Here is a 72,089-nt window from a genome sequence, read left to right as displayed (position 1 = left end):
TTCTTCTTGTAAACCCACTTACATCAGATTGAATGATAGTCATCAGGTGCGTCTACATATTCCCAGACTTTGTTCTTTTTCATGGAATCCATGCCGACTGACCATCGTTTCCGTTGCGGACTAGCCATTGCTTGTTTATAGGTTAATGGGTCGTCATCAATACCGTCACCAACGACCATATTGATTTCACCATCCAAGCCATAACGAGCTGGTTTTGTTGAAACCCTCCCACTACGACGAGGAGCGGTGATCTTCTGAATAGGAACTTTGGTAGTAGTTTTCTCAGTAGGTTCGACTGAGGGAGTGGGATTATCTTCTTCTTGATTGGAAGAGGACGGAACATTGGAAGGACTTATATCTGAAAGCATTTCCTCCAACACTACTTTACTTTGTGGTTTGAAATTCTTAATATGGTCATCTTCAAGGAAAGTGGCGTTTGTGGAAACAAACACTTTATCATCCTTCCGACTATAAAATAGTCTACCCCTAGTCTCTTTAGAATTCTCGACAAACATGCAAACTTCAGTTCGCTTTTCAAGTTTGCTATCTTTCTTTCTTAAGACATGAGCAAGGCACCCCCAGATTCTGTAATGGCGTAAGCTAGGTGTACGACCATTCCATAGTTCTAAATGTTGGAAATTATTTTACCAGGATCTATTTACTATCATGTATGTTGGATTAACAACCTAATACGAATCCTAAAACAATGAAAATAAACACATATAAAGTTAGAAAACCTTACAGTGGGTACAGCGGAATAATATGACTCCTTCCGTTCAGATCTCTAGCCCTTGATTCCTTTCTGTAGCAGAGCATCACCAAGATCTGAACCTGGATCTTCTTTTCTCCTTCTTTGATGCAGAATTTCCATAGTCTTACATACTATGATTGAGATACCACTTGACGTGTGTGGGCACTACTCATCTCACAAGGATTTCGAAATTTTCTCTCTTTTTCTCTCTTGAATTTCGTGGCTTATGATGCATACAAAGACATGCAAGAGAAGAGAACAAGGGTTGCTTTATATAGGGAAAAGGGAGAGCACAACTTTCCAAATAAACAGTTTCCTCTTTTACTGTGTAATTGATTAACTGCCTTATTTAGTGTGATCCACCACTTTCCTATTATTGCTAGGCTTTGATTAGCAATTACATGACAATTAAAATTGAAAATAATAATTGGGAAACAAGCAAACCATGTGGCCGGCCATAGGGTGAAATGGGCCTCACTTGGATTTTGCAGTTTCCTCAATTTTATTTCTATTTCTCCAAAAATGTCATTTTTCCAATTCTAATCATTTAAATGCCAAAACTAATTATTTAATAACTAAAATATATTATTAAATAATATTGTCATTTAAAATAATTATTAATTAGACATACAAAGTCTCTTAATTAATAATTAAACCTAGAAACCCTTTTATTTACAATTTCATCCTTAAACTGTGAGAATTCATAAAGTAGACATAGTCTAACTTTTAGAATTATAATTGATTAATTAAAATCAATTAACTGAGTCTTACAAGCAGTATGGTCTCAACTAGTATGGGGACCATGGGTCTATATAACCGAGCTTCCAATAAGTCGAACCGAATTTACCAAGTAAATTCCCTAACTTATTAATTCCTCATTGAATCCACACTTAGAACTTGGAATTGCACTCTCAGTCATATAGAACGCTCTATATGTTCCACGATATAGACACGTCATTAGTTATCCATTGTTATAACCCTAATGTGATCAATGATCCTCTATATAGATGATCTACATTGAAAAGGCACTACTGTTACCGCTACACCTTCAATGTATTTTATCCTTAAAACACTTAACCCTGTATAAATGATATTCACCTAAGTGAAATGAGATCTCCACCATTTATCTTCGTTTGGTTTAGCTCGAAGGAAATCATCCTTTACTTCTATTTGCCAGATAGAAGCTATAGATTCCATATTTATGTTAGCGCTCCTACTCAATTGCACTACCGTGTTCCCAAAATGTAAGTATCACCCTGACCCAAAAGTAGGCTTAACTTAACAAATTAAAGAACACGAATAACACTCTTGAGATTGAACCTAACCATATCAGGATTGAGATCATTTGATCTAGGATCAACAGGTGATATTGAATTGAATAGATATTACGGTAAATTTTAACATATCTAATTAAAGTTCAATATCGGTCCCTTCCGATGTATACTCCATACATCCGATACTGGTAAACTTTGCCAATGTCCTGGAAAGGACATAACACTTTTCCAAGGTGTAAGAATACCTATCGCTGATTATACCATGTCAGTCTAAATCCAGTGTTCTGACAAATCAGGGAATAAACTTTTGAACATATAATTAAGATTATATTCCACTGTGCTGACAACACTATAATCTTTAACCAACTCATATGTTCTGGACTTAAAAAGAATTCATACATTATATACCTATAATCATGAAATAAATCATGTGAACCATGCAACATAAAATGTTATTCCTGATCTTTATTAATAAGTAAATCTGATTATATGAAATGAGTTTTATTTAGGGCATAAAACCCAACACTAAAGGTGTCTTAGGGATTGATTTAGATGGAACAACATTTAGAATGTCGGTTGCCATCTGAATTGCATATCCCCAGAAGGACGTAGTTAGAGTTAAATAACTAAGCATGGACCTAACCATTTCCAAAAGCGTGCGATTCTGTCTTTCTGCAACTCCATTTTGCTGTGGAGTGCTAGGGGCGGTTAATTGGGATTTAATTCCAAGTTCAATTAAATGATCTTTGAACTGCATATCCATATATTCTCCACCCCTATCAGTTCGCAAGATCTTTAATGTTTTACCTAATTGGTTTTGAGCCAATGCTTGAAATTCTTGAAACTTTTCAAATGTTTCAGATTTCTTATGCATAAGGTAAATATGTCCATATCTAGAGTAATCGTCAATGAAAGTGACAAAGTACTCATAACCACCTCGGGCTTTTACATTCAAAGGTCCGCAAACATCTAAATGCACTAACCCTAGGGGTTGTTTGGCACGCTCTCCCTTTGCAGAGAAAGAACGTTTGGTCATCTTTCCTTCTAGGCAAGACTTGCAAACAGGTAATTCACCTAAGACGACATTTTTCAATGGACCGTCTTTGGTTAGCCTATTTAGTCTGTCATAGCCTATGTGACCCAAACGTAATTGCCATAGATATGTTTCATCATCATCATCGATCTTTTGCTTTTTGTGGTTTCTAGGTTTAGCTACTTTAAAAAGTTCGTTATGTAGGGCAAATGGTGTTTCTGGTCTAAGAACATAAAGCCCATGTTCCATGGATGCAACACAAATATGAATGTCATTTCGAGAAATGGTAGAACCAGAACTCGAAAAATCTAATTTGTATTGTTGCAATTGTAAGCATGAAACAGAAACCAAGTTTCTACTGAAATTGGAATGTATAAGACATTGTCTAATTCCAAAATTCTGTTTTGAAACTTGAGTTTGGCTTTTCCTCTAGCTCTAACCGAAACCATTTCGCCATTACCAACCTTAAGTTTCAACTCTCCGGATTTCAAATAATTCCATTTCTCAAGCAATTGCAATGAACAACTTACATGGTTTGTAGACCAAAAATCAAGAATCCAAATGGATTTATCATTCTCTAAAACACATGATTCGAAGACTAAAGCATCACTGCTTATTCGTTTGTGAATTGTTGTTCTTGCTGGTTCATTTCGTTGTGAAGTATGATTTGAGGAAGTGGATCCACTTTCTCTTATCTTCTCAACTAAGCTTGAAATAGTAGGATTTATGGAGTTATGAACTATTTGCTCTTCAGAGCGAACAATTCACAGCTTACCTGCTTTCTGGAATTTCATGTTCATCATGAGCACATTTGAAGTATTATTCTGACTAGGAGTTTTATTCATATCTTCAAGTTCATTTGCTAAGATATTAACTAGGAGTGGATTGGGATGAGGGTTATTGGCACTACAATACATCAATAAAACAGAAGTAAGGTTTTGGTTCAAATTCATACACGAGTTCAGAAAATAACAAATAATCACTTATGTTATAAAAATACTAAATCTAACATAGTTTATTTTCCAAGGTTTCCAACATAATGAAATACAGTGTCCCGGTAGGCGAGAGTCAAAGATAACATTATTTGAATAGAGTAGTCTGCTCATCTAAAATAAAAACATTTTAGCAACCTTTTATTCGATCAAAATGAGAATCCAACGTTGTCCCGGTAGGCGAGAGTCAAGATTATTCTCATTTTATGAGCTTCCACCATTGTTTCATGTTTTATGAGTTTATCTCTAAGTAGTCACCGTAGGGGAGAGTCTAATAGAAACGAAAACTCACAAAACACTTATCAAATGAGATCTTACGGTATTAAAGGTTTTCAACGAATAACCATCCATAAGGGGGACGAAGTCTAGCGTCTCGAGATTATATTGAAAAAATTTAACTATTGTAAGACCAACAATGGAGATCGAATATCTTTTTGATTAAAGCTCATTATTTAAAAGAATATGTATTTTATTTAATCATCTGTTCCATATTTTAATAATGAAAAATTACAAATTAAAGTTGGTTCAAATAAAAATCAACTTTAATTAAATTTCAATTATTATTTAAATTCGAAAATAATGGAACAAATTTGAAAATATCTTGTTTAAGTTGTTTAGAAGAATCTAAAAAATCAACTTAAATATCTTTCAAATTAGATATTATTAAATATAAAATTAAGTTGTAACCACTTAATTTGAAAATATACTATTTTAAGTTAATATTTGAAAAAATATCAACTTAAAAAATATCTAAAGAATCTTAATAACCAATTCCTAAAATTCCTCAACTTAATTTTGAAATTTGAAATTCAAAAGATATTCTGATTTAAGATGATTAGTTAGAGATAACTAATTTTCAACTTAAATAGCAATATTTAATGAAAAATTTAAATTAAGCTGCAGAAAGAATCTAGTTGGTTATAATTCTATATTTAATTAAATACAAGAAAATACATATAGTTTAGCTTAGAATATAATTCATTAAACTATGATTTTCTTAAATTAATTCCAAAATAAATGAAATTAATTATGTTGCTAATCAATTTTATTAGGTTAAACTAATTTAATTAACCTAGTACAGTTATCCAAATCAGGCAAATGGGCCTTCACAATCGGGGTAGTTCATGTGAGGGGGAGCTGGGTTCAGTATGTCGTACCCACTTCTATGGCCCCCAACTCTCACACAAGGCCCAAAAAAGAGGAATTTAACCTTAAAATGAACAACTGTTATTAATTGAATAGGCCCAAAAACTAAATGGGCCTAAATAAAATCTATTAAAAACTATGATATTTTATTTAGCAACAACAACCTATATGCATCTATAACAAAATTAAACATATAGGCTCACACAGGCACACACTTGGATGGATCCTATCATGTTGCTAGGTCATATACAGATGAAAGAAGATTGTAAAATTTACCTGTTACAAATTATTTACTTGACCTATTGACAATTGAACCGTGGGTTAAAATCAGATCATTGGATCTGTCAACAAGTTAACCATGGCAATTTAGATCAAGCAATAATAGGTTTTATAAAACTTACAAACAAGCTAAAACGCATACTCCTGCAACAAGATGAATTGGATAGTTGGATGTAGGGTTTATTTAATTTTAAATAATTATTTTCGAAAATATTTAAATATATATAAAAAAAAATCGGTTTTTATTCAAATAAAAAAAATTAAAATTAAACCTACAATTTTTGAAAAATAGGTTTCAACTAACCTAAATATCATTTTAAAAATAATTGCTAACCACTTTTTAAATTTTTAAAGTTATTTTATAAATTAAATATAAAATAAGAAAAATAGATATTTTTCAGATTTTATAATTTAATTTAAATAAAAATAACAAAATTTAAAAGTTAGCAAAATATCTTACTTCTATTTAAAATTACATGATTATAGTTATCTTATTTAAAATTTAAATAAGGTCAAATAATTTAAAAAAAAAAATAATTTTTTAAAAAAATATTTAATATTTGACCTTTAAATTTAAAAAATAAGATAAAATAATCAAATTTAAAAATAAGATATAAAATCAAGCAAAAATATAGACTTTTACTTGTTTTCAAATTCAAATTGCACTAATATCTAAAATTAAATTTAAAAAATTCAAATTAATTTATTTCTGATATTAGATTTGAAAATTAAAAAATAAAAATCAAAATACAAAACTACACAAAAAATCGGAAGTTAATTCCATGAAATAGCATGAAAAATCAAAGAAAAACGAAAAAATTGCGAGCTGTACGGACAGTATGCATTGCATACTGTCCGCGCGCTAGAGAGGGTGCACAGCCGAGCAAGCTCGGTGCTGGAGGAGTCCAGCATGATTTCCGCGCGCGAAATGGGGTTTCAGACACCCCATGCGCGTGTTGCTTCGGACAAAACTTGTCCTAACACGCGTCTGGCCGAGGAAATAGGCCATCCGCGTGCGCGTGTGTTAGGTGATCACTCTGATATTTTTCGAAACTTCAAAAAATCATTACTAATTCAAATTAAATTGAAATTGAGTTCTGTAAAAAAGTAAATTGCTTAATTTTTTCCAAACTATCCAATAAAAATAATTCTAGAAACAGATATTCAATTATTTTTCATGAAAATTCACAAACATCAATCAATCATCACAAAACACACAAAACAACATGATACCATCCAAAACACAAACAAATCATTTTAAGTCCAAATTTCTTGCAAGCAAATTAATTACCATGGCTCTCAGGCCAGTTGTTGGAAATTATTTTACCAGGATATTAGATATACTCACAAGTATGTTGATTAACACCCTAAATATGAAATTCTAAAACGATTATAAATTAAACACATATAAAGTATGAGAAACCTTACATTGGGTAAAGCGGAATAATATATCTCCTTCCGTTCAGATCTCTAACCCTTGTATCCTTTCTGTCGCAGAGTATTATCAAGATCTGAACCTGGATCTCTTTCTCTCCTTCCTTTAGTGTTGAATCTCCTTCTTGTTGAATGTCTTTCTTCACGATCTTCCTCACTATGATTGAGGTATCACTTGCTGTGTGTGGGCACTACTCTATCACTAAGAGGTTTGAAATTTACAAGAGAGAAGAAGAGAGTGAAGGTGGCAGCTAGGTATAGAGAGAGAAGGCTCAGGTTTTTCTCTGAAGGAAACAAGATGTGAAAGTTGTAAGTGTAAGTATATATTTCCTGAAGCCTTCACTATCTATTTATAGCATTCCACATAGGGTTAGGTTTGAATTATTTGGCATTAAAATAATGAAAATATCAGATGAGAAACCCGATTAAAGTGGTCGGCCATGGCATTATGGATTTGGGCCTCACTTTTGCAATTTTGCAGTTTTATCATTTCTGCATCTCATTTTCTCAAAAATGCCAATTTTCAAATTCAACCATTTAAATGCCAATTCTAACTATTTAATAACTATAAATAATTACTAAATAATATTGCCATTTATCATATTTATTAATTGAACCATACAAAGTATCTTAATTAACAAATATGCCCTAAAAACTCTTTCTTTACAATTTCGCCCTTTCTTAGTGAAAAATTCACAAATAGACATAGTCTAATTTGAGAATTATAATTGATTAATCAAAACCAATTAAATGAGTCTTACAAGTAATATTATCTCAACTAGTGGGGGGACCATGGGTCTATATAACCGAGCTTCCAATAAGCAGATCAAGAATTTATAACCTAAATTCACTAACGTATTAATTGTTCGTTGAATCCACGCATAGAACTTAGAATTGTACTCTCAGTATATAGAACGCTCTATATGTTCCACCATATAGACACATCATTAGTTATCCATTGTTATCATCCTAATTTGATCGACGATCCTTTATATGAATGATCTACACTGTAAAGGGATTAGATTACCATAACACCCTACGATGTATTTTATCCTTAAAACACTTAACCCCGTATAAATGATATTTCAGCTATGTGAAATGAGTACTCCACCATTTATTTTCGTTTGGTCAAGCTCGAAGGAAATCATCCTTTACTCTCTATTCGCCAGATAGAAGCTATAGATTCCATATTTATGTTAGCGCTCCCACTCAATTGCACTACCGTGTTCCCAAAATGTACGTATCACCCTGACCCAAAAGTAGGCTTAACTAACAAATCAAAGAACACGAATAACACTCTTGAGATTGAGCCTAATCATATCAGGATTTAGATCATTTGATCTAGGATCAACTAGGCGATATTGACTTGAATAGATATCACGGTAAGTTTAATAAATCTATGTCAAAGTTGAATAGATAGCACTTCTCCAAATGCAAGTAAACTCTGTTGTAGATTATCATATCAGTAAAACCCTGTGTCTGATAAATCTAGGAATCTTTATTCACATAGTCTTGTTTACTTTCCAATGTGTTGACAACACAATAAACAGGATCAAGTATGTGAAAAGGGTTTCAGATGAATTTATAAATCAAATAGACAAGCAATTGATAAGGTGAACCAAAACATACACAAATGAATGAAAAATACTTTTGTTTCTTTATTAATGTTGAATAAAATGGATTACATTGAAATGAAGTTTTATTTAGGGCATAAAACCCAACACACATGGCCTGACATCACCTTTTCAGTCAACCGTCTCAGCCAATTCCTCAGTGATCCACGACAACCACACATGAAAGCTGCCACCAGGATCCTACGACATCTAAAAGGCACCCTTAAGGTCTCATCTTCAGCACCTTTGCGTCAACACCAAATCACCCTTTCCAACTTCATGCTTTCCCATATGATGATTGGGGAACCTATCCAGACACCAGAAGATCCATCACTGGTCTTAGTCCTTCTCTAATCTCCTGGAAGTCCAAGAAGCAAACAACTAACTCTAAATCCTCTACAGAAGTCAAATATAGGTCTATGGAAAATACTACGTGTGAACTCCTTTGGCTATTCAATATTCTCAAAGACTTTGGCATATCACACTCGACTCCTGCCACCCTCTACTGTGACAACCAAGCTGCTCTCCACATATCTAAAAATGTTGAATTTCATGAGCGTACCAAACATGTCTACATTGACGGCCACATTGTCTGTGATCAAGTCAACAAGAAATGCCTTAAACTCATTCATGTCCCCTCAAGACACAACTTTGCAGATATCATGACTAAAGCTCTTTTTCCAGCTCAATTTAACCTCCTTTTGTCCAAGATGAGTGTCATTAGTCTCTACACCTCATCTTGAGGGGGAGTATTATAAGTATATGGTTAAGTTAGTTAATTAGTTATAGGTTATTATAGAGGGTTGTTAGGATTTTGTTACTCGAGTTGTTATTTTTTTTAATCTTGTAACAAACTATGTCATGTATATATGCCCTATTTTGGGTCAATGAATAAGATTTAAGTTATTTTCTTCTAATACTTTCGATTTGGTGATTCGTTCAAATAGTTTATTTAAATAATTTTTTTCAAATTTGGTTAGTCATAGGGAGCAACGATGTTGAGATTTCATGTTGGGGGAGTAGTAGTTGAAAGGAAGAATAAAGTTTATGTTGGATATATTTTACCAGGATCTAGATTTACTAACAAGTATGTTTCATTAACATCCTAATATGAATTCTAAAACAATGAAATAAACACATATAAATTTTAGTAAACCTTACATTGGGTGCAGCGGAATATAATGACTCCTTCCGTTCAGATTTCTAGCCCTTGATTCCTTTCTGTAGCAGAGCATCACCAAGATCTGAACCTGGATCTCTTTCTCTCCTTCCTTTGATGTTGATTCTCCTTCTTGTTGGTTGATTTTCCACAGTCTTACACACTATGATTGAGATACCACTTGATGTGTGTGGGCACTCACTCAATCACTCAAGGATTTCGAAATTATTGAAGAAGAAAAGAGAATAAGAGGTTTCGGCTATAGAGAATAGAAAAGAGGCTCAAATTTCATCTGACAAAAGTTAAGTTTGAATGAGAGCCATCACTATCTATTTAGCCATGGTAATGATTTACTTTCATGAAATATGAATTAAAACAATGTTATGTGTTGATTTGGATAGTTTTCATGTGGTTTATGTGCTTATTTGATGATAGTTTAGAAATTGCAATATATGTTACTGAAATATTTTTTATTTCGATCTGAAATTATTTTTTCTGGAAAGTAGACAAAAAATTAATAAATTTAGGCTTTTACAGAACCTAATTTAAATTTTTTATGAATTAGTTATGATTTTTTGAATTTGAACGAAAATAACGGGATTTGAATGTCACACGCGCGCGCACGAGCCTCGGATCCGCTCGGACACGCTGCTGTCTGAAGGGGAGCTCGCGCCCAAGATGCTTGGTCAAATGGGGCTGCTTGCAGCCTCTATCCTAGGCGCCTCCCTTGCATCCGCGCGCGCAGGGGTATGCAATGCATACCCCTGTGCTTCAAACTTGTTTTCGTCATAACTTTTGATTCAAAAATCGTTTTTCATTGAAACAAAAGCCAATTTTTGGTAGAATTTTGTGTAGAATCTAAATTTTCAATTAAAAATCTAATTGTCAGAATAAATTAATTTTTATTAATTTTTTAATTAATTAAAATTAGTTTCTGATATTAGTAGGCTTTGAATTTTAAAAATTTGATTTCTCACAAAGGAGCCTTATGGTTAATTTTGAAACTTTAGATTATTTTATTTATTTTAATTATAAGATCAGATATTATTTTAAATTTTAAATGATCTTACTTTGATATTAAAATTTTATCTTTTAAAAATAATCTTGTACTAATTTCAAAATTTGCTAACCATGTCATATCTTTTTCAAATTTATTATTTTCAAAATATATTTTATTAACTAAAATTATAAGATTAGGAATATGTTAGGTTTAACATTTTATCTTATTAGATATTTTTTTTAATAAAATTATATTTTGGCAAAAATAACATGAAGATTTGAAAAAATTGGTTAGTTTAGTTTGAATAGATATTTTAGGGTTTCAAACCATAAATTTTTCAAACTTATTATTTTATTATTTTTTTTAAATATTCTAACCATATAAAATATCTTATTTTTCAATTAGTTTATTTATGTAATATTTAAATTTATTAAATTATAAGACTCAGAATATAATAAAATATCTAAATTTAAAATTCAAGATATTCTATTACATTATTTTATTAGAAATTTTAAATAAATTTAAATTTTGAATGAACTTGATATTTGAAAAATTGGTTAGATATTTTTGATTTTTTGTTAGAATTAAAGAAATTTAGGAGTTTGTTGAATTTTGAATTTTTTCAAATATTCTCTATCAACCTAAATTTGAATTCTAGTTAAGATATTTATTTTTTAAAATTTAATTTTTTTTTTAAATTTTAAAATTGAGATATTTTAGCTTACTTTCCAGATATTCCAGATCAGTTATTATTATTTGTATTGTTTGATTATATTATTATGTATTCCAATTTTTTTTACAAACTTATTATTTATTTGATCTAAATTGCTATGATTAACTTGTTGACAGATCCAATGATCTGATTTTAATCATAGTCCAATTGTCAATCGATTTTATAAATAATTTGTAACAGGTAAATTTTGCAATTTCTTTCATCTGTGTAAACCTAGTAACATGATAGGGCCCATCCAAATCATTTGACCTGTGTGAGCCTATATGTTTGCTATTGGGCTTAGATGCATATAGGAAGCCCATTTAAGTTTTACTAAGTAAATGGACTAGGTTGCTAAAATAAATTTTGACATAGGTAAATTTATTTAGGCCCAATTAGATTTGTGCTTATTCAATAAATATTAATTGTTTATTTAAAGGTTAAATTCCTCTCTTTTGGGCCTTGTGTGAGAGTTGGGGGTCAATAGTAGTGGGTACGACATACTGAACCCAGCTCCCACTCACATGAACTACCCCAATTGTTAAGGCCCATTTGCCTTATTTAAATAATTGTATTAGGTTAATTATATTAGTCTAACCTAATTAAAATTGAATTAGCAACATAATTAACTTTTAAAATATATGAAATTTATTTTTTCATTTAATATTTTAAAGTTAATTTTAGAAAAACACTTAGTAAATGAAATTATTCTAGATAGTTATTTCTAGGACTAGTTATTTTTTCTAATATTTGAATTAGGAAAATATCATAGATTGTGAAATTAATTGTTTAATAATTAGTTTTGGTACAATCTCAGTTAAGTATATTTTTCCTAGTATTAAATTAGAATTAATAATTAAGTCTTCTCTATACTTAATTATTTATTTCTTGAATTTAATACATTTAATTAAATTGAAAATTTAAATATTTAAGTTGATTTTCATCATGATACTTAATGTAACGCCCGTATTTTATAATAATAATAATAATAATATACGAAGTCTAAATTTTCAATAACTAATATATTTAATAATTATACGGATCGGGATCCCGAGTATCAAAATACTAGTTTAAAGTATTTTACTAATATGTACATATACATTTTTTTTAAAAAAATTTAGCGGACAAGCATCCTCAAAATACAGACTCCAAAATATTAATAAACCGAAACCCTCCAGGTTGCACTGCCGCGATATGTACAATCATGCCGAGTTCCGCCTCACTGTTCCTCCAGCTTTGCTTTTCCTTTACCTACACAAGGTAGCAAACTGATGAGTCAACAGACTCAGCAAGATATGCAATAATTAAATAAAAGTAACACGCGACCAGCTTTATGGTTAAGCTGCCTTGAGCTTAACAACGAAGCTCACCAAATGATTAAGAACGTTCTTAAGGGTAGTACGACTACTGTACCATATGCACTAAAGTACCAACTTTGTACTTGTGTTGGTAGAGCCCTAACTGTACTCCCGAGAATTTACTAAGTGTTGTACCACGAACACGACGTACCCTGGGTACTCGTGATGGTAACACCGTAATTATATTAACATCCAAAACAAGCATAAACATTCATATATATATTCTTACGCTATCTTACCTCGTTCCTTGCTCAAGTGTGTCGGTCAGCCTGAGTGGAAGTGCAGCTCGACGTTTTACAGGGCCCTAAACCATAATATTCAAAATTCGATGAGAGACTCGCTAAAATACTTATCGGGGATTTAAAATACAAACTAAGCTTAACCCTATCGATGAAAAGGATGCCAATACCCTAAAATACTTAAAAACGGGAAAAAACTAGGGTTCGGGAAAAAGCCCCAACCGGTAGGCCGGTTCCCAACCGGAAGTCCGGTTCCTGGGACCAACCGGTCGACCGGTTGACACAGGCTCCCAGGAACCGGAATTCCGGTTCTGGTCTGGGAACCAAAAATCCGACCCCCACAACTCAAATTAATCCCAAACTTTCCAATACTTTCCAGAACACCTGTATGCTCTAAAATAAACCAGTTCCAAGCAACAAATCTCAACAATTCCTTCAAATTTCAAAAACACCATTGAAGACCTAACTTAGGTTTTCTAAGCTCTAGCTTGAATAATTCATAACCTAGGGCTTAAATCTAGTTTAAAACAGTAGGAATAACCATTATTCAACTTCAACAATTGAATCCAAACTGAATATACATATACAGCCCCTCAATTCAACCTAATTTCACCTAGCTTAACTCAAAATTCAACTAAAACTTCAATAAAAAGTTAAGAGGGTTTACCTTGATTCAAAATGTTCAATATCTAGCTGAGATTAGAGAACTTAGCAGAGAAACAATCCTCTCCTTGCTGGGATGATGGTTCGAAAGAAAGAGAGGGAGAATTGAGGATTTTCTTGAAATTTTTCTAACTTCTTTTCACCATAAACCTTGTTCAAGCTTTAACTTTTAATTCAACATAATCTATAGCTGCTTCTAGTGCCCACTACAAGCCAAAATAAAAGAAGAAAGGACCTAAATGCCCCTTAACCCAAATAAAATAATTATAACCCCTCAAGGGCAAAATGGTCAAATACTAATCCCCGAAAATTCTAACGCCTCTACCATTTAACGATATTACCCCGATAATAATCTAAATTATAAAATGCAACTCTCTAGGCCCAACGTCGCTTTCCACAGCTTCCGAACACAATCACAGAAATTAGGTAATTAAATATAAAATAGCATAAAAACATATATGATATATAAAAAAATATATTTCTAAAATATGCATTCCATAATTATTAATACATAATCCTTAAATAATTAATAATACAAAGTATTATTCATAGGCGGTCTTTACAATTATCCCCCCGATAAAAGGATTTCGCCCCCGAAATCTACCTGAACAACTCAGGATGCTGGGCCCTCATATCAGATTCCAATTCCCAACTGGCTTCCTCCACTTTACTGTTTCTCCAAAGTACCTTGACTAATGATATGGTTTTGGTTCGGAGAACCTTTTCCTTTTTATCCAGAATTTGCACTGGTTGTTCGTCATATGATAAGTCAGGTTGCAATTCCAATGCTTCGTAACTCAAAACATGCATTGGATCAGATACGTACTTCCTCAGCATGGAAATATGAAATACATTATGCACTGCTGATAATGCTGGAGGTAAGGCTAACCTATAAGCAACTTGCCCAACTTTTTCCAGAATTTCAAAAGGTCCAATAAACCTAGGGCTCAATTTACCTTTCTTTCCAAAACGTCTGACTCCCTTCATCGGGGATACTCGTAAAAAGACATGATCACCAGGTTGGAATGTAACATCCCGTCGCTTGGGGTCTGCATAACTTTTCTGCCTGCTTTGAGAAGCAAGCATTCGAGCTTTGATCTTGTCTATTGCTTCATTTGTCTTCTGGACTAATTCAGGGCCCAAGTATTTCCGTTCTCCTGTTTCGTCCCAATGAATTGGGGAACGACATTTTCTTCCATAGAGCAGCTCATAGGGAGCCATTCCTATGGTACTTTGATAGCTATTATTATAGGAGAATTCAATCAGAGGCAAATACTTACTCCATGACCCTCCAAAATCCATAACACAAGCTCGTAACAAGTCTTCAAGTATCTGGATGGTTCGTTCAGATTGCCCATCTGTTTGAGGATGAAAGGCTGTGCTGAATTTCAAATTAGTTCCCATAGCCTTTTGCAAACTCATCCAAAACTTTGAGGTAAATTTAGGGTCCCTATCTGAAACGATTGACTTCGGTACTCCATGAAGACGGACAATTTCTTTCACATACAAATCAGCATATTGATCCACTGAATAGGTTACCTTAACAGGTAAGAAATGTGCTGACTTTGTAAAACGATCCACCACAACCCAAACTGAATCGTACATTCCTGTGGGTCTAGGCAAGCCAACCACAAAGTCCATTGCAATGTCTTCCCACTTCCATTCTGGAAGTGTTAATGGCTGAAGTAACCCCGCCGGTCGTTGATGCTCAGCTTTGATTTGCTGACAGGTTAAACATTTAGTGACATAGTCCACTACATCCCTCTTCATCCCATACCACCAGAAATAGGGCTTCAAATCTTGATACATTTTGGTGGTGCCTGGATGTAATGAGTAAGGGGTAGTATGAGCTTCTTCTAAAATTTCCTTTTTAAGCTCACTGAAATCAGGGACACACACCCGTGCTTTGAATAACAACATCCCATTATCAGAAATGGAGAAGTCCTTAGCTTTGCGTGCTAAGACATCTTCTCGAATTTTAGTCAATTCTGAATCTTCTAACTGAGCCCTTCTGATTCTTTCCAGCAAATCTGACTGAAGTGTCAGATTAAATAATTTCTCAGTTACCAACTCAATGTTTGCTCTAGTCATTTCCGAGGCTAGCTGAGAGGAAATCATAATCATGTTGGATATCTGATCAGGTCCTTTTCTGCTTAAGGCATCAGCCACAACATTTGCCTTTCCAGGATGATACAGGATTTCGCAGTCATAGTCCTTCACCAATTCTAACCACCTTCTCTGTCTCATATTCAAATCCTTCTGAGTGAAGAAATACTTGAGACTCTTGTGGTCAGTATAGATCTCACACCTTTCACCATACAAGTAATGTCGCCAAATTTTCAAGGCGAACACCACTGCTGCAAGTTCTAGGTCGTGAGTTGGGTAACGCTGCTCATAATCTTTCAGTTGCCGAGAAGCATAAGCTATGACTTTATCTGTTTGCATTAACACACAGCCTAAACCCTGCCTTGAAGCGTCACAATACACCACAAACTTTTCTTGATCAGAAGGCAAGGCTAGAACAGGAGCTGTAATCAATCGTTGCTTCAGCTCTTGAAAACTCTTTTCACACTTATCTGACCATATAAATCGCTGATTTTTCCTAGTTAACTCGGATAACGGCATCGCAATTTTGGAAAATCCTTCCACAAAACGCCGATAATAACCCGCTAAACCGAGAAAACTTCGAATTTCAGTGACTGTTTTAGGTCTAGGCCAATTCTTCACCGCTTCAATCTTTCCTGGATCAACCATAATTCCATCTTTTCCAACAATATGCCCCAGAAAAGACACTTGTGACAGCCAAAACTCACACTTTTTGAACTTTGCATAGAGTTTATGATCTCTAAGTCGCTGCAGAACCATTCGAAGATGTTGCTCATGCTCTGCTTCTGACCGAGAGTACACAAGAATATCATCGATAAATACAATTACAAAATTATCGAGGAAATCCTTGAATACCCTATTCATGAGATCCATAAAAGCTGCCGGTGCATTTGTTAACCCAAAAGACATAACCAGGAATTCATAGTGACCATACCTGGTTCGGAAAGCTGTCTTCGGGATATCCTCTTCTCGAATTCTCAATTGATGATATCCAGACCTCAAGTCAATTTTAGAGAATACAGTCTTGCCCTGAAGTTGGTCAAACAAATCGTCAATTCTGGGCAGAGGATATTTATTCTTAATGGTTAACTTATTCAGCTCCCGATAATCAATACACATACGAAGAGTTCCATCTTTCTTCTTCACGAATAACACAGGGGCTCCCCAAGGTGACACACTAGGCCGAGTAAACCCTAGATCCAACATCCCCTGGAGTTGTATCTTTAGTTCTTTTAATTCAGCAGGTGCCATTCGGTAGGGTGCCTTTGAAACAGGTTCTACTCCAGGAATTAAATCAATGATGAAATCTATCTCCCGCTGAGGTGGTAATCCCGGCAATTCCTCTGGAAATACATCCAGAAATTCCTTAACCACCTTAACTTCTTCTGGTCCAAGTAACACAGGTTTACTGGAATCCACTACCACTGCCAGAAATCCAACACATCCATCTTGTAATAAATCCCTAGCTTTCAACGCTGAGATTCTTGGGACACGAGAACCTTGGACCGAACCAACAAAAACAAAAGGCTCCTCATTTTCCGGTTCAAAAGTCACCATTTTCCGTTTACAATCAATACTAGCAGAGTATTTGGACAAAAAGTCCATACCAAGTATAATATCGAATTCGGCCAATGGTAACTCCACGAGATCAGCACTCAATTCTCTATCTTCAATTCTAATTATTACTGACCTAATCCATTTTCTTGAAATAATTAATTCCCCATTAGGCAACAGGGTTCCAAACCCCGTCTCGAGAATATCACTAGGTCTATCAAACTGATCAAGAAGTCTTGATGACACATAAGACCGAGTAGCACCCGAATCAAATAAAACAGTGTAAGCAAAACCATTGATTAGAAGCTGACCTGTAACTACTGAAGGACTGGCAGCAGCATCTGCCTGAGTTATAGCAAAGACACGAGCAGGTGCAGGTACAGGTTTGACCTCGGGCTTTGGTTCCTCTTTCTTCAACTGAGGACAGTCTTTCCTGAGATGTCCCACCGAACCACACTGAAAACAGGCTCTCCTAAGCATAAGCCCCGGGATGATGCTTCTTACAACGCGGGCACTCAGGATAAGAATAAGTCTGACGTCCTCCTCTATTCTGGTTTCCTCGAAACCTTTTTCCTTGCCCTGAACTTCCCGAAGATGGAAAAGTTCTTTTCCTCTGTTCAAGGGTAGAACCCCCACTCTCTTTTTCAGGACCTGACATAGGGAGAGTAGTAACCCCACCAACACCAGAAGACTCTCGGGTTTCTTGTAAAAATTTCACTGCCCCTTCTGCTCGAAGAGCCTTATCAACCATTTCTGCATAAGTCGTTGTATCACTCGTTGTAATAACCAGGTCATGTCTGATTTTGGCATTCAGTCCAGCCAAATACTTTTCTTTCTTGCTGAAATCTGTTGGTACAATTCCGGAGGCTAATTTAGCCAAGCGATCAAACTTGGTGGTATACTCAGTTACTGACATACCCTCACTTTGTACCAACTCAATAAATTCCTTCCGCTTTGCACTGCGGACCGCCTCATTGTAATATTTGGCGTTAAACAATTCCCGGAACTCTTCCCAGGTCATTCTAGTCACATCCCTAGTGAGGGATACCATTTCCCACCAAATCAGGGCATCCTCCTGAAATTGGAACGTGGCACATGCCACCCTATCATTTCCAGCTACTCCCATAAAGTTCAATATTTTCTCAATAACAGTCAACCACTGCTCCGCCTTTAAAACATCAGGGCCTCCCAGAAATACTGGAGGCGCTTGCTTTCTGAACCTCACATATAAAGGCTCCATGCGGTTACCAGCAACATGTTGCTCAGCTGGCACCGCAGGGGCTGCAGGAACTGCAACAGCCGGTTGCAGGGGAGGCTCAACAGGGGCATCCCGTTGCCTGAGTCGCCGGATCTCTTCTTCTTGTTGCTCAATTCTAGTTTGCATTTCAGCAAACCTTTGTTCCCAATCAACAGGGGCCTGAGGTGGATTCTCCTGTCCACCTCTCGGAACTCGACCGCGGCCTCTACCGCGTCCACGGGGGTTTTGGGGATTTCTACCACCCCGACCACCTCCGGTCTCAACCAATTCACCCTGCCTTCTAACGTTTCGCTGGTCGTCCATTATTTAGGACTTAGCCTGCGAACCCACAAGGCACGTAGGTCAGACAGTGGTCAAAATACTTTCAAGACCGCAATTAAAATTTAAAGCATCTTATTTAATCATATATATATATAACACAACATATCTTAAAATAGTTTGCTAAAAGGAATAAAGCTTACGGAACCGTGAGTTGAACTCGACACTGGCCTTGATTGTACATATCTTGACGGTCTTCAGTGGACAACCCAGTGGCTCTGATACCAAACTGTAACGCCCGTATTTTATAATAATAATAATAATAATATACGAAGTCTAAATTTTCAATAACTAATATATTTAATAATTATACGGATCGGGATCCCGAGTATCAAAATACTAGTTTAAAGTATTTTACTAATATGTACATATACATTTTTTTTTTAAAATTTAGCGGACAAGCATCCTCAAAATACAGACTCCAAAATATTAATAAACCGAAACCCTCCAGGTTGCACTGCCGCGATATGTACAATCATGCCGAGTTCCGCCTCACTGTTCCTCCAGCTTTGCTTTTCCTTTACCTACACAAGGTAGCAAACTGATGAGTCAACAGACTCAGTAAGATATGCAAGAATTAAATAGAAGTAACATGCGACCAGCTTTATGGTTAAGCTGCCTTGAGCTTAACAACGAAGCTCACCAAATGATTAAGAACGTTCTTAAGGGTAGTACGACTACTGTACCATATGCACTAAAGTACCAACTTTGTACTTGTGTTGGTAGAGCCCTAACTGTACTCCCGAGAATTTACTAAGTGTTGTACCACGAACACGACGTACCCTGGGTACTCGTGATGGTAACACCGTAATTATATTAACATCCAAAACAAGCATAAACATTCATATATATATTCTTACGCTATCTTACCTCGTTCCTTGCTCAAGTGTGCCGGTCAGCCTGAGTGGAAGTGCAGCTCGACGTTTTACAGGGCCCTAAACCATAATATTCAAAATTCGATGAGAGACTCGCTAAAATACTTATCGGGGATTTAAAATACAAACTAAGCTTAACCCTATCGATGAAAAGGATGTCAATACCCTAAAATACTTAAAAACGGGAAAAAACTAGTGGTTCGGGAAAAAGCCCCAACCGCAGGCCGGTTCCCAACCGAAGTCCGGTTCCTGGCACCAACCGGTCGACCGGTTGACACAGTTCCCAGAACCGGAATTCCGGTTCGGTCCGGGAACCAAAATCCGACCCCCACAACTCAAATTAATCCCAAACTTTCCAATACTTTCCAACACCCGTATGCTCTAAAATAAACCAAGCCCAAGCAACAAATCTCAACAATTCCTTCAAATTTCAAAAACACCATTGAAGACCTAACTTAGGTTTTCTAAGCTCTAGCTTGAATAATTCATAACCTAGGGCTTAAATCTAGTTTAAAACAGTAGGAATAACCATTATTCAACTTCAACAATTGAATCCAAACTGAATATACATATACAGCCCCTCAATTCAACCTAATTTCACCTAGCTTAACTCAAAATTCAACTAAAACTTCAATAAAAAGTTAAGAGGGTTTACCTTGATTCAAAATGTTCAATATCTAGCTGAGATTAGAGAACTTAGCAGAGAAACAATCCTCTCCTTGCTGGGATGATGGTTCGAAAGAAAGAGAGGGAGAATTGAGGATTTTCTTGAAATTTTTCTAACTTCTTTTCACCATAAACCTTGTTCAAGCTTTAACTTTTAATTCAACATAATCTATAGCTGCTTCTAGTGCCCACTACAAGCCAAAATAAAAGAAGAAAGGACCTAAATGCCCCTTAACCCAAATAAAATAATTATAACCCCTCAAGGGCAAAATGGTCAAATACTAATCCCCGAAAATTCTAACGCCTCTACCATTTAACGATATTACCCCGATAATAATCTAAATTATAAAATGCAACTCTCTAGGCCCAACGTCGCTTTCCACAGCTTCCGAACACAATCACAGAAATTAGGTAATTAAATATAAAATAGCATAAAAACATATATGATATATAAAAAAATATATTTCTAAAATATGCATTCCATAATTATTAATACATAATCCTTAAATAATTAATAATACAAAGTATTATTCATAGGCGGTCTTTACACTTAAATATTATTATTTTCATGTTATTTAATTAAAATTGAAAATTATTTTAAGTTTGAATTCTTATTTCATATAACTTAAATTTGAATAATTTTCAAAATATATTTTATTTTATATTATTAATCTTTTTTCCACAATTTCGAAATTGCATTTTTTTTAAATGCAGAAATTTCGAATTTTATTTAAAAAATAGATTAAAGTTGTAAATTATTTATTTTAATTTTGGACCAACTTAAATCAATGATTTTTTCATTTAATGATTAATTAAAATAAATGAAGTAAAATATATTTAATTAGAAAATGGATTAATTAGTCAATGAATGTCTAGAGAGATATTAACTGTATTGCTTGAAGTATTTTTCTAGTGTATTTAGTTAAATAGAAAATTAATATTTAAGTTGATTTTCATCATGATACTTAAATATTTTAAATTTTTCTTTAATATTTAATTAAATAGGAAAGCTATATTTTTTGTTGTAAATTAATTTTATTAATTAATTTTGGACCAACATAAAATTAGAATAATTTTTCCAGCATTTATTTTTATTTTATTTTAAAGCAATTTCGAAAATTGTATTCTTAAATACTTCAATTTTTCGAAACACAATATATATTTATAGAAAATTAAATTTGAGTTGTAAATTAATTTTGTAACAACTTAAATTCAATATTTTTCTAAATATTTATTGGAAATTATTACTAAGATGGAAATAATTCATGTTATTTTCATATCCATCTAAGTAAAATTTATAAATATTAAATTAAAATTTATATTTAGAATTTTTCATTCTAAATTGGAAATTTTAATTAAATAAATATGTATATTTAAAATAAATAGATTAAAATAAATATTAGAAGAAAATACACTTTAAATAATGAGCTTCATTATTAGGACATTCGATCTCCATTGTTGGTTTTACATAGCTTTTGTTTTAGTGAGTAATCCTCCCTAATGGAGGAACGTTCATTAGCAAGTTAGCACCGTTTAATCTCGAAAGATAAGTAGCTTTGTAAGTGTTTTATATGGTATGGATCACCCTAATGGTGGCGACTATATTTGACTTACAAAATATGAAACAATGGTGGAAGCTCATAAGATAGAATAGCCTTGACTCTCGCCTAAACGGGACAACGTTAGATTCCAATCTTGATCGAATAAAAGGTTGCTGGAATGTTTAACATTTTAGATGAGCTGACAACTCTATTCAATGGATGGTAGCTTTTACTCTCGCCTAAACGGGACACTAATATCAGTTTGTTGAAGACCTTGGAAATTATTTAGGATTGTATGTTTTAGTATTTTCACTTGTCATTCCTACTTGCTATATGTTTAATGATTTCTGAATTGTGTATGAATTTATATTGAACCATGTTACTTTCTGTTATTAAATTGTAGTTTAATTTCGAATCTTCATTGTTGGTCTAACTTGGTTTGTTTTTCTAATGAGATAAATCCCTAATGGATTTTCACCATTAGACATACATAATAGTGTTAGATCTCGAAAGATAAATATTGTATATGCAACATCTAGCTGTTCATCAATTGATGACACCTTAGACTAGTATTTTACAATATGAAACAAGAAGATAGTATAAATAAGATTACTTTGACTCTTGCTAATCGGAGCATCGTTGGATTCTTATTTAACAACGAAATTATCCTAATTCCTCTTAGCTTATTCATTTCGAATTAACTCAATAACATATCATTGGATGAATGGTTTATAAATCATTTAATGTCATTCTATTTTCTCTTAAGAAATTTAATGACGCATATGATTATATTCCCGAAATTCTATCCCAAAATGATATAAATCCTCAATCATAGAAATCTCCTACTTGTATGGGCAAATCCAACTTAGAGTTATATTAGTAGTGGTGGTCCAAGAAACAATTACTCATGTATATTTTGTATAAATTTAAGTCTTTGACTTTAATTTTAGATTCTAAGCAAAAAAATTTCTTATATTTCTAATTCCAGAATACAATACAGTTACACTTTCACAAGTGTTTAATATCCATTTTCTATCAATGGATTCAAACTGTATGGAATATGAGTTTAGTATTCTGTGACCAAGATCCACTTGCACTATTCTAAAACTCTTTGATGTAACTAAACCTAAGTCATCAAAAGACACAACCACAATTTTTTTTAATCTATGGCATTTGTATCTTGTTCATAGTGGTTTTGACAAGATCAATCTCTGCAAAGAGTTAATATGCCTATATCCACTGAAAGTAGTTCATCTCATTCGCAGATGGATGTACATTCAGGGATGGATATGAGTTTTTCGGTGTATTCTTAAAACGATCACTCTAGATTATACCTTATGCAAAGAAATTTGAAATGTTTGAAAAATTTTGATTAATTTCTAGCAATGGTGATAAACCATTAAGGTAAGTGGTTAAAGATCTTGCGAACTGATAGGGGTGGAGAAATAGTTAGTAGATATGCAGTTCAAAGATCATTAAATTGACTTTTGAATTATATCCAAACTCACCTCCCCAGAAATTTCGATTTGCATATTGATGATTAGTTACTAGTTGTTGCCTAAATCCTTCTATGGTAATACAATTTCAGAATGATGTAATGGTTGGGTACTTAGTGTAAACCATTACTAGATTCATGGATGCCCTAATCGAAATCTTAAAAAAAGCTAGAACTGTTAACCATGGTTTGCATGTTGGTTAGCTATTCTAAGTGATTAGGGGTGGACCATCCCATAGTCAATAGATAAGAAAGTGTCTGCTTAAACAAATACTACTTTTCTAAGAAAATAACTAAGTCTGAAAATAAAGTATCAAATAAAGGAGATATTTATTTCTTGATTCCAAAAGTGTTCTATCATCTTATTTGACATATGATGATCCCACTGCCTCTGTTGTCTTGTCACAACCGAAGAGGTTAATACCATTTAGTTTTCTTAGACATAATTCACGGTACCTTGTCGTAGTGGGAGAGTTTCTAGGAACTCACCTTCTTATGACTTGGAAGACACTAGTGATTAAAATCCATTGTGAGTTTAAACAAGTAATGGATTGTCGAGATAAGAAACTAAGAAGAAAAGCCAATAGAACTATGGTTTAATCCATTCACATGGAATAACCTAAAGTTTTCTATTACAAGGACATAAAAGGAAATTTTCGTTAATAAGTCTATTCAATGGACTTAACAAAACTTCCTGTTCTTAGTATTATAGGTTTGAGTTTATCTAAACCTATGGCTTGTGGTATACCTGGTAATTACTTACTCTAGTTCAAGCAACTTACTTTAGTAAGATGCTGAAGCATTTTCTTTCTAAATGGAAATCTATAGAAGCTTCTTGACTTCTAGGCATAGATTTTATTTATCTAAGGAAAAGTCTCAACTATTCCAAAAAAGATAAAGCCATGAAAGAATTTCTTAAATCAACAGTGAGAGGTCTCAGATATGCTTTAGTATGCCTTAGACCAGACACCTGCTGTTGAGTGGGAGTAATGAGTAGGTATCAGATTAATCCAGGAGAGGAACATTGGAAGACAATGTTGGAAATTATTTTACCAGGATCTAGATTTACTAACAAGTATGTTGATTAACACCCTAATATGAATTCTAAAACAATGTAAATAAACACATATAAAGTTTAAAAAACCTTACAGTGGGTGCAACGGAATAATATGACTCCTTCCGTTCAGATCTCTAGCCCTTGATTCCTTTCTGTAGCAGAGCATCACCAAGATCTGAACCTGGATCTTCTTTTCTCCTTCTTTGATGCAGAATTTCCATAGTCTTACATACTATGATTGAGATACCACTTGATGTATGTGGGCACTACTCATTCACTCAAGGATTTTGAAATTTTCTCTCTTTTCTCTCTTACTTTTGTGGGTTTGAAGAATACAAGAGAAGAGAACAAGGGCTGCTATATATAGGGAAAAGGAAGAGCACAACTTTCCAAATAAGCAGTTTCCTCTTTTACTGTGTAATTGATTAACTGCCTTATTTAGTGTGATCCACCACTTTCCTATTATTGCTAGGCTTTGATTAACAATTACATGGCAATTAAAATTGAAAATAATAATCGAGAAACAAGCAAAGAGGTGGCCGGCCATGGAGTGTTATGGGCCTCACTTGGATTTGCAATTTCCTCAATTTTATTTCTATTTCTCCAAAAATGTCATTTTTCCAATTCTAACCATTTAAATGCCAAAACTAATTATTTAATAACTAAAATAGATTATTAAATAATATTGTCATTTAAAATAATTACTAATTATACATACAAAGTCTCTTAATTAATAATTAAACCTAGAAATCCTTTTATTTACGATTTCATCCTTACTTAGTGAGAATTCATAAAGTAGACATAGTCTAACTTTTAGAATTATAATTGATTTATTAAACTCCATTAACTGAGTCTTACAAGCAGTATGGTCTCAACTAGTATGGGGACTATGGGTCTATATAACCGAGCTTCCAATAAGTCGAACCGAATTTACCAAGTAAATTCCCTAACTTATTAATTCCTCATTGAATCCACACTTAGAACTTGGAATTTCACTCTCAGTCATATAGAACGCTCTATATGTTCCACGATATAGACACATCATTAGTTTATCCATTGTTATAACTCTAATGTGATCAATGATCCTCTATATAGATGATTTATACTGAAAAGGCACTACTGTTACCGCTACACCTTCAATGTATTTTATCCTTTAATCCTATATGAATGATATTTCAGCTAAGTGAAATGAGATCTCCACCATTTATCTTCGTTTGGTTAAGCTCGAAGGAAATCATTCTTTACTTTCTATTTGCCAAATAGAAGCTATAGATTCCATATTTATGTTAGCGCTCCCACTCAATTGCATTACCGTGTTCCCAAAATGTACGTATCACCCTGACCCAAAAGTAGGCTTAACTAACAAATCAAAGAACATGAGTAACACTCTTGAGATTGAACCTAACCATATCAGGATTAAGATCATTTGATCTAGGATCAACAGGTGATATTGAATTGAATAGATGTTACGGTAAATTTTAATATATCTAATCAAAGTTCAATATCGGTCCCTTCCGATGTATACTCCATACATCCGATACTGGTAAACTTTGCCAATATCCTGGAAAGGACATAACACTTTTCCAAAGTGTAAGAAACCTATCGCTGATTATACCATGTCAGTCTAAATCTAGTGTTCTGACAAATCAGGGAATAAACTTTGAACATATAATTAAGATTATATTCCACTGTGCTGACAACACTATAATCTTAACAAATTCATATGTTCTGGACTTAAAAAGAATTCATACATTATATACATATAATCATGAAATAAATCATGTGAACCATGCAACATAAAATGTTATTTTTGATCTTTATTAATAAGTAAATCTGATTATATGAAATGAGTTTTATTTAGGGCATAAAACCCAACAGACAATCAAGGAAATCTTAAGATTAAGATGAGGAACTATATGTTAGTCAATAAGAGTGTGTTTAAAACTCTTAGACTACACCACATCAGATTTTGAGACTTGCCTTTGTGCTAGAAAGTCTGCTGATAAGATGGTGATTACTCTGGGGGTGGAGTAGTGATTTTGGAGAAGTGTGAAAACCTATCTGAAGTCTCTTAGTCCACCAGAGAGAGACTGAATGTTAAAGTTGCAGGAAAGATACTTATTCAGTCTAAGGAAAGTTCTATACAATTGTGGCACCGTTCCAACCTGTCTTAACTACTAGTGTTAATTTCCTGATTAACCAAAAGTTGTTGCTAAAGGTATAGAATCCAGTATCCCAAGAGACTAGACATATAGAGAGGAATTTCACATTATCAATGATTTTGTGATTAAGGAAGAGTAATGGTGGAGAAAAGGTTGTGTTGAATTCAACTTGTCAGATCCTATTACAAAGAGTTTACTACTACTACACTTGATTAGTATATCAAGGTGTTGAGATTATTTGAAATGCACATTTTATTTTATATTAGTGCAAGTGGGAGTTTGTTGGATTTTATGCCCTAAATAAAACTCATTTCAATATAATCAGATTTACTTATTAATAAAGATCAGAAATAACATTTAATGTTGCATGGTTCACATGATTTATTTCATGATTATTTACATAATGTATGAATTCTATTTAAGTCCAGAACATATCAATTTGTTAATGATTATAGTGTTGTGAACACAATGGAATATAATCTTAATTATATGTTCGAAAGTTTATTCACTGATTTGTCAGTTCACTGGATTTAGACTGACATGATAATCAGCGATAGGTATTCTTACACCTTGGATAAGTGTTATGTCCTTTCCAGGGCATTGGCAAAGTTTACCAGTATCGGATGTATGGAGTATACATCGGAAGGGACCGATATTGAACTTTGATTAGATTTGTTAAAATTTACCGTAATATATATTCAATTCAATATCACCTGTTGATCCTAGATCAAATGACCTTAATCCTGATATGTTTAGGTTCGATCTCAAGAGTATTATACATGTTCTTTGATTTGTTAGTTAAGCCTACTTTTGGGTCAGGGTGATACGTACATTTTGGGAACATGATAGTATAATTGAGTGGGAGCGCTAACATAAATATGGAATCTATAACTTCTATATGAATTTAGAAGTAAAACGATGATATCCTTCGAGCTTGGCTAAACAGAGATAAATGGTGGAGATCTCATTTCACTTTACTGAAATATCATTTATACGGAGCTAAGTGTTTTAAGGATAAAATACATTGAAGGTGTAACGGTAACTTAGTGCCTATTCAATGTAGATCATCTATTAGAGGATCATTGATCAAATTAGGATTATAACAATGGATAACTAATGACGTATCTATACCGTGGAACATATAGAGCGTTCTATATACTGAGAGTGCAATTCTAAGTTCTATGCGTGGATTCAACAAAGTATTAATAAGTCAGTGAATTTAAGATATAAATTATTGATCTGCTTATTGGAAGCTCGGATATATAGACCCATGATCCCCATACTAGTTGAGACCATACTACTTGTAAGACTCAGCTAATTGATTTTAATTAATCAATTATAATTCTAAAGTTAGACTATGTCTACTTTATGAATTTTCACTAAGCAAGGGCGAAATTGTAAAGAAAACAGATTCTAAGTTTATTTATTAATTAAGAGACTTTATATGTCTAATTAATAAATATATTAAATGAAAATATTATTTAATAATTAATTTTTAGTTATTAAATAATTAGAATTGGCATTTAAATGGTTGAATTTGAAAATTGGCGTTTTTGAGAAAATAAGATGCAAGAATGATAAAACAGCAAAATTGCATAAGTGAGGCCCATTATCCAACGCCCATGGCCGGCCACACTTATAGGGTTTTATCATTTATTTTTTTATTATTTTAATGCCAAATAATTCTAACCTAATTCTAGGTGGTTACCTATAAATAGATAGTGATGGCTCTCATTCAAACTTAACTTTCGTCAGATGAAATTCGAGCCTCTTTTCTATTCTCTATAGCCGAAACCTCTTCTTCTCTTTTCTTCTTCAATAATTTCGAAATCCTTGAGTGAATGAATGAGTGCCCACACACATCAAGTGGTATCTCAATCATAGTGTGTAAGACTGTGGAAAATCAACCAACAAGAAGGAGAATCAGCATCAAAGGAAGGAGAGAAAGAGATCCAGGTTCAGATCTTGGTGATGCTCTGCTACAGAAAGGAATCAAGGGCTAGAGATCTGAACGGAAGGAGTCATTATCTTCCGCTGCACCCAATGTAAGGTTTACTAAACTTTATATGTGTTTATTTCATTGTTTTAGAATTCATATTAGGATGTTAATGAAACTTACTTGTTAGTAAATCTAGATCCTGGTAAAATATATCCAACAGTTTAAGCTTTGACATAGTGTTGCATGTATTCTATCACCTTTCTATTGGTGCACATTAACATTTTCACTATTCTCATAAATTGTGATTTATTGAATTAGCAATTACGATTTTTTTTCCAGCAACCGAAAAATAGAAACAAAGTTGCTTGTTGTGATTTGTTGAATATTGAATCACACAAAAAGTTGAATTGGCGTCGGTCAACCTGATGGTCAACAGCACAGAATGACACAAAAAATAGAGGCAGAGTTGTTGCGTCGGTGTTCAACTTACGCAAACTATAAAGAATTTGCGTCAGCTATGTATTCGACGCTAGAATGTAGACTGACGGGAAAAACAAATTCTTTTTAAAAAAATATGTCTTTTATGCGCCGGTTACCCTAAAAATGCTTGAGTTGGTTGGTAAATAACGCAAACAATTTAAGCATATTTTAAAACTTGATGCTAACTAATTAATTGTACACAAATTCCCTTCTAACTCCAACATATCGTTTCAGAAAACCTAATGTAAAAAACCCCGTTGCTCTCTTCTCTCTCTCTCCGCCCTGCTCTCTCTTCGCCTCATGTTAGGTTATTTTTAGTACTATTTTAAGGTTAATTTTTAGTGTATTTTTAATTTAGTTATACTCTTCTTTGGAGCAATTTTATGCTTTTTATCTTTTATTTTTACAAATTTAAAATAGAAGAAGATTAAAAAATATCAAAGGAATAAGATAGAAAAAAGATAAAAAGATTTCACGAAAAGATGAACTATAAAATAGAAAAAATTGTGCAAAAAAAAAAAAATAAAGCTGAAATTCAAGCCTAAATTCGACTATGACCTGATCAAATTTCGGATAAAGTCTACAATGGGGACCTTTCTAGTGACTGGTTGCCTCATGCGGGTCATCAGTATTCCCAACTTTGGTGCTAGAACCAGTGTAATGAAGACCTAACTTGGTTCGGGTGAATACCATGGTTACTGAACGTAATCCTCAGTTGGTATCACTGCTTTCTTCAATTCTCAATGAAAGCACCAAAATATTTACCAAGATTTTCAAAAAAACTAATTAAATAATTAGAACTGAAAATGAAAAAGTAAGTAAGACACAAACAATATTTTTTACGTGATTGGGACATTAACTAGTCTTAGTCCACGAGTCAATGTTATTCAATAGTTCTTTAACTTGAAAAGCCTTTACGAATACAATGAATGCAAGTTCTTAAGTTTTCTTAAGCAAGTATTGCAAGAGAATTCAACCCTTAATCTATAGGATTCACTAGCTATTTATAGTAATTTGAGAATTACATTTAGTTTTCCTTTTCCCTCTATTTGGGAGCTTACAGTGAATTGCACACTTGGGCTGCCTCGTGAAGTCCAGCCAATGACGGAGAGGATCTACTGACTAGGTAGATCGGATTTGGTTAACACCGTGTACTCTGATTGTGGGCAATCAACTGTGAATTAATTGCTTGATATCTATTTGAAGAAGTTTTCCTATTTGTCTTGATACAATCAACTGGACTAATTTTCCAGGAACACGCTGTCTTACCCTTCTAGACTCACAGTACTGGACATGTTTCTAGACACAGTCTATCAATAGCGGAAGGTTATACAATTACGGGGCTGAAGTATGCTCTTGGAAGGACCAATTCAAATGGGCTTGGCCCACTTTATCTTCTTTAGGGGACCCACTGATGGGCTCTAGGCACTCACCTGAATTCCACGTGTCCACTGTCGAAAATGCGGATAACAATAATGAACATACATTTGCAGAAACATCACAACTATACTAGTATACAAATAAAATATTACAACTACACTCTAAGAAAACTCTCATAAAAATATAAACAAAAACAATATATCATAAAAAACTTAAGAAACAAAAACTGCCATATGTATATTTTTCAAAAAAATCTCATATATTTAGTGTAATTTCCACTTTTGAAAATGCCCAAATGATACAGGCCCATGAGTGAATAGGGGGCGTTACACTCTCTTTGGAATGGGCTTTGTGATCTAATGTTTTGGAAGCTGGAAGGAAGTAGATGTTTTTGTTGGGACTAAATCGGAGGGAAAATATACAGAGCTGATCTCACCGATTCATTAACGCCATGGATTCTTGCTCAAGAAAGCTTCCCAATACAACCCCATGAAAGCATAGACATTTTCCTTGGTACCATGCCCATTTCTCGTTTTCTTTTCCTTTCTTCCAAACGCCACTCAGGAGAGTCTCTCAATTTATTCCGAAGGTACTATTCAATACCCTTGAACCGTTTTCTTGTTTCTTAGTCTGTTGACCTTGTTTTTACTTAATAAAAATATTTTTATACAGGGTGGGTGAGAGGCTGAGAGCTCCTATAGCTCAATCTCAGATACCCATTGGAATTGAGTTTCTTTCCATTTGAGTGCAAATATATACACTAAATACTACCTAAGCTGTATATAAGAGTAGTAGTACTAGTTTTTTTGGTGTTTCCCATTTTATGTTTGATGATAAATTTGGTTGGTTTTTGGTGCTCATTTCTTTCTTACTAGTATTATTACATTAAGTAAGAACAGAAAATATGGAACTCTGAGCAAGTATCTGAACTTGTTCATTTTGAGTCCCTGGGTCAGATGCCGAACACTCTTGTTCTTTGGAACAATGACTTTCAGCAGACATTCAACTATTATGGTTTTCCTTATATGTTTAGGCATTGTCGATACAAAGAGATATCTTCAGCAACATACTGAAGAAAGTTCCTTCACAGTTTGATATCTGAATACATTACTGTACTGTTTGAGCCCCTTGTAGGTTTGGTCCTTGTAAGAGGATTCAGTCCCGTAACTATGTAAATTCATCAAATCATGCTAATGGGAAGCCTGGTGGTGATCGTGTAATGAACGTAGATTCACAAGCTTCTAGGACTTGGGGTACCTATGTCATTGTATGCTGCCGTCTTCTTTAATCCTATGTTATTCTTGAATGTTGCAATTCTTAAGAGCTTTTGTGTGTGAATGTATCATCATGTGATGAAAGGTGGGCTTCTAATTCTTTAGTATGATAGTTTTTGTTTGGACATTTTCTGCAGCCTGCTGCTCTACTAGGATTTGTGGGCCTGGCGGGTTTAGCTCACTATAATGATGAAAGAAGAGCAATTCCAAAAGGTACTTCATTTTATCCCTCATAATTTGAAGTTTCTGTTTTCTCTTGTTAGAAAGAAAAAAGAATCTGAAACTTTAATGGTTTGTATACTTGGCCGTACAGCTTAGGGGCTACATTTTTGTTGATTCGCTTTTTCATTCTTCTATTTATTTCCTCGACATGGTTTTAAATTTGGTTAATTCTTGATGTGTTTATAAGGAAGGGCCTTGAGAATTGACATGCTCTATGCTATGTGTACAGAAGCAATTAATCATTGATTTTGTTGGGGATGTGCTTGTTTAGTTATTAATTTATCTTAAGTTCTTATCTGTTATTAAAGATTAATGATTTCTTTAACTTAACATCCGTTCTGAACAATAGTGATTGCATAGTTGCTTATTACGTAATCTAATCAAATGAAGTTGTATTGATAATCTTGGATTGAGAGAAGACAGATGTGTGAAGTCTTACAAAACTTTATAACTGACATTCTACTGCTCTGGTTGTTGCTGCTGTAAATTTTCTGAATTATGCTCCTCAATTTTCTTTCCCATGCGATGGAAATAAGCTATGAATTATTATTATCATTATTATTATTATTTTAAGAAAATAGCAGCTTGATGAGTATCAGTTTACTGATGATATTTTAATGAAATTACACCTCTTTTCTCATGATAAGGTTAATTTGTATGCCACCACATTTTACATGGTGAGTGAGAAATTGTGAGATTGTTTGATCATGGGTGAATAGGGTAAAGTGGGGGTGATCTCTAAACTGAAGTGTTATGGGGATGCTTAGAAAGGAAAGGAAAGATAATCCCAAGATTCTCTATAAGATAAAAGTAAATGGATCCGACCGTCTTGGGTTCAATTGAGAAGTCTTTCTCATGGCTGGAGTGGAATTCAAGTACCACGCAGTATTTTGGATTGGATTCAGTTTTCTCTTATAATTCTGAAATTAATTATCCCTGCTAATATATGAAGTAGGAGGTTGATAGATTGTTGATCAATAGGTTGCACTGTTGCACAATATTGAAGTCTTGAGTTCTAATAAGTTATACTCGGTGTCGTTATACGCTAAAAAGCTATAGTACTGTTTCTTAATTAATTGTTGTAGGGATTGATTCAGTTTCTATTATCTCTGTTCAATATAGTCTAAGCTTTTGAGTTTCTATTAGCATACAAGTAGTTATCCTATGCAGTTGAAAGTGGGTTTTGGTTCTGTTGTATGATTTAAAATCTTTAACTGCCAAGTTTTTAAGATGGCTAATTATGATTTTTGCCTCTAAACTTTGACATATACCAAATCATGCCCCTTGAACTTTTCTGGCCGTTAAAAATTCTTCCTGAACTATTGAGATTGTTTGATTTAAAGACTTTTGTCCAATTTCATTCAATTTTACTAATTCGATGATTGCCCATGTACTTAATCATAATCCCTAGACTTTGATATTTACCAAATCGTGCCCCTTAAACTTTGACATGTGCTAAATCGCATTCCCTGAACTTTCATTTATGTTAGAATTTCTTACTAAAATTAGATAAAAGTCCTTAAATCCAACAATCTCAATAGTTGAGGAAGAATTATTAACGGTCTTCAAAGTTAAGGGGATATGATTTGGTATATGTCAAAATTTGGGGTCAAAAATCTTAATTAGCCTTTTAAGAATCACTATGGCCAGTAGTGCCATTTGTACTATACAAAAAATGTTGTTCCGACAGGCCACACCCACACATATATTTGTTGATTTGTACGCATCATGTTCTATTGCATATTGTTTTTGTAGAGTTTTCTGTCTTAGTATTGTCCAAACACAATGTTGTCTCCCCAATTTATGCAGTGTCCTTCATCTATCGCAATATAGATTTTACATATTGACCCATAGCAGAAGAGATTGTAAAAGCGAAAAAAGAAAAAGAAAAGAAATCATAGATCATCACCATATTTCGAGTCTTCACGTAATTTTCTCTTTTTATTGTCATATATGCTGCTTTATAGTTTGCAGTGTTTTAATCTGATCATTGATCAAATTCATGGTGTTTTAATAATTGTTATCAAACCCCTTGGTAGGTATCTTCTTTATCACGGGGTTGGGGAGCCTGGTTGACTCCTCAGTTTGTTGCCAGGGCTTACCTGGTCCAACTTGCAAGCAATCTGAGATTATACATATATATATATATATATTTTTTTTTTTTCCTTGAAAAAAGAGAAGGTATGATAGAGATGACTTTTGGAGAGTGCTGGGCTTGGTTAAACACGAATGATTTGGTAATGATTAGTCGTATATCCATCATTAGGCTCAGTGAACTTGCTCTAGTGTGAAATAGTTTGTTTGTCCAAAATTATAAACGAACATCGAGTTCCTGATGAAGCTTTCTCTTATTGTCCACAAGTATACCAGAGTCATAACATGTTTTTGGTCATTGTTGGATCAGGCCAGGGTACCAGCTCTAGTGGAACTACTGCCAAGGGGCCTATAATTGGTGGCCCTTTCAGTTTGATAGACACACAGAATCAGACGGTCACTGAAAGGAACTTTCTGGGAAAGTGGGTTCTCCTTTACTTTGGGTATACATTTTCTCCTGACGTTGGCCCAGAGCAAATCCAGATTATAGCCAAGGCTATAGATAAACTTGGTTTGTTCTCACCTCTTTTCTTATTTTATTTCATCTGCTCTTTATTTGAGTTAACTGCTTAGTGCTTACATTGATTTTATTTTTATTTTGAGGAAAGAGTCTAAACATAATGTGAAGGTTCTACCGGTGTTTGTTACGATTGATCCACAACGTGATACACCTTCACAACTCCAAGCTTACATTAAAGGTTAGGCTTTCCTATCCACATATAGCAAGCACCAATTCATTTCTTTTACAGAAATAGCATGCTGACACTTTAATTTGCCAGAATTTGATTCGAGGATCATAGGATTAACCGGGCCTGTTTCAGCTGTTAGACAATTGGCGCAAGAATACCGTGTTTTCTTTAGGAAGATTGAGGAGGATAAGGATGATTATCTTGTTGAATGTTCGCACAACATGTATGCGTTCTCAAGAAAAGCTAAACTTTTTCTTTATCTTTCTATTATGCTGATTGAGCTTTCTTGTTTTGTATATGAAAACAGGTACTTGTTGAACCCAAACATGGAAGTTGCTGGAGTGTTTGGTGTGGAGTACGATGCAGATGATTTATCTGATGCAATTTTAAAGGAACTGAAGAGAACCCAAAATTAACAAACTATTCCCTTACATTGCAATATTCATTGCCAACTTTATTTTTCAACTTTTTTTACTCTTTTCTTTCATGATTGTATTTCTTCTATACATGTCACTGTGGTTGGTTGATAGAAACTTTTGCTCCCAAGTCACCACCACCACCAAGCCCCAAACAACTTTTTTCAGTACCTACAAATAAACCAAGAGAAAACAAGAGAGGGAGATACTATTAAAGATTTTATAAAGATAATGATGTATTGAGGAAATTTCCGTTCTCCTTGACTTTAATGTTTTAATGTTAGAGGATTTATCTTTAGCATTTCTGGATAAGGATGAGAGAAGAGACGACAGAGATGTTATGTTCTTTGGCAAACATGGAGAAACCCATTACTTTGATAAGAGAAGAGACGACAAAGATGTTTTCTTTGGCAACATAAAGAGACCCAGTGCTTTGATATTATTGCAATTTCACTTTTATGAAAAGTTAATTAGGACAATAAGAGCATATGAGATGGAGTACTAAAACAGTAGTCTAATGCTATATTTTAAGTTTTCAAGTTATATGAATTATATGTTGTATTAAATTAAATTTATTTTTAAATAAATTAGTAATTTTAAAAAAACATCTTTTAAAAAAACTTAAAATCCACAATAAATCTAATTCTTATTTAAACTCAGTTTTTTTTTTTGCTTAAGTTAAAAATTTATATTATTCCTTTAAAAAAGAAAAATTATATTATTATATCGTGTTAATTTTTGACATAATATCTGCTCCACTTACATTTATTAGTATATAATTTTTTAGTGTCATCATCTTTTTTTGGCATAAATTATCTCTAATTCTCTCATTTTTTTTAAAAAAAAAATTACTGTAATATAAAAATAAAAAATAGAGAATTTATTCTTTAATTAACGTATGCACATATTATTACAATTATTTTTACGATTTTAATTGATTATTTTAAAAAAATTGAACTTCATGTATTATTATTATTATTTTGGAATTCTTTGGTAATAGGATTTGATATGTAAAATAATTTATTTAATATAATATACTTTGTTTCAAATATTTGAATATATAATATTAGTAAATTTATAATGTGGTATATTTTTCTGACTATTATTGTTATAATAACTAGGTAAATGTAAAGTTTCGAGCCATGTAAATGTTAGTTTTATTTAAGATACATTATCATAAATCAAAAAAAACATCTCATCTTAATAAAGTATAAATGCATTCCAGCATGAGCTTCAAATTGGGAAAGACTAACCTGGTCAATATAGTGCAAATGATATCAACAACTAATTAAGATACATCAAAATTCAAATATCATACTACATAACATCTATCTGAATCAAGAACTTTACCTCTTTATTACAGTAATTGTAGAATATGATATCCTTTTCCTACTTGCAGCCACCAATAAGTATCCTCTAGAACATGATAATTCAGGCGAATTATACATTAATTAGTTACCTGTTCATAAATCCCATACATCAACTTTTTTGTATTATTATTTTATTTTTAATTTGACCAAAACCCCCCGAAATCAAACAAATGCATTTGAAGTATATATATGTCCCTGCCATTTAAGTCTAACTCAAAGTGTAAATATGTCTGCTGCGGAGCTCTATAAAATTAAAACACCAGCCAAAGGATAAAATAAGTAATATGTGTACAGTATAACAACTAATTGTTTTATTTATAATTGAGCAAAAAATAAAACTTGTTTATTTATATAAGGTATATAGATATATACATGTCCCTTCATATAGTATGCTTAATTTAAGAGATCAACCTGCTATACTACATAAGGTATAATATATGCTATACTACATAAGATATAAGATATATTATATACATGAGTGAAGTAAGTTTTTGGAAAGATAAAATCTTATATATTTCTTGTACTTCAACCAGGTGGAAATTGGCACTTACAAACTAATAAAAATACAATTAATTATTCTCTAGTAAAAATATCGATAACTTAGAACATAGAAACTACGTATGATCTGCCGAATTCCAAATCTAATTTGGAGTTTAGAGGAAGAACATCACAATGAGTCTATCCATAATATGTATCATCAAACATGAACTACGAATTCAAAATTTGAAAAATTATCTCACCCAAAAAATAACAAAAACAACAACAAAGAATCGCTAATAAACAATCTCACTTATTAAAATTAATCGAGATTCTAACAGAAATAATCCAAAATATTTTCTTAGCACCTTAAGGCATCTACATCTTTCCAATGTATTGAAGAACGAAAACATACCTCTTACAATATATCAAAGCTCTCTAAACCATTAGATTGTATTATTCAAAGCTTCATGAAGATTCTAGATTCAAACACACAATAACATTGTTCTAATTACATCAAATTAAAGAAATAGAAAACAAAAATTATATCGCATGTAAATTAGATATGAGCAGTAGGTAAAGATTGTTTAATCGTAAATGCCGTTTAATTTTTTTGGGGTTTAATTGTACGATTTGTTAGAGAGATATGTGGGTAACATGATTTTTTTTAATTTTAAAAAAGATTGTTTAATTTTTTGCTTTAATTATTGGGTTTATTTATTTGTTAATGTTTAACGTTAACAGTCTGTTAAGTTAATCGTATAAGGCTAAATAAAAAAAAAGAATCGTTAAAAAAAATCGTTAAACCAATAATTGCCGTCAGATAGACACTTTTTATATATAAAAATATTTTTCAAATATTAAAATTACAAATTCATTCTTACTTAGTTTTTAATATCCATTTGATTTCAATCACTAATTTTAAATTATACTAAATAATACTTCCGTAATATACTATATAATAATATTTAAATATGATGAGAAAAAAATGTTGGAATATAAGCTAGCATCTATAACTTTATTAATATAGTATAAGTGTAATTTAATGAGAAAAAAATCAAAATATTTTGTATTTTGTTTGTATTGTTATATTTATAGATTGAAAAGGGTATATGTGTAAATTAATCAACAGAAGTCAAAAATATTGTGGCTTTTATTTAGGTTATAGATTGGTTGTCTAATGATTTGTTGAATTTTGGACTAAATAAATGAAACTTTCATAATTAAAGTTTTTCATAGATCATTAAGGGAATCCTTTTATACACATTTTTCAATTACAATATTACCATTAATTATTTTTAAGTATTTAATTAATTAATAATTATTAATAATATCTTACATTTTATACTAATTTGCATCTTCAAATGTAATTGTACATTAGAAATTTAAAACACAATAACAAATATTGTAACTAATATAAAGTTTGTTTATTTTTTTTTTTACCAATTTTGCTTAACATTTAGACCTTCCATTGACAATGGTAAGTGACACTATTGACTGTTCCCCAAAGTATAAATTAAGAGCCGTATTGCATTTTAAAATAATCACATATGCATTCCAAACATGGGTGAAATTAGGAGTATTCATTGGATCATATTCAATATTTTTTGATTTATCCAAATTCAATCAAATTATATATTAAATGTTAGATTTTAACATCCGATCCAAATATATTTTTTTAAATTTTTGAATAAGTTGCAGTGCCGAAAATAAGATTCAAATATTTTACGTATAACAATATAAAATCGAACTAATAACAAGTGTAACAAAATATTTGAATCTTATTTTAGGCATAGTAACCTACTCAAAAATTTTAAAAAATATATAGATGGTCCTAAATAACTACAATATACACGATCATAAAATTTTTTTGGCTAAAAAGCTTTGAAAAATAATAGGTGGTCTAATTCATTAAATAATAATTAAAGCTAATCAAATTACTATTTTATCCTTCTAATTATCTATTAAATCCCTAAGTACCATGAATTAATATGAGTAGTTCATCTATAATCTTATTATAGATTTGAGCTCAATAACTAAATTCACTTTCATAATTAACCCTTTCCTCTCCGAAAGTTTAGATTCCACTTATTATATAACATGTTCCTAGCCATCCATGATATTATGTTCCTAGAACAACAGTTGTAAGTTTCATATTTAAGAAGCTTTAATGAATGAACCAAAAACATAATAAACACAAACATAATCCGAATCAAAATCACACAGACTACTAAATAGTGCTTAGTAAACCATACTAGCAATATTATATTAAATGTTATATACATTTATACATTACTAACTCATTTCATTTATATGTTATGAACCTAATTCTCTTGTAATCTTACAAGATCATACATACACTCTTATATGAGTAAATAATTTTTTTGATATTGATTAATTATAACAAGTAATTAACATATTCTTATATAATATATTTATGTTTCATATATTTATAAATATATTATCCTTAATTTACTTTCTTTTAAAGCATAAACCCTAACATATGGAGACCTAGAGAAGCATGAGCCTCAACAAGGGAATAAAGTTGCAAGACCCCATCTTGCCAAGGGTAGCATCTTGCCAGGTTCATGTGGTGAGCCTCGTCTCACCATAGCACATTCTCTTCTTTACTTATCCTCTCCTCTTCTCACCCTCTATTCTCTTCTCCATTTCACTTTATCTATTTTCTTATCTTTTTGCTCTCTCTTTGTCAATTTTATGGTACTAAATCAGGTACACAACGGAAGAATTATTTTTCATTATCATTATACCATATGCCTAAGATCGCTATATGTATATTTATTAAACTAAAAGTAAAAATATAAAAATAATATTTACCTCTTGATGCCTATCAATGTATCCTTGAATCTTTTTGTATGTTTCATCCTTTCAGGTTAATTAGAAATTCACACAGTAGTCTTCCAAATCGCTCCACCATACACAAGAAGTAATGTGGGCTACTAGGACAAAGTGTATATGAAGTTCTTGTTTTAATCTCAACACATAAGCAAGAATAATTTCTTTTGTGATAAATAGAAAAGTTTTTATGATAAAAACCTTTTTAGGTTGGGCGTGTGATGCTCTCTCCTTATTCTCATGGCGAAGAGGAAGAAGACAGAATCAAAGCATGTAAGAATAGTTTCTACTAATGAGAATGATTCGTGCGACCTCCCAGCTTTGATCCAAGAGGATGAATCTATGGTTCAGGTAGAGGTTTTTCTCGATCCTTGCAGTGAGCTGGAAATTGATCTGAAAGAAGTCGATGTTCTTCGTGTGCCTAGTGCTGCTAAATTGACCCCAAAGTCTGCGAGTTGGGTGGAGGAGGTGGAAAAAATAGATTTTCAAGCTTCAGCTAAGGATGCTTGGAGTAAAATCAATGTGAATTAGGTAAGAACCCTTTCTTCACGATTAGATTTTACTAAACCATTGGAGATCAAGTTGTTGCTAAATTGGATTTAGAGGAAGTTGAAATTGAGGCTTCTTACTGGAAATCATCGATTGTTTGTATAGTTTTGGGAGCAAATCCCCTATTCAGAGTGTTTTAAGGGTTTATTAAGAGAATTTAGGGGAATTTAGGAGTGGAAAAGATTGTGAGGATACATTCTAGTTTTACTTTTGTAAGCTTTAGAAAAGAAGTTACTAGAGATGTAATCCTTGAGACTGTAGTGATTCACTTTGATAAGAAACCAGTGGTTCTAAGACCATGGACAACTAATATGGATACGATGCAAATGGTGAGGTCTGTCTCTGTTTAGGTTAGGCTTAATGGATTAAGGCTCAAATATTGGGGGAAGAATAATTTGAGTGCTTTAGTGAGCACTATAAAAAACCTATCATGGTGGACAAAGTCACTCTAGAAAGGCCAATGATCAAATATGTTAGAGTTTTGGTTGATGTTGAAGTTCAAATAATCCTCCAAAGTTTATTACCTACATTAACGAGAGGAAACAACTCGTTGAGCAGTAGGCTGAATACGAGTGGCTTCCATCCAAGTGTTCAGGTTGTGCCTTATTGGGTCACACGGTAGCTAACTATAATAAAGGGAAACATTTAGTTTGGAAAAAGAAACCAAAGGGGGAAAAGAAGGGTACCACAAGAGGTGATAATCTAGACCCAACTGTAGAAACTTGTAATACCCTGGAATTAAGGAAATGGATTAGCAAAGCCCTAACTAGTTAATTGAGTATTATTGTAGAATTATATTATATTATAATTTATTATATGTGAATTAATATGAGAAATGACATGTTAAGACCCCGTTGGTGAGCTAGGGGCATTTTAGTAATTTTGACCAGAGAGGAGTAAAACTGTGAATTTAATTTATTTATGTGCTTATGAACTATATTATTATATAGTATGCTTGTTTTGTCCTTCTTCAGGTGTGTTCTGACAAGTCGGCGCGGTATAGTCACAACCGGGTATTTCGGGCCGAACCGGGTTCGGGGCCGAAATACAATTTTGGGATTATTTATTAGTATTTTAATAAAGTGTGATTAATCTGAAATTTAATTGGGTATATTTATGTTAGAAATGACTATGTTATTCTTGGAATGCTTTTATGTGTTATTTGGCCCTAGGGGCATTTTGGTAAATTGGCCTTTTGGATTAATTGCAACAAAAAGGAATTATTTTACATTTTAGAAATAAAATTCTGGATTATTTTCTCAGCTCTTGGCTGAACCCTATTCTCCCTCTCCCTTCAATCTTTTCACTTCAAATCTTCCTCTCTTGTGTGTTGTTGAGCTTGTTGGAGCTTGGGGGATTTTGGTGTGCTTTGATTGTGAGAACTTTGAGGTATTTTCCAGCTCTTATTTCTGAATTTTATTGCTTTGATTTTGAAATGAAATAGGTATGAACTCATGGGTTATGTTCTTGAATTGCATGCTTATGGGTTTTAGATTGTTTATGGAGTTGTAATCATGGTTGTGTTGTGAATTATAAGATTTGCTTTGTGTATGCTTTGAATGGTAAATTTGGGGATTTCTAGTTGCTGAATTTGGGTTAGAAAAAAAAAACATGCTGAATTTTGATTCATTTTGGTGACTTCCTTGTGTAGCTTCTTTATGAGTTCTTGGTGATTTTGCTCAAGTTGGAGCTTTGAATTTTATGTTGTTTAATCTGAAATTTTGATGTGTTTTGCTGGTGTTCAAGCATAAAAATTATGTATGTTAATGCCTATTTAGGTACTTTTTATTTGGTGAATGATTAGCTTGAGTTGTGTTTGGGTTTGTGTTGAATTAGATGAGTTTAGGGGCTAAAATTCATTGCTGAATGCTGATTTTTAGTTGCTGGTTTTTGGTGTTGTTGGAAGTGAATTAGGTGTAATTCCACTCTAATTACTTGGTTTATGCTAGGTGAAAGTTTGGTATGATTGTGAATTGATATAGCATGAAAATTGGTATTTTTGGATGCATTTTCGTAGCTGGAAACAGGGTTTCCTGGGTTTTTAAACCCAGTAGCCGCGGCCATTTTTGGCAGCTTATTGTATTTTTTTTTTGGGTTTTTGTTTTGGTCATAACTTTTGACTCGGAACTCCGTTTGGGACGTTCTTTATATCGTTGGAAAGCTCGTTCCGAGCTCTATCTGAATATCTGGAATTTTGATGCCCAGTTTTTAATTTGTGGAAATGATTTTCGGGATTAACCCTATACTTGTGTATCCCGGAATTGTGACTAGGATTACCGGCACTTGGTCAGGAGCACCCGGGGATTTGCAATCTCCATATTTGTGGGACATCAGGTAAGACAGTAGTTAGCACATAGAGATATGCGCAATGGCGCTTATGTGGAATGTGATTTATATGAGAAACTAGAAACCGGGATTAGAGTTATTACTCTAAAGTGAGCGGTTTATTGGCTTAGGGTTATTACCCAAGTGAATTGTTAATATGTAATTGTTATTCCATGATGTATATAGATGTATATTGAAGTAAAGGGTTATGTGTTCAAGGCATAATCGGGTTGGACTCGGTAACTAGAACCGAGATGAACCGTTCTAAGGCCTTATTGTAATTAGACGTGTGAGCGTAACACGTAGGTTTATGCCACATAGACATAAATAGGCGTGTGAGCGTAACACGCAGGTCTGTGTCATACAGACAAATATGAAATGGCATTATTATTTATGTTATGAGTTATATATGATTAACGATATATCTTACTGTCAGGGCCGGCCCTGAAAATATATGGCCCCGAGACGAATTAAAATTTGGGGCCCTCAAAATTATATTGAAAAAAATATCAAAAGATGAGTGTTATGGGATTTGAACCCATGACCTTAGACATTATGCCATTCACCTCAACCAACTAAGCTATGAATATTTGTTGCTTATAATACACTTAAATTTTACTTAGATAAAAGCTTAACAAATTTTATTTATTTTTTTATTTTGGGCCCCCGGAAAGTGTGGGCCCTAGGCACGGGCCTAGCCCGCCTATGCCTAGGGCCGGCCCTGCTTACTGTCTTGCTGGGCTTGGCTCACGGGTGCTCTACTGTGCAGGAAAGGGTAAATCTATCTCTGATCAGCCATGAGTATGGGAGTTGGGCGATGTATGTACATGTTCGGGCCACACTAGACCAAGCGGGTTGGGATCTACCAGCGTTGAAACTTTTGTAACTCTATTTTGCCGCTTAGGTCGGCTAAGGAGAAAAGACTTGTAATATTTTGTAAAATGATTTTTGGGATCCCAAAACATGTAACGTTTATTTGTAAGGTTAAAATTATTACAAGTTTATTTTCATTCCGTTTTCGTTTAAAGTTTAATTTTCGCGCTTATTTTTAAACCAATCCCGTTTAGGGGATTAGGGTTTCTTAATCATATTGGGTAGCGTGCCTAAATCTTAGGGCGTTACAATTTGGTATCAGAGCGCCAAGGTTTTTAAACTTCCTGTAGACCGGCCGAACATGTACAATCATCGTCAGAGATAAGCTTGACTCATGGTGCAGTAAGTGTTGAGAGTAAATACTTTACTGCTTATGTGATCAATTATTTACCGCTTTCCATTTTAGGCAATATGTAGGCATCTAGAGTATTCATATGATATGTGATGCCATGCTTTAAATGCTATATGATTAAGTGTTTATTTATATGGAGTAAATAGTTGAGTTAGGGTTTAATGTAATAAGTGCATAAGTGTGGTATTGGTGCTTAACTCGCTGGGGTTGTTGATTACAGGGGTACTTGTAAAAATGGACCCTCCTCAATCATCTAGACCACATGGCGAGCAAGTAGAGCATGGTGTAGACCAAACCAATCCACCGGCACTGCCTGCACCTCCGCAGAATTTGGGGGATAATGCGGGGGTTGGCAATGCTAATCCTCCTGCTGACTGGCAGCAGATGTTCCAAGAAATGCGAGGTATCATACTTCGTCAAGAGGAAGAATTGCATCGATTAAGGCAACCGGCACCGGCTGCCCCTGTTCAGCAAGTGTTACCACCAGCGCCTGTGCTAGTGATGGGTAACCAGGGGTTTATGATGCCGCATAGAGATTCTGTGTTTGAACGGTTTGTGAAGCTGCAACCTCCAACTTTTCTGGGAGGTACTGACATAATTAAGGCTGAGCAGTGGATGAGTACAATCACCCGTATCCTTGATAATATGGGAGTGACGGGAACAGAGAGAGTGAATTGTGCAGCTTTCATGTCACAAGATCATGCCCGCGTCTTGTGGGATATTGTGGGACAGACTCGTGACGTCAGTGTAATGACTTGGGATGAGTTAAGAATTTGTTTGAAGAAAAATTTTATAACATCGCAGTGAGGACTTCACATATGGAAGATTTTGTGAAACTAACTCAGGGGAAGATGTCTGTGGCCGAGTACACTCTGGAGTTTGATCGGCTGTCCAAGTTTGCTGGAGATCTGGTGCCCACAGATTTCACCAGGAAACAGAAATATGTGAGAGGACTGAATGCCACAATCATTCGGCACTTGAAGATTACCACTACTCATGACACTTTGTACAAGAAAGTGGTAGAGCTAGCCTTAATTGCTGAGTAGGCTGAGCATCAGGTAATAAAGGAGCAGACTGCAAAGGATGTTGTCACGGCATCGAACCTTGCTGCTAGTGGTAATATCAGTAAAGGGACTGACAGTGGTAACACTGATCACAAACGAAAGGTTGATGCTTCCGGAACATCAGGGGGTAACAGGAAGTTTTGGGGAAACAGAGGTGGCTGCCAGGGCCGCGGATCTTCATTCCGATCTTATCCTGAGTGTCCAAAATGCAAGAAACACCATTAGGGTGAATGTCGGGCCAAGACTTGTTTCCAATGTGGCATGGTGGGCCACTTTATCAGAGATTGTCCTCAGACTAAGAAAGAGGAGCCTAAGAAGAATGTTACTCAGAACCCGGGACGACTTTTTACCATGACTCAGGCTGACGCTGATGCTAGTCCGTCAGTGGTGACAGGTCAGTTGTCTATAAATGGTTGTTCTTATACTGTATTGTTTGATTCGGGAGCTACCCACTCTTATGTGTCAAGTAGAGTAATTGAAAATTTTGATAAACCATGTGATATTTATGCTTCGGGGTTTGGTACCCTTTTACCTTCGGGAGACCTTATAGTATCCACTAGGTGGATTCGGTCCTTGTCCTTCTGGATTGACGGTTGTGAATTAACCGCCAATCTAATAGAATTGCAACTGTCTGATTTTGATATAATCCTTGGAATGGATTTTCTGTCTAAGTATGGGGCAACGATTGACTGCAAGCGGAAGATGGTGGTGTTTGAGCCTGATAGTGCCAACCCATCAGTGTTTGTGGGTAAAGTTCATGGGGCACGCATAGCAAGAATAACACTTTTGAAAGCTAAGGACCTGATGAGCAGAGGTTGTCTGGGATTCATAGTTACCGCAAAGGATACCGCCCAACCCGTGACATACCGGACCCGAGAGTACAAGATTGGTATGCGAGTTTCTTGACGTCTTTCCGGAAGATCTACCGGGATTGCCACCTACCCGAGAGATTGAATTTGTAATTGAGTTTGTTCCGGAGCAGCAGATCCGCATCAAAGGCACCGTATCGAATGGCTCCAAGCAGAATTAAAAGAATTGAAGATACAACTACAAGAATTACTGAATCTGGGATTCATTAGGCCGAGTTTACTCTCCTTGGGGTGCTCCGGTATTATTTGTGAAGAAGAAAGACGGGTCTCTGCGAATGTGTATTGATTACCGAGAGTTGAATAAGCTTACCATCAAGAAAAAATATTCTTTACCTCGAATTGATGATCTTTTTGATCAACTGAAAAGGGAAGATGGTCTTCTCCAAGATCGATCTTCACTCAGGCTATCATCAGCTGAGAATTCGAGAGGAAGATATCCTGAAAACTGCTTTCCGTACTCGGTATGGACATTATGAATTTCTAGTGATGTCTTTTGGACTCACCAATGCCCCGGCGGCATTCATGCATCTTATGAATCGGGTATTCAAGGATTACCTGGATAGATGTGTGATCGTGTTTATTGATGACATCTTGGTTTATTCTCAATCGGAAGAGGAACATGAGTTGCATCTTAGATCTGTATTGCAACGATTACGAGACCACAAGCTCTATGATAAATTCAAAAAGTGTGAATTTTGGTTATCTCGTGTCTCTTTCTTGGGGCATATAGTAGATAAAGATGGGATAATGGTGGACCCGCCAAGATTGAAGTCGTTCGGGATTGGCCAATACCAAAATCGGCTACTGAGGTCAGAAGCTTTTTGGGCTTAGCTGGGTATTATCGTCGATTTGTTGAGGGTTTCTCAAAGATCGCTGTACCCTTAACGGAGTTGACTCGAAAGAATTTGAAGTTTGTTTGGACTGATCGGTGTGAGAAAAGTTTTTTGGAGTTAAAGCAGCGCTTGATTACCGCTCCAGTGCTAACTCTTCCTTCAGATAAGGAAAAGTTTGTTGTTTATTGTGATGCCTCGAGACAAGGTCTCGGCTGTGTTCTTATGCAAGTTGGAAAGGTAATAGCTTATGCTTTTCAGCAGTTAAAGGAGTACGAGCAGAGGTACCCTACTCACGACTTAGAGCTCCCGGCAGTAGTATTTGCGCTAAAGATCTGGCGGCATTACTTATATGGCGAGAAATGTGAGATATACACTGATCATAAAAGTCTGAAATACTTCTTTACCCAGAGAGACCTGAATATGAGACAAAGACGCTGGCTAGAACTGGTGAAGGATTATGATTGTGAGATCCTTTATCTCCCTGGTAAGGCCAACGTGGTTGCTGATGCCTTGAGTAGAAAGGGGCAGAGTCAGATAAATACTGTGAAATAAATCTCGCAGCAGTTAGCAAATGAGATGACCCGAGCTAAAATCGAGTTGGTTGTAGGGCAGTTGACTAATATTACCCTGCAATCTACTCTTTTAGAGCGAATCAAAGAAGCACAATTGCAAGATCCAGAGTTAATGAAATCCCGAGATAGGGTTTCGGCTGGGAAGACTAGTGACTTTACAGTGGATGAAACAGGAATGTTACGATTTATGAATCGTGTTTGTGTGCCTATGGATGACGGTATTAAAAGAGAGATTATGACTGAGTCTCATACGATTCCTTACTCAGTTCATCCGGGGTCAACAAAGATGTATCAAGACCTCAAGGCCATGTTTTGGTGGCCAAGCATGAAGAATGACATCGCTGAGTTTGTTGCTAAGTGTCTTACCTGTCAGGAAGTAAAGGCTGAACATCAGAGGCCTGCAGGGTTGCTACAGCCATTGAATATCCCAGAGTGGAAATGGGAAGACATTGCTATGGACTTTGTGGTAGGCTTGCTGAGAACCACGGCTGATGCTTCGACTCTGTATGGGTCATAGTGGACAGGTTTACAAAGTCAGCGCACTTTTTTCCTATTCGAACGAACTTCTCCATTGATCAGTATGCTGAGTTATATGTTAGAGAAATTGTTCGTCTTCATGGTGTCCCAAAGTCCATTGTTTCGGATAGAGATCCGAAATTCACATCAAGATTTTGGGAGAGTCTACATCGAGCTATGGGAACTCAGTTAAAGTTTAGCACAACATTTCATCCTCAGACGGATGGACAATCCGAGAGGACTATTCAGATCTTAGAAGACATGCTACGGGCATGTGTGCTTGACTTTGAAGGATCATGGGTAAAGTACCTTCCCCTGATCGAGTTCTCGTACAACAACAGCTATCAGGCAACAATCGGGATGGCCCCTTATGAGCTTTTATATGGAAGAAAATGTAGATCACCTATTCACTGGGATGAGGTAGGTGAAAGAAAGTTCTTGGGTCCCGAGGCTGTTCAGAGAACAAGTGAGGCAGTTGATAAAATTAGAGCGCGAATGCTCGCGGCTCAGAGCAGACAGAAGAGTTATGCTGATCCAAAGCGACGGGATATTGATTTTTCAGATCGGAGACATGGTATTTCTCCGAATATCGCCGATGAAAGGCATCAAGCGCTTTGGTAAGAAAAGGAAAACTTAGCCCCAGGTTCATTGGACCTTTTTAAATCCTTGAGAGGATAGGGCAAGTAGCGTACAGGGTGGCTATGCCCCCAGCGCTGGCAGCTGTACATGATGTGTTCCATGTTTCGATGCTTCGAAAGTATGTCTCAGATTCGTCCCATATCCTGAGTTATGAAGCATTGGAACTACAACCAGATTTATCATATGAGGAACAACCGGTGCAAATACTTGACAGAAGAGAGAAAGTCTTGAGAAACAAGACAATTGCACTGGTGAAAGTGTTATGGAGGAACAGTAAAGTAGAAGAGGCAACCTGGGAACTCGAGACGGATATGCAGCAGAAATATCCGGAGTTGTTTAGGTAAATTTCGGGACGAAATTTCTATAAGGAGGGGGTAATTGTAATACCCTGAAATTAAGGAAATGGATTAGCAAAGCCCTAACTAGTTCATTGAGTATTATTGTAGAATTATATTATATTATAATTTATTATATGTGAATTAATATGAGAAATGACATGTTAAGACCCCCTTGGTGAGCTAGGGGCATTTTAGTAATTTTGACCCGAGAGGGGTAAAACTGTGAATTTAATTTATTTATGTGCTTATGAACTATATTATTATATAGTATGCTTGTTTTGTCCTTCTTCAGGTGTGTTTTGACAAGTCGGCGCGGTATAGTCACAACCGGGTATTTCGGGCCGAACCGGGTTCGGGGCCGAAATACAATTTTGGGATTATTTATTAGCATTTTAATAAAGTGTGATTAATCTGAAATTTAATCGGGTATATTTATGTTAGAAATGACTATGTTATCCTTGGAATGCTTTTATGTGTTATTTGGCCCTAGGGGGCATTTTGGTAAATTGGCCTTTTGGATTAATTGCAACAAAAAGGAATTATTTTACATTTTAGAAATAAAATTCTGGATTATTTTCTCAGCTCTTGGCTGAACCCTATTCTCCCTCTCCCTTCAATCTTTTCACTTCAAATCTTCCTCTCTTGTGTGTTGTTGAGCTTGTTGGAGCTTGGGGGATTTTGGTGTGCTTTGATTGTGAGAACTTTGAGGTATTTTCCAGCTCTTATTTCTGAATTTTATTGCTTTGATTTTGAAATGAAATAGGTATGAACTCATGGGTTATGTTCTTGAATTGCATGCTTATGGGTTTTAGATTGTTTATGGAGTTGTAGTCATGGTTGTGTTGTGAATTATAAGATTTGCTTTGTGTATGCTTTGAATGGTAAATTTGGGGATTTCTAGTTGCTGAATTTGGGTTAGAAAAAAAAAACATGCTGAATTTTGATTCATTTTGGTGACTTCCTTGTGTAGCTTCTTTATGAGTTCTTGGTGATTTTGCTCAAGTTGGAGCTTTGAATTTTATGTTGTTTAATCTGAAATTTTGATGTGTTTTGCTGGTGTTCAAGCATAAAAATTATGTATGTTAATGCCTATTTAGGTACTTTTTATTTGGTGAATGATTAGCTTGAGTTGTGTTCGGGTTTGTGTTGAATTAGATGAGTTTAGGGGCTAAAATTCATTGCTGAATGCTGATTTTTAGTTGCTGGTTTTGTTGGAAGTGAATTAGGTGTAATTCCACTCTAATTACTTGGTTTATGCTAGGTGAAAGCTTGGTATGATTGTGAATTGATATAGCATGAAAATTGGTATTTTTGGATGCATTTTCGTGGCTGGAAACAGGGTTTCCTGGGTTTTTAAACCCAGTAGCCGCGGCCATTTTTGGCAGCTTATTGTAGTTTTTTTTGGGTTTTTGTTTTGGTCATAACTTTTGACTCGGAACTCCGTTTGGGACGTTCTTTATATCGTTGGAAAGCTCGTTCCGAGCTCTATCTGAATATCTGGAATTTAAATGCCCAGTTTTTAATTTGTGACAATGATTTTCGGGATTAACCCTATACTTGTGTATCCCGGAATTGTGACTAGGATTACCGGCACTTGGTCAGGAGCACCCGGGGATTTGCAATCTCCATATTTGTGGGACATCAGGTAAGACAGTAGTTAGCACGTAGAGATATGCGCAATGGCGCTTATGTGGAATGTGATTTATATGAGAAACTAGAAACCGGGATTAGAGTTATTACTCTAAAGTGAGCGGTTTATTGGCTTAGGGTTATTACCCAAGTGAATTGTTAATATGTAATTGTTATTCCATGATGTATATAGATGTATATTGAAGTAAAGGGTTATGTGTTCAAGGCATAATCGGGTTGGACTCGGTAACTAGAACCGAGATGAACCGTTCTAAGGCCTTATTATAATTAAACGTCTGAGCGTAACACGTAGGTTTATGCCACATAGACATAAATAGGCGTGTGAGCGTAACACGCAGGTCTGTGTCATACAGACAAATATGAAATGGCATTATTATTTATGTGATGAGTTATATATGATTAACGATATATCTTACTGTCTTGCTGGGCTTGGCTCACGGGTGCTCTACTGTGCAGGAAAGGGTAAATCTATCTCTGATCAGCCATGAGTATGGGAGTTGGGCGATGTATGTACATGTTCGGGCCACACTAGACCAAGCGGGTTGGGGTCTACTCGCGTTGAAACTTTTGTAACTCTATTTTGCCGCTTAGGTCGGCTAAGGAGAAAAGACTTGTAATATTTTGTAAAATGATTTTTGGGATCCCAAAACATGTAACTTTTATTTGTAAGGTTAAAATTATTACAAGTTTATTTTCATTCCGTTTTCGTTTAAAGTTTAATTTTCGCGCTTATTTTTAAACCAATCCCGTTTAGGGGATTAGGGTTTCTTAATCATATTGGGTAGCGTGCCTAAATCTTAGGGCGTTACAAAACTAGTTCATTGCAGATACAGGAGGCTGTTGTTCTTCCATTAGGTTTGCAAACTAAGGATTTGTAGAATTCTAGAGGATGCTGTTCAAGATCAGGGAAGGGGTGCTGATAAGAATGTGCCTAGCATAGAGGTGTAGTCAAGAAACATGTCTATGTTCATTAGTTCTGAAATAGGGAAGTGGATTATTGAACGAAGGAAGGGTTCTAAAGTTGTTATGGATACTCGACCAAAAGCTACTACTAGCAATGGTCATGAGGTTCTTAATGATGTTAAGGATGGGGTTGTAGGTTCTTATTTGAATTATTCTAATCATGGATAAGTGCAACTTGTTAGGGTGGAATTTGAGAGGTCTGGATAGAAAGGAGAAGCAATTAGAGTTGCTAAAAATTTGCAAGGATAAAAAAGTTGGATTTTGTGCTCTTTTTGAGACCAAAATTAACCATGATAAAACTCATAGTGTGATTATGAATAATTTTCTTAACTATAATTTTTATTCTAGTCAGGTAGTTTCTTATAAAATAATGTTGATTTGGCTAAACAAGTTGGTCAAGATGGAGATTTTATTAGAAGATGTGAAATTTATCCACTGTAAGATAAACATGGTTGGGTATAAGAAAGACTTTTTCTTAACAACTATTTATGAGAGTAATTCTTTGAATGAGGGAAAAGATCTTTGGACCAAGCTGGCTGGTTTAGGTCACTTGAATAAACCTTGGATCATCCTTGGGGACTTCAATGCTATGTTCAATTATAAGGACATATGTGGTGGTAGGAAAGTCACGGCTAAAGAAATTCAAGATGCTCAAGATTGGTTTGCTATGGGTTAAGTTGATGAGCTCAAGTGTTCGGGTGCTCATTATACTTGGTCTAATAAGCATGATGGGGGAGTGAGAATTTACTCTGAGCTTGATAGAGTTTTTACCAATGAGAGTTGGTCAGATAATTCCCCTAATATTGATTCCAGCTTTAGATGGGGAGCTATCTCGGATTATAGCTACTGCCTCATTAAGAATTTTGAGGTGGGTAATTATGGTACTTGACCTTTTATATTCTGTAATTACTGGATGCAGAAAGATGGCTACAAAGAGGCTATTCTTAAAGGTTGGCATGGAATTTCAAGGCATGTTGATCTTAAAGGAATTTCTCAAAATCTTTTTAGAGTTAAACATGTCTTGAAAAGGTTTCTTTGCTAAAGAGAAAGGTGATGTTACAACCATGTATAGAGAATTTAAGGAAACCTATAATATAACTCAAGATAATCTTGCTACCAACCCTTCTTGTTCAGTGTTGATTCAAATTAAAAAAAGTCTTCAATAGAGGTATTTTTCAGCCCAAAATTAGTATGCTAGCTATCTCCATCAGAATTCTAAGATTACGTGGTTGAGATTTGGAGATGAAAATACTAGCTACTTCCATGCTGTTATGAAGAAAAGAAAGATTGAGAATAGGATTGTTTCCTACTATGTGAATGATGTAATAGTTGATGATCATCCTAAAGTTGTTGAGCATTTTCTCCTCCATTTTAGAAACTTTATGGGAAAGAAAAGTACAACAACTAGGAGGATTAAGATTGCATGTTCGGAGAATGGCTGTAAGCTGAATTTACTTCAGCAAGTTAAGTTGGTTGGTCCATTTAATAATGCTGATGTTAACAAATCTATATCACCATATTGCTTAGGCACGCTACAGTAACTTTCTAATTACTGTGCAAACCTTTACTAATCAAAGGACTTCTCTAAAATCGTGTCAAATTTGAACTTTTTAATTAAACTTTAAACTTTTGTAAACATATATATATATCTGTACGGAAAGGTGAGATCCCATTTTTAAAATTACATTCATATTCAAAATATATTTTATAACCATATCGCACTGCGACTACAAAATAAAACCCAAGTTGTCCTAAGACCGAACACTCTAGGGCTAACCATCTTGACATGTACAATCATCCCCTAGCTCTGGACTCACTGGTACTCAGCCTTAGCCTTTCATTTACCTACACATGTAAATAAAATATGTGAATCGACAAACTCTGTAAAAAAAGCATATAACACATAACATATTACCGACTTGTATTTAGGCACCCATACACCTATCTACAAGGCTTAACAGATGATCAAGAACGTTCTTAATAAAAATACGACCTCTGTACCACATGCACTTAGTACTTGTCCCGTACTAGTGTTGGTAGGGACAAATAGTACTTTGAGTACCACTGACTGTTGTACCACATGCACTACGTACTTGACCATACTAGTATGGTAACACCATATCATACCCTTTGAACATCATATATTGTGCCAATGCACTTTGTACCGCTACCATACTAGTGTTGGTAGTATATGAATCACATAAACAACTTGTAATTTACATACATACACATATACATATATATATTCTTATACTAATCTTACCTCATTTTATGATTCAACTGTACCGGTCAACCTGAATGGAATTTCACACGCAGAACGGAGGTCCTATGTCACAATCATGTAAATCAGGTAAACAACTTGCTAGAACCATTTTGGGAACCTAAACTCAAAACTAGAAGTTTCCCTATTAATAAATAGCATGGCAATGCCCTATATATCGAGGAAATACGAAAAAAAACAACATTACGATAAAACTACCTGAAAAACAACATGCTGTTTTTCTGGGTCCCTGCCAATAAAAATGGTAGACCATTTCTACAGAAAAGTCCTGCCGTTTTTTGCTGCAGAAAAGAAAAGAGTCTTCAAACAATCCCAGTTCAACCCCAAACTTAAAACTAAGCTCCAGAAAACCTAATAACATCACAATAGACCAATTATAAGTGATAAAACCTCAAAATATGTAGAAATTTAGAAACCACCATTGTGGAGCCAAGTTTGAGTTATTAAACAAAAACTTGCTCAACAATAAAACTAATCACCAAAATCAACTCAAAAATAACCCTTAGTCAACTAAAAAATAACCTAGAAAACAAACCCTTAAACCTAGAGTTCAGGCAGAGCCAAACTACCAAATTGCATGCTTGAATTTCACCAAAAACTCCCAAAAAGCTTAAGAGAAAGAGGCTAGGGTTATACCTTGGGTTACACCTCTTGAATTCTTCTATAAATCCTCAAAAATTGGTAAAGAAACCTTTAGTTCCTGCTGGTTTTTCCTTGAGGCCAAAGGAGAAGGAGAAAAAGATGAAGAGGTGACTTGATCTTAGTTTAGGTTATATCTACTTAACTTAATTTGATAAATAAAAGATAACACTAATCTTATCACTTCGTCCACAATGGCCAACTGGTAGATTTAGTGGAATAATGCACTTATCACTTAAAACAAAATGACTAAGTTAACCTTACCTCAAGCTTAAGTAATTAAATGGCTTAGGGGTAAAATGGTCAAATACTATAATTCTGCCTAATCTCGATATTCTAATATCACTAATGATTGCCCTACTAAAAAAGGATTCTAAATCTTACCCATGTGAATCAATTGGCCATTCGTTATATTTTCCATTGTATAACGAGCAAAAATTATAAAATTTTTAAATTTCACATATGACATAATTAATACACTTAGAGTTTAATAAAATCTCCGGTATTGTGAAATTATAACTCTAATGCCTATTTTTTGAAAATGGAGCCCACAACATACATATTCAAATATAATAATAAAATAAAAGTAATTAACTCTAATTGCCCTACTAATTCATATTCTAATCATGCGGTTATTACAATCATCCCCCCGTTAAAAAGATTGTGTCCCTGAAATCTAACCTAAATTTCTGGATATTGAGCCCTCATGCCGAATTCTGATTCCCAGGTGGCTTCCTCCACCTTACTGTTCGTCTACAGTACTTTGACCAATGTTATGGTCTTGTGCCGAGAAACCTTTTCCTATGTATCGAGGATCTGAACTGGCTATTCCTCATAAGACAAATATGACTGTAGTTCTAGGGCTTCGTCACTCAAGATATTAGTCAAGTTTGACACATATTTTCTCAATATTGAAATATGGAATACATTATGTACAACTTGTTGGAATATATTTTACCAGGATCTAGATTTACTAACAAGTATGTTGATTAACACCCTAAATATGAATTCTCTAAAACAATAGAATTAACCACATATAAAGTATAAGAAACCTTACATTGGTGGCAGCATAATAATATGTCTCCTCCCACTCAGATCTCTAACCCTTGTTCCTTTCTATCGTAGAGTATTATCAAGATCTGATTCTCCTTCAAGTGTTGGATTCTTCACAATCTTACACACTATGATTGAGTATTTGATTTGCTATGGGTGGGCATGTACTCTTTCACTATAGGCTCAAAAAATTCAAAGAGAGAGAGAGAGAGAGAGAGAGAGAGAGAGAGAGAGAGAGAGAGAGAGAGAGAGAGAGAGAGAGAGAGAGAGAGAGAGAGAGAGAGAGAGAGGATTTCAAAATTAGTAAAGGAAAAGAGGCTTCTAAAAAATTCTAGTTATCTAGAAGAATGTAAAATAGATTACATGCATTGGATAAGAATGAGAGTATCACATTCCTTTTATACTAGATGCACATTTTTTTCTCGGTAGCCCATCATGAAAGAACTCCACAGTTAAGCGTGCTTGACCTGGGATAATTTCAGGATGGGTGACCTCCTGGGAAGTTTTCCCAGGAAGCGTGCGAGTGAGGACAAAGTACGCTGGAAATACTCGTGTTGGTCTGTAGGATCAGTCATCAGTCCATCAAGCACCCAGAGTGATGTACTCGTGTATAAGAGCCATTATTTCGTGTGTGTAAGGGCCCAATTAAGGCTTGAAGCGAGGACGTTACAAAATATCTAACCTTAAATTTAAAAAATAAGATAAAATGGTCAAATTTTAAAATTAAAATAACCAATTAAGCAAAAAAAAAATGTAGAAATGATCCTTTTTCAGGTTCAAAATCTACTAATATCCAAAATTAATTAATAAAAGAATAATTAATTTTAAACAGATATTTAGATTTGAGATTTGAAAAATAAAAGTCTACATCGAAATTTACACAAAAAAATTGAAATTAAATTTCATGAAAAAATATGAAAAATTGAAAAAAATTCCATTCAGTGCGGATGATATACCATCCGCTCGCGTGAAAGGGAAAGCAAGGCCGAGAAACCTCACCGGAGAGGGTTGCTGGCAGGGTGTCTGCGCGTGGACACGGGTTCAGACAAGAACCCTGTTTGAGAAATCTCAGATGTCCCTGTTCGAATGCGCGTGACACCGAGTGTCACTCATTGTGTGCGCACGTAGGAGATGCAATCCCTTTCCCTGATTTTTCTCAAATTTCAAAAATTCATAACTAATTCAATTTAAATCGAAATTTAATTCTATAAAAACATATATTGCTTAATTTTTTCCATACTAGCCAAATAAAATAATTCCAGATCGTGAATCCAATTACGTAAAAATTTTGTAATCATCAAATAAACACATATATCAACCTGAATCACATCCAAATCAAACATTCATCGTTTTAAATCTATATTTCTTGAAAGTAAATTATTACCATGGCTCTGATGCCAGATATTGAAATATATTTTACCAGGAACTAGATTTACTTACAAGTATGTTGATTAGCACCCTAAATATGAATTCTCTAAAATAATAGAATTAAATACATATAATGTTTAAGAAACCTTACATTGGTGGCAGAAGAATAATATGTCTCCTCCCGCTCAGATCTCTAACCCTTGTTCCTTAAGGTTGTAGAGTATTATTAAGATATGAGCTCGATTCTCCTTCAAGTGTTGGATTCTTCATAGTCTTACACAATATGATTGAGTACTTGACTTGCTATGAGTGGGCATGTACTCTTTCACTGTAGGCTCGAAAAATATGAAGAGAGAGATAGAAAGAGGATTTCGAAATTAGTAAAGGAATTGAGGCATCTCAAAAACTCTAGTTATCCGTTACAATGTAAACTAGGTTAAATGCACTGGATAAAAAATGAGAGCATCCTATTCTTTTCATACTATTTAACTTAGGCTTAAGATTTAAATTATATGGAATAAAAAATGATAAAATAATAGCAAAATAAAGCATATAGTGGCTGACCATTGAGATGGGCCCCACTAGTTATAATTTTGCTATTTTTCAACCATTTATCTTTTATTTCACTAATGACACATTATCTAATGTTAATCCTATAAATGCCAAAACTATTTATTTAATAATTAGAATTAATTATCAAATAAAATTACCATTTAACTTATTTATTAATTAGACTCAAATAAACCATATAACTTCTTTTCTTCACAATTAAGCAATTACTTAGTGAAAATTTATAAATAAGACATAGTTTAATTTAGAATTATAATTGATTAATTAAAACTAATTAACTGAGTCTACAAGCAGTATTATCTCAACTAGTGTGGGGACCATGGGCCTATATAATCAAGCTTCCAATAAGTAGCTCTAGAATTTACCAAGTAAATTTTTTAACTTATTAATTCCTCCTTGTTCCACTATAGATTCAGAATTGCACTCTTTATTATATCAAATGCTCTAGATGTTCCACGATATTGATACGCTATGAATTAATAATTGTTATAATCCACATAATTAATGATTCTCTATAGATGATCTACATCGAGTAGGGATAAATTTATCGCTCTACCCTTTAATGTATTTTATCCTTTAAACACTTAGCTACCTATAAATGATATTTAAGTAAAATAATATAATTGCTGAATTGAGTACACCATTTATCTCTATTAAGCCAAGCTCGAATGAAATTATCATTTCACTTCTATGCATTTATAGAAGTTATTGATTCGGTATCTATGATTAGTGCTCCCACTTAATTGAACAACTATGTCCTTAATCTGTATGTCACGAGAAGATCTAATTGGTCGACTTTAACGAACAAATTGAAGAACATAAATAATACAATTTAACTAGATCCTAACCATCTCAGGATTGAGATCATTTGATCTAATATCAACTAGGTGATATTGAATTAGATAGATATTACGGTAAATTTATGATATCTTATCCAAGTTCAATATCGGTCACATCCGATGTATACTCCATACATCTAATCCAAGCTTACTTTACCAATACCCTGGAAAAGACATAGCACTTATCCAAGGTGCAAGTAAACTACATTGTAGATTATCATATCAGTAAAATCCTGTGTACTGATAAATCATACAAATTTATTTTATCACATAATCTTGATTACTTTCCACTGAGTTGACAACACAATAATCAAGAATATCAATGTGATAAGGATTTCGATGAATTTATAAATCAAACAAATGATCATGAAATAAACATGTGAACCAAATAACACATTAATTAAACAAGTAATGAAATAAATCTATTTATTTATTGATAAATGAATATTCAAGATTATATTGAAATAGAATTTTGTTTAGGGTACAAAACCCAACACAACTGATAATTCTGGTGGTAAGGCTAGCTGATACGCTACCTGCCCAACCTTCTTGAGTATCTCGAATGGTCCTATGTGTTGGGTTTTGTGCCCTAAATAAAACCCATTACAATCTGATTAGTTATCAATTTAGAATTTTGAAGTGATTTATGTTAACATGTATTTTTTTTCATGTTTATGGTTTAATATATATACACAAAATCAGTTAAGTTCAGAACATATATTTATTCACAATTACAGTATTGTCAATACAGTGGAATGTGATTGTGATTATATGATTCAAAAGACTAAGTCCCTGTTCATCAGTGTTTTGGATTTACACTGATGTGATAATCATCGATGAAGTATACTTACACTTGGAGTAAGTGTTATGTTCTTTCCAGGACATTGGTAAAGTATACTAGTTTCGAATGTATGGAGTATACATTAGACTGGACCGATATTGAACTTGGTCAAGATATTATAATCTTACCGTTGTATCTTTCCAAGTCAATATCAGAAGTTGATCTTAGATTAAAAGAATCTAAATCCTGATATGCTTAGGCTCCATCTCAGGAATGCTATTCATGTTCTTTGATTTATTAGTTAATGCTACTTTTGGGTCAGGGTGATACGTATATTTTGGGAACATGATAGTATGATTGAGTGGGAGCGCTAAACATAAATATAGAATCCATAGCTTCTACTGGTGTATAGAAGTCAAGTGATGATTCCCTTCGAGCTTAGTTAAATAGAAGTAAATGGATGAGCTCTTGTTTCAGTGACTATATATATTAGATCACTAAAACATCATTTACAGGTAACTAAGTGTTTTAAGGGGACAAATACATTGAGGGGTGGAAACGGTAAATTTATCCCATCTCGATGTAAATCATCTATATAGAGGATCTTTAATCACATTAAGATTATAACAATAGTTAAATGAGATAGCATATCTATATCGTGGAACATATAATATGCTCTATATAAGTCTGAGAGTGCAATTCCAAGTTCTAAGAGTGGATTTAACAAGGAATTAATAAGTTAGGGATTTACTTGGTAAATTCGGTTCAACTTATTGGAAGCTCAGCAATATAGATCCATGGTCCCCATTCTAGTGGAGACCAGACTGTTTGTAAGACTCTATAATTGATTTATGATTAATCAATTATAATTCTAAAAGTTAGACTATGTCTAATTTGAGAATTCTCACTAAGTAAGGATGAAATTGTAAAGAAATTGGTTTCTAGGTTTATTTATTAATTAAGAGACTTTGAATGTCTAATTAATAATTATATTAAATGACAATATAATTTAACAATCTATTTTAGTTATTAAATAATTAGTTTTTGCATTTAAATGGTTAGAATTGGAAAAATGGCATTTTCGGGAAAATAGAAATAAAATTGTGGAAACTGCAAAACCCAAGTGAGGCCCAAGTCACACCATGGCTGGCCACTTCTTTGTGTTTCCCAATTATTATTTTCAATTTTTTAATTGCCAAGTAATTTCTAACCTAAACCTAGCAGTAATAGGAAAGTGGTGGATCACACCAAATAAGGCAGTTAATCAATTACTCAGTAAAAGAGGAAACTGTTTATTTTGGAAAGTTGAGCTTCCTTTTCCCCTATATATAGCAGCCCTCCTCTCTTCCCTTTGCATGCATCATAACACACGAAATTCAGAGAGAAAAGAGAGAGAATTTGAAGTCCTTTGTGAGAGAGAAGTGCCCACACACAGCAAACAGTACCTCAATCATAGATTGGAAGACTGTGAAGGATCACATCCATCTGAAGGACATTCGGGCTCAGATCTTGAATATACTCTGCGACAGACAGGAATCAAGGGTTAGAGATCTGAGTGGAAGGAGACACATCATTCCGCAGCCATCACTGTAAGGTTTCTTAACTTTTTATGTGTTTTGTTTATCGTTTTAGAAGTTCATATTTAGGTTGTTAAATAAACACACTGTGTATGACCTAGTAACATGATAGGATCCATCCAAATTTGTGTCCCTGTGTGAGCCTATATGTTTATTTTATTATAGATGCATATAGGTTGTTGCTTAATAAAATGTCATACCCTGATAGATTTTATTTAGGTCCATTTAGTTTTTGGACCTATTCAATTAATAACAGTTATTTATTTTAAGGTTAAATTCCTCTCTTTTGGGCCTTGTGTGAGAGATGGGGGCCAATAGAAGTGGGTACGACATACTGAACCCAGCTCCCCCTCACATGAACTACCCCAATTGTGAAGGCTCATTTGCTTGATTTGAATAACTGTACTAGGTTAATTAAATTAGTTTAACCTAATAAAATTGATTAGCAACATAATTCATTTTTAAAATATATGAAATTCATTTTCATTTTAATATTTTAAAGTTAATTTTAAGAAAAACACTCTTAGTTTAGATATTGTTTCTAGATAAACTATTTGTATTTTTCTTGTATTTAATTAAATAAAGAATTTTAACTAACTAAATTCTTTCTGAAACTTACTTTTATTATTTCATTAAATATTCCTATTTAAGTTATAAATTAGTTATTACTAATTTTCCTCATTAACTTAAATTTGAATATCTTTTGAATTTATATTAAGTTGAAGAATTCTAGGAATTAGTTATTGAAGATTCTTAAGATATTTTTTAAGTTGTTTTTAAACTTAAAATGGAATATTCTTAGATTAGGTAGTTACCACCTAATTTTGATATTTAATTAAATTTTATTTGGAAATTTTTAAGTTGCTTATTTTAGATACTTTCTATAACAACTTAAATCAGATATTTTCCAAATCTTGAAAAAATACTTAGTTAAATTAAGATATTTTCTAGATAGTTATTTATATACTAATTATTATTTCTAATTTTAAAATAGGAATATATCATTGATTGTGAAATTAATTATTTAATAATTAATTTTGGTGCAATTCAAGTTAAGAATATTCTTCCTAGTATTAAACTGGAAATTAATAATTAAGCCTTCTCTATACTTAATTATTTATTTCCTGAATTTAATACATTTAATTAAATTGAAAATTAAATATCTAAGTTGATTTTCATAATGATACTTAAATGTTGTTATTTTCATGATATTTAATTAAATAGAAAATTATTTTAAGTTGGGTATTTTTATAACAACTTAAATTTGAATAATTTTCAAAATACATTTTATTTATTTTATTAATCATTTTTTGAAATTGCATTTGATTATGCAAGATGATTTTGAATTTATCTTGAAAAATAGATTAAAGTTGTAAATTAATTATTTTAATTAATTTTGAATCAACTTAAATCAATGATTTTTTCATTTAATGATTAATTTAAAATAAAAGAACTAAAATATATTATTAGAAATTAAATTAATTAGTCAAGACAATCTAGATAGATAACATTCTTGCTTGAAGTATTTTTTTCGTAAAGATTAATTTATTTTTCAATGTATTTCGAAAGTTGTATAATTTTATACTTTAATTTTTTTTGAAATACAATATATATATTTATAGAAAGTTTTAATTTGAGTTGTCAATTAATTTAAAATTAATACAACTTAAATTAAGTAATTTTCTTAATATTTATTGGAAAATTAATACTAAGATGGAAATAAACATTTTATTTTCTTAACCATCTAAGTTTAATTTTACAAATATTAAATTAAATTTTATTTAGAGTTTTATTCTAAATTTAAAATTTAATAAATATATATTTAAAATAAATAAATAATAGAAGAAAATACTTTTTTAAATAATGAGCTTTATTATTATTAAGACATTCGATCTCCATTATTGGTTTTACATAGCTATTGTTTCAGTGAGTAATCCTCCCTAATGGAGGAACGTTCATTAGCAAGTTAGCACCGTTTAATCTTGAAAGATAAGTATATTTGTAAGTTTTTTATATTAGTATTGATCACCCTAATGGTGGCGATTGTATAAGACTTACAAACGTATGAAACAATGGTGTAAGCTCATGAAATAGGAATGACCTTGACTCTCGCCTAAACAGGACAACGTCGGATTCTCTTTCGATCGAATAAAAGGTTGCTAGAATATTTATTATTTTAGATGAGCTGACAACTCTATTCAATGGATGATAGCTTTAACTCTCGCCTAAACGGGACACTGATATCAGTTTATTGAAAACCTTGGAAATTATTTAGGATTGTATTTTTTAGTATTTTCTCTAGTCATTCCTACTTGCTATGTGCTAATAATTTCTGAATAAGATTTTGTGTTAAACCATTAATTGATTTCTATTTATTATCTTGTAGTATCCTGAATTGCCATGTCGAATCCCATGTTGTCACTGTTAACTGAAAAATAAGCTAAATGGATCTAACTTCCCTAAATGGAGAGAGAACATTAATATTGCTCTCATAGGTGAAAGTGCCCTGTTTGTGTTGACTGAGCCATCTCCTGAACAGCCGGGTGACAATGCAACCAAAGCTGTTAAAGAGAAGTTCAAGCGTTGGCAGAATGCTAACAACAAAGCTCGATACTTCATGCTTTCCAGCATGGTTGACACCTTGAAAACAAGGTTTGCTAACGTTGTCACGGCTGCAGAAATTATGATGCAGTTAACTGAGCTATTCGGTATGGCATCTATCAAGTCTCATTTTGACGCGACTAAGAAATTCATCAACGCAGGAATGGAACCCCATCAGAATGTGCGTGATCACCTTCTCCAAATGGCAGGTTATTTACAGGAAGCCCAGAATCATGGTGCTGAAATGGATCAGACTACTCAAGTGAGTCTCATCTTGAATAGTCTGACTCCAGATTTTCTGCCCTATACATCAAATTATGTCATGAATAAGAAGGAACAAGACTTTCACACGTTAGTCAATGACCTTCAGACATATGAAAATTTGATTGGAGGACCCAAGAAGAGAGGGAGTAAACCTCAGAACTCTGGAACTCCAATGTTGATCCAACTTTCACTACTACAAGGAAAGGCCTTTTATCCCGGTTTTTAAGGCTTTTTATCCCGGTTTTCGCTAATATAAAAACCGGGATGTATGCCAGTGGGATAAAAAGTATTTAAAAAACCGGGATAAAAGGGGTACTTTTTATTCTCCACCTCTTTTCGCTTGGGTAGCCATGATAAAAGGATCGTTCTTGCTACCTCTTTTGCTTAAATCAACCAAAGTGAAACCAAGTTCGTCTGTTCTAACTCCGCCTTTATTCTCCACCCAAGAGCATTTAAGAAGTGGAATTCGAAGCAATCCATAATCAAGCTCCCAAATTTCATCAACAACCCCGTAATATGTCATAGTGGATTGCACCGGGTTTCTGTCCTTTGTTGATGCAAAATGCATTGCTTCTGCAACAATACTTATTGCTTCTGCAACAATACTTACTCCACTATTTTGAACCGTTCGAGCATCATCTCTTTCCTTTGTATGAAATCTTTTCCCCCCCACAATGTAAGCATGATGCTTTACTACTTGAGTATCTGGTCCAAACGATATGTATTCTAACTCTTTCGACACACCATGATCAATAGCTAGAATGGTATTCTTTAACCATCCAATAAATGTTTTACGATGCTCCTCTAGTACCCATCTCTGTTTATTCTTGACCTTAGTTGGAATCATTGATTGTAATAATTCCAAGTGATCACTGAAACGATATAGTATAAGTCATATCAAATTTCATTTGAAGTAGAAGAATATAAAGTATAAAGTTGAATAGAAAATACATAACTTACGTTATATATGGTTGGACTTCAGGGTTATTCTCAAGCACAAGCAAATGAGCTTGATCCAATTCCGATCTAGATACAGTCACCATTGATCCTTTCCCTCGTAATCCTCTATCAACCCCGTTTGAATGATTTCGTGGCTTGCTAAGTCCGATTGCATCAACTCCTGCTATGTACTCCGTGCAAAATTCCACTGCCTCCTCTGATATATAACACTCAACCATACAAGCTTCAGGCCGATTGTGATTACGCACGTAACCTTTCAATACCTTCATATTTCGTTCAAATGGATACATCCATCTCGCCCAAACTGGCCCACACAACTTCGCTTCTCTTACTAGATGGACCATCAAATGTATCATGATGTCAAAGAATGATGGAGGGAAATATTTTTCAAGATTGCATAGAGTTTTAACTATGTCATCATGCAATGAATTCAATTTCTTCATTTCTAATTCTTTCCCACACAATTGATTAAAGAATATGCAAACCTTTGTCAAAGTTTGTCGAACTTTTTTAGGTAAGACTGATCGAATGGCAATTGGAAGTAATTGTTGCATTAACGTGTGACAATCATGCGATTTCATACCCATTAACTTTAATTCTTCCATACACACTAAGTTTCGAACGTTAGATGAATACCCATCAGGCACTTTCATCTTTGCAAATGAGTTGCATACGGCTTGTTTCTCTTCTTTAGACAATGTGAAAGCTGCAGGAGGTAAATATGTACGTTTGCCTTTATCCACAGGTGCCAAACTGTGTCTTATACCCAACTCAACAAGGTCTAAACGACTAGACAAACCATCTTTACTTTTACCAGGGATGTCAAGTAACGTACCGACAATGCTTTCACACACATTCTTTTCTATGTGCATGACATCCAAACAATGTCTAACAAGTAAATCTTTCCAGTATGGAAGACGGAAGAAAATCGATTTTCTTTGAAAACATCCATTGGGGTTTCTCTTTTTCTTGCCCTTTCCATACTTGAAATCTATTTTCTCAACTTCTTCAAGAATTTGTCGCCCTGAAAGTGGCAAAGGTGCAACTTCTCGTTCTACAGTACCGTCAAATGCTTGTTTTTTATTTCTGTCAGGGTGACTTAGGGGCAAATATCGTCTATGGCCCATGTAACACATTTTGCGTCCATTTGACAACCGACAAGCTTATGTATTGGTAGAACAAATAGGACAACCTTCATACCCTTTTGTGCTTAACCCTGATAGATTAAATATGCAGGGAAATCATTAACATTCCACAACAACACAACCTTCAAATTGAAAACTTCTTTCTTAAAACCATCATATGCATCAACACCATCTTCGTACAACTCTTTCAAGTCATCAACTAATGGTGCTAAATAAATATCGATATCGTGTCCCGGTTGTTTAGGCCCTGAAATCATTAGCGATAACATCGTAAATTTCCTTTTCATCACCAACCAAGGAGGAAGGTTGTACATAACAAGGAACACAGGCCATGAACTATGCTCTGGCAAATTTCTAAGAGATCTATGTGGATTTACTCCATCGGCCGATAGACCAAGCCGTAGATGTCTTGGTTCGGCTCGCGAAGTACGGATTCAAATAATTTACTTTTTTCCAAGCACTCGTGAATCAGCAGGATGTCGGAGTTTACCGTCTTTCACTCACCTTTTCTCGTGCCATAATAAGTTTTCAGCAGTTTCTGCACTTCGATAGAACCGCTTCAGTCGCGGAATTAAAGGCATGTACCACAAGACTTTCTCTGGAATAAGTTTTCGGATCTCCTTACTCTTGTTCGGCTTGTACCGTGGCAAACCACATTCCGGACAAGTGTCCATGTGGGCATGCTCTTTACGATATAAAATGCAATCATTTGGACATGCATGAATCTTCTCATACTTCAACCCTATCGAACTTAAAGTTTTCTTCACCTCATATGTCGACTCTGGAAAGCAATTTTCCATCGGCAGGATCTCTTTAAAAGCAGATAGAAATTGACTAAAACACTTATCACTTACTCCATTCTCCGCCTTTATGTTATAAAATTTCACCATAGTTGATAGTCGGCGTTTTTCACAACCACTAAATAACGACTTATCTGCATCTCTAACCATGCTATCAAATTTTTCAGGATCATGAATAAACTCTTCTTGAGCATCATCAAGCAATTCTGTAGGATGATCATCACAATCATTACTTTCAAAATGATCATCGACCCCTCGCCTACCTAACGGATATGGGTCTCCCTTCATCGATTCCCCATGCCAATACCATTTAGTATAACTTTTATCGATTCCACGACAAAATACATGATTCTTTAACATGGTAATATTTCCTTTTGATATATTACCACAATCGACACAAGGACAACGAATTTTTTCAGGATCGCTACAATTCTTTAGGGCAAACTCTAAAAAGTTATTAAATCCTTCTACGAATTGTGGGGTTTCTCTCTTCTCTTCCATCCATGACTTATCCATTTTAAAAATAAAAATAAAATTCCTAACAAACAAGATTGAAATAAAAAACTTACAAGTTGCTAGAAAAATTTAAAGCACACTTAGTAATTAAATATTAAAACACATGTTCGTTTAAGAATCCTAAAAAAAATTGGCCATAGTTTCCCCTATTTCTACAACATTTCTCAAATTAATAACTATCTAACAATGCACGCAAGTAAATCAGATAACAAGAAAAATTAATCAAAATAGCATTTAACAATATAATAATTGTCACCCATCCGACCGCAGTACATTTATATCGCAGAATCTACTTCACTATGGATGAATATCTAACATATTCAAACTCCTCTAATAGCTTTAGAATTAGTAAAATAAGGAGTGTAAATATCAGCGAACAGAACCAACCTTGTCTTAGCTCCTTGAAAGCTTTTCAGAAACTTCACCTTTCTCTCATCATCTGTTGTAATTAAATTAAATTAGAATTTCAGTCAACTCAACTCATTCAATGACAGGGAGAACAAAACTCAAGACAAAGAAAAGCAAAAGCATTTAAAGAAAACTCTGGAGTGAAAATACAAAATTGGTACATCGTGGGGTGCACATTAGAATTTCAATAAAAGAAAATATTGACTCTAAATTTTTCTTTGCATAGCTCTTCATAGTTCTTTTTCAACAATAGAAAGAGGACATCCTAATATGGTACCCACCAGCCCATACAATGGAATCATTCCACATGAGCTGGTCCTTTTGTATAAGATAGATAGATATGGTGAATGGTAATGATACTATCATTTCCATTAAATGGGCGGGGCCCACTAGAGTATGCAAATCAACATATGGTGTGATATTACATTTATAAACCATATAAATATAAATATAAAAACAAAGTAGAATTGAAAGGGTGAAACAGGCCCTCCATTTCATGCACACATGTATGAATATATAATATGTATTACTTGTTGAAGACAGAGCATGTACTTTTGTTACGAGTAAAAGTTCAGTTTTTTATTGACAAATATTCTTAGTAATGGTTCATTATAACTTTAACAAACATGGAAAATTGGCTGCTCAAGTTTTTCTTGGTTCATTATATACAATCATATCTATTTTTGACTTGCTATAATTCTGCGCCTCAATAGAAAACACTAAAGCAAGGAAAGAATAATAAAGAATGGTGTACTAATATTACTTCTCCTTGAAAGGTTATCTTCGGTTTAAACATAGCTTCTATTGTCAAAAAATAAAGGGTGGAGATTCTGCAACAGGCCAAGCTTATATGGAAATAATAATAGAAAATAAAGAATGAAATTGGCAGCATAGGCAAAGCATGTGCCATCCCCACTAGTGTGTGTACATATAAAAATTATTGAGCAGTTCAGAAATTTTAAAAATGAGAGAATTGCTAAATCTGAAAGAAAAAGGCATTGCGATTAGAGGAATGCCTTACTAACAAACCTGGAATATATTATTATTATTAGACATATTTTCCAAGCAGTGTATTACAGTTTCCAAAGGAATATATTATTATTATTATATAACATAAAGGAATGTTTGGAAAAGTTGCCGAGAACCAAATCTGGGAATGAGTACCTGCTGCTGTTATCTTTCTCACACAGTAACAATTTCCAGCAACAACAATTAATAGAAATAAACAGATGCAAGAGAAGAGTGGAGAAGTAGTGAGCTGTTATATATTCAATGAAAATAGAGAATATATCTCTTACAGTAGAAAAGAAACAATATTGAGTATGAACTCTTACAGTGGTAGAGAGCAAGAGCCCTCCAATGTCGATTGGAGTGGATGGAATTCTGGAGTTTGGGCTGGGGTTAATTTTTGGGTTTGGGCGAGGATTTAGACGAGAGGGTTTGGGCGAGAGGGTTTGCGTGAGGGTTTGGGCGAGGGTTTCTGGGTTTGGGCGAGAGGGTTTCTGGGTTGTACTATGTCAATCGACCGAGCAGAGATGGTTGAAGTTTTGGGATTTTAGGGATGACCTTTTATCCCGGTTATTAGTTAAAAACCGGGATAAAAGGGTTTCACACTAAACCCTTTTATCCCGGTTTTTAACTAATAACCGGGATAAAAGGTTTCCCTAAAAAATTTATCCCCTGTTTGGCAAAATCATAAAAATGGAATCTTGAAATTATTTTTTTGCCTTTAATATTTTTTTTTTAACTTTCTACCAAACAGAGCCCTTGTCTAAAAAAATATTTGCTGCATATTTGAGGCGCCAAATCTAAAAGTGGGATAAAAAGTCTTTATATATCTTTTATCCCATTTTTTATTTTTGTTAACTAAAAAAGTGGGATAAAAGGTCCCCTTTCTTGTAGTGTTTCTATTCACTAGTGGGATCCGGGCGGTCCAGGAGGGAACTCCAAAAACCCGTCCTCAGTTCGGATTGTAGGCTGCAACTCGGCTACATGAAGCCGGAAACAAATAATCCTGAGGCACACGTTGCCTCTACTTCCAAATCCAAGAATAAGAAGAAGTAGAAAAATGCCAAGAAGCGAACTCAAGCTGTGAAAGCAGCTAAGAACAAAAAGGCTCCAGGTTCTGGTGATACACCAAAAGGAAAATGTTTCTACTGCAATGAGAAAGGCCATTGGAAACCCCAATGTCCTAAGCTTCTTGCAAAGAAACAAGGTATTTCTTTATATAAACTGTGTTTTAGTGAATTATTATCCATTTGGATTATTAATTCTGGACTACTAACCTTGTTTATTTTTCTTCTTATAGCTCAAGCTTCTCAAACTCGGATGCTGTCTTAGCGAGTTGGATCTGAAAGCTGAATAATGGGATGGAGTTCGTCAAGATAAAGAAGAAGCTCATTTATTTACTTTTGAATTAATTGTTTAAATTTTAAAACAATTTGGATTTCAAGTTTGGGATTTTATTCCTTGCTCTCATAATATTGCAAACAATTTTTTTTTAAAATTTATAATAAAGTTTATTTTACAAATAAATTGTAATCTATGAGTTGAGCTTCATTACTTTATCTTATAAATCAGTTACCAATTATTATATTTATTATGTTTGTATGTGTATGTGTTTTTATTATTGATACAAATTCTACAGTTATTTAAACTCCTTACAGAGTTATTACTACATAAACACTAGAAATTATTTCTATGTTTATGAATAATTGTTAATTCTAAAACAATTATTAAGAATTTGTTTAATAAAAAGATCATTTGATCTCATAGGGGTGGAAAAAAAGTTAAGAATAATATGCAGTTCAACGATCTTTTAGATCTAATGAACTTTGGATTATATTCAACTCCACATAATCTCTATTACACTTAGAGAATTATTATCTATACAACCTATAGGGGTGGATCATAATCTCTATATACTTAGGGGTGGACTTTATTCCACAGTACTCCTTGTGACACATAATTTTAAACATGGAAATAATATAATAAATTAGCTATTATCAGAATAAATCCTTGATCTTGATTATATGTTCCAGTTTAGATTTACTGTTGTAATAGATAATGATACAAATAAAGTTCTTTGATAATGTATCACACTACCTTAATTGAGTGAGAGAATATTAAAATTCATTACTCGTTCTCATTTGGTTGACACTTGTGATAGGAACTTAAGAACACCATTGATAAAACAAATCTAACCATTCACGTGAATAGAAATAACTTATCAGAATTATGAGAATAAGATAAAAGATTTCTTGCATAGTCTATTCGAATGACTTGAGTCAAGATTTCTAATCCTCATAAAATTGTATGGTATCTTAATTTGATTGCTTAATCTCTAGCAAGTATTTTACACTTCAAATACTAGACTGCTATGTTGATGACCTAGTCTTAAAGAAACTTACCATTTCAGACTAAGACAATAAGTCACAACGAGATATCCCTCAAACAATAGTAAGAGGTTAAAAGTTTTTAACCAGACATCTGCTATTGAGTGGGAGTCATCTGAGATGCAATCAAATAAGGAACATTAGGAGACAATCAAGAAAGATTTATGAAAGTGACCTATATGTTAGATATTATGGAACTATACATTAGTAATCCTAATATCCACACCAATTCATTAGGAATTTGAGATGGTGGTTACTCTGGGGGTGGAGGAATTATTGTAGAAGAGTGTAAAAACCCATCTATAATAATTCAAGCTCCATCAGAGAAGATATACATAACTTTGTAAATTCGAAATTACCAGAAAGTTATTTTACTGAAGAAAATTCTACACTGCATTATCTCAATTCCAAATTTTAAAATTTGAGAGATATGTATTCTGTTTAAAAAGTAGTAAGGATTTCAGTATCCCTTGATGAGTAAAGCATATAGTTAAGGATGGTTCATAATGTTTTATGAACCTTGTTCCAGAAATTTTTGGGTGGATTCAAATATACTACACTTGATCTGAATATCAATACAAAAGATTGATTGTAATGCACAACTTGTTTTATGTTAGTGCAAGGGGGAGTTTGTTGGGTTTTGTACCCTAAATAAAACCCATTACAATCTGATTAGTTATCAATTTAGAATTTTGAAGTGATTTATGTTAACGTGTATTTTTTTTTCATGTTTATGGTTTAATATATATGGACAAAATCAGTTAAGTTCAGAACATATATTTATTCACAATTACAGTATTGTCAATACAGTGGAATGTGATTGTGATTATATGATTCAAAAGACTAAGTCCCTGATCATCAGTGTTTTGGATTTACACTGATGTGATAATCAGCGATGAAGTATACTTACACTTGGAGTAAGTGTTATGTTCTTTCCAGGACATTGGTAAAGTATACTAGTTTCAAATGTATGGAGTATACATTGGACTGGATCGATATTGAACTTGGTCAAGATATTATAATCTTACCGTTGTATCTTTCCAAGTCAATATCAGAAGTTGATCTTAGATTAAAAGAATCTAAATCCTGATATGCTTAGGCTCAATCTCAGGAATGTTATTCATGTTCTTTGATTTATTAGTTAAGGTTACTTTTGGGTCAGGGTGATACCTATATTTTGGGAACATGATAGTATGATTAAGTGGGAGCGCTGAACATAAATATGGAATCTATAACTTCTACTGGTGTATAGAAGTCAAGTGATGATTCCCTTCGAGCATAGTTAAATAGAAGTAAATGGAAGAGCTCTTGTTTCAGTGACTATATATATTAGATCACTAAAACATCATTTACAGGTAACTAAGTGTTTTAAGGGGCCAAATACATTGAGGGGTGGAAACGGTAAATTTATCCCATCTCGATGTAAATCATCTATATAGAGGATCTTTAATCACATTAAGATTATAA

The 72,089-nt window shown here is 33.8% G+C and overlaps 3 protein-coding genes and 1 long non-coding RNA gene across 5 annotated transcripts; 2 read left to right on the top strand and 2 right to left on the bottom strand.

Annotated features, from left to right (window-relative positions):
- The first annotated feature begins 30,829 nt into the window (after positions 1 to 30,829).
- Positions 30,830 to 35,427, top strand: LOC115712573 (protein SCO1 homolog 2, mitochondrial). The gene is made up of 7 exons (XM_030640872.2): positions 30,830 to 31,073; positions 31,619 to 31,751; positions 31,896 to 31,971; positions 34,385 to 34,585; positions 34,683 to 34,772; positions 34,854 to 34,986; positions 35,071 to 35,427. The coding sequence occupies exons 1-7, from the start codon at positions 31,003 to 31,005 to the stop codon at positions 35,177 to 35,179; spliced, it is 813 nt and encodes a 270-aa protein (XP_030496732.1). The 5' UTR covers positions 30,830 to 31,002; the 3' UTR covers positions 35,180 to 35,427.
- Positions 35,428 to 49,254: 13,827 nt separating this feature from the next.
- LOC133037287 (uncharacterized) lies at positions 49,255 to 51,162 on the top strand. 2 transcript variants are annotated; one of them, XR_009687413.1, is made up of 3 exons: positions 49,255 to 49,520; positions 50,395 to 50,457; positions 50,919 to 51,162. It is a non-coding gene; the product is annotated as an uncharacterized LOC133037287 (long non-coding RNA). The 2 variants fall into 2 exon arrangements; XR_009687412.1 differs by lacking the exon at positions 50,395 to 50,457.
- Positions 51,163 to 63,717: 12,555 nt separating this feature from the next.
- Positions 63,718 to 65,506, bottom strand: LOC133037053 (uncharacterized). Its single transcript, XM_061113861.1, has 2 exons — positions 64,359 to 65,506; positions 63,718 to 64,270 (listed from the first exon to the last, which is right to left on the bottom strand). The coding sequence occupies exons 1-2, from the start codon at positions 65,492 to 65,494 to the stop codon at positions 63,718 to 63,720; spliced, it is 1,689 nt and encodes a 562-aa protein (XP_060969844.1). The 5' UTR covers positions 65,495 to 65,506.
- A 497-nt stretch (positions 65,507 to 66,003) lies between these two features.
- LOC133037052 (uncharacterized) lies at positions 66,004 to 66,819 on the bottom strand. Its single transcript, XM_061113860.1, has one exon. It carries the CDS (start codon positions 66,817 to 66,819, stop codon positions 66,004 to 66,006), a length of 816 nt encoding a protein of 271 aa, XP_060969843.1.
- Between the last annotated feature and the right edge of the window lie 5,270 nt (positions 66,820 to 72,089).

This window comes from Cannabis sativa, chromosome 4 (genome assembly GCF_029168945.1).
Source record: "Cannabis sativa cultivar Pink pepper isolate KNU-18-1 chromosome 4, ASM2916894v1, whole genome shotgun sequence".
NCBI lineage: Eukaryota > Viridiplantae > Streptophyta > Magnoliopsida > Rosales > Cannabaceae > Cannabis > Cannabis sativa.
Note: the sequence above shows the minus strand (reverse complement) of the source record. Positions and strands in the feature narration are given on the sequence as shown.

Coding starts and splice junctions, on each gene's coding strand:
- LOC115712573 (XM_030640872.2), top strand. CDS start 31,003: ATGCCCATTTCTCGTTTTCTTTTCCTTTCTTCCAAACGCCACTCAGGA. Junction 31,074..31,618: donor TCTCTCAATTTATTCCGAAG/GTACTATTCAAT, acceptor AGCCCCTTGTAG/GTTTGGTCCTTGTAAGAGGA. Junction 31,752..31,895: donor CTTGGGGTACCTATGTCATT/GTATGCTGCCGT, acceptor CATTTTCTGCAG/CCTGCTGCTCTACTAGGATT.
- LOC133037052 (XM_061113860.1), bottom strand. CDS start 66,819: ATGGATAAGTCATGGATGGAAGAGAAGAGAGAAACCCCACAATTCGTA.
- LOC133037053 (XM_061113861.1), bottom strand. CDS start 65,494: ATGTGTTACATGGGCCATAGACGATATTTGCCCCTAAGTCACCCTGAC. Junction 64,271..64,358: donor GAAGTCCAACCATATATAAC/GTAAGTTATGTA, acceptor ATATCGTTTCAG/TGATCACTTGGAATTATTAC.